The sequence below is a fragment of the Strongylocentrotus purpuratus genome, unplaced genomic scaffold, assembly GCF_000002235.5.
Source record: "Strongylocentrotus purpuratus isolate Spur 01 unplaced genomic scaffold, Spur_5.0 spur5_scaffold_19, whole genome shotgun sequence".
NCBI lineage: Eukaryota > Metazoa > Echinodermata > Echinoidea > Camarodonta > Strongylocentrotidae > Strongylocentrotus > Strongylocentrotus purpuratus.
In genome coordinates this window covers 30,595,687-30,654,900 of record NW_022145604.1, presented here as the reverse complement: position 1 = coordinate 30,654,900, position 59,214 = coordinate 30,595,687, and the positions used below count along the sequence as shown (strand labels likewise).

General features: G+C 36.7%; 2 protein-coding genes across 2 annotated transcripts; one reads left to right on the top strand and one right to left on the bottom strand.

Moving 5' to 3' along the window:
• Nucleotides 1–3,653: 3,653 nt before the first annotated feature.
• LOC115918796 (nucleolar GTP-binding protein 2-like) lies at nucleotides 3,654–20,423 on the top strand. The gene is made up of 15 exons (XM_030990862.1): nucleotides 3,654–3,909; nucleotides 6,551–6,632; nucleotides 7,189–7,283; nucleotides 8,260–8,393; nucleotides 9,035–9,133; nucleotides 10,496–10,648; nucleotides 11,252–11,410; nucleotides 12,515–12,628; nucleotides 13,539–13,667; nucleotides 14,614–14,718; nucleotides 15,841–15,999; nucleotides 16,389–16,487; nucleotides 17,105–17,687; nucleotides 18,666–18,802; nucleotides 19,077–20,423. Exons 1-15 carry the CDS (start codon nucleotides 3,840–3,842, stop codon nucleotides 19,176–19,178), a joined length of 2,220 nt encoding a protein of 739 aa, XP_030846722.1. The 5' UTR covers nucleotides 3,654–3,839; the 3' UTR covers nucleotides 19,179–20,423.
• An 808-nt stretch (nucleotides 20,424–21,231) lies between these two features.
• Nucleotides 21,232–53,714, bottom strand: LOC580087 (dnaJ homolog subfamily B member 6). The gene is made up of 9 exons (XM_030990861.1): nucleotides 53,298–53,714; nucleotides 44,572–44,667; nucleotides 41,965–42,074; nucleotides 38,352–38,414; nucleotides 35,269–35,424; nucleotides 34,428–34,506; nucleotides 29,378–29,467; nucleotides 27,808–27,921; nucleotides 21,232–26,661 (listed from the first exon to the last, which is right to left on the bottom strand). Exons 2-9 carry the CDS (start codon nucleotides 44,634–44,636, stop codon nucleotides 26,565–26,567), a joined length of 774 nt encoding a protein of 257 aa, XP_030846721.1. The 5' UTR covers nucleotides 44,637–44,667; nucleotides 53,298–53,714; the 3' UTR covers nucleotides 21,232–26,564.
• Between the last annotated feature and the right edge of the window lie 5,500 nt (nucleotides 53,715–59,214).

Here is a 59,214-nt window from a genome sequence, read left to right as displayed (position 1 = left end):
GTGGGCGTCCAAAATCTCGTAAGTCGTTTTTTTTTTGGAAAACACTAGATCTCAGACTTGATGAAATGCGACTGAAGCAAGCTCCGATCCACGTGGGTTTATATGCGGATGGTGCGGACGCCAGAGGAAGTCATCCGTAAGTCCGTAAGTCATCCGTAAGTCGTCAGTAACATGTGTCAGCGGGTTGGCAGCGGATGGGTTCATCCGCAGGTTTTACCCGTATCATCCGTAATTCATACGTAACATCCGTAACTAATCCGTATCGTCCGCAGAATATAGGTAACTTTTGCTCAAATTTCCGTATTGGGGTTAAAAATTACGCATTTTCATTATCCAAATATACGCAGGCATCCGCAGGTCCGTAACATGGCCGTGTGACTGTAGCATAACGAGCGCGCTTCGCTTGCTCACTACCGCCCCTCCCTAAAATAAGATCCTAGCTCCGCGCCTGCATTAAAATATATAGCTATGATGTTGACTAGGTTGACAAAATAATTCGTATATTTATGTCGTCGAGGAAATTGATCATTTGCGCATACGCAAGTACTATACGTAAAGAACAGAACCCATTCAGACGGGAAAATTAGATGGCAGCCTTTTTGCTTATTCCCATTTATACAAATCATTTTGTTGCAGTTTGATGTCAGTTCTTCACGATAAGCCAATTGCTCTTCTTCCGGTGGTTCCGTGAGTCCCTAAAGTCAGTGAAAACAAAGTACTCGAATGAGACGGGGTGTTTTACACACTAATATATATATATATATATATATATATATATATATATATAGTAAAGCTACATACACTTAACTGAAGGAAAGAAACCTATAGAAGACGGACTGGATATTATTGAAAATACTATTCTAAACAAGAATGTACTACATGTACTACATTACGTTTCAATTTCACGAGAGAAATAGAACTCGAGAGGGGAAGAAAAGAAGAAGTGATGAAAATGAAAGAAGACTAATAGCATGAGAGGAAAGAAAAGAGCTAAGAAGACAAGAAAAGGGTGTAAAAAGGAAAAGAAAGAGCAAGAGAGAGAGAGAGAGAGAGAGAGAGAGAAAGAGATATCCTTGAGCTTTTGATCGGCTAATGAGTAATAAATGAAACAGATTTTGAGCGGAGTAATTATCTTTCGCTGGAGAACTTGCATAAGGAGCTAAAACTTGATGTTTTTTTAAATCAAACATTATGGGGAATAGCAAAAAAACGGCTGAGCATTTATTGCATTTATTGCATTTATTGCATTTATTGCATTTATTTATTGCATTTATTGCCAGAGGAGCATTCATGTCTTCCACGAGGCCGCACTTTTGGATCAGAGAGCAATTTAATTGTCGGCGGAGCATTGTCTTTTGCGGGGTACTTTTGGGGAGGAGCAACAATTATTATTGTCGTAGTAGCCTTTGTATTTTACGGGGCACTTTTTTAGCGGAGCAAATGTCGGCGGAGCAATTGTCGGCGGAGCAAATGTCACCGGAGCAAGTGTCGCTTCAGGCGGAGCAAATGTCGGCGGAGCAATTGTCGGCGGAGCAAATGTCACCGGAGCAATTGTCGCGTTTTGCGGAGCAATGTCAGCGGAGCAATTGTCGGCGGAGCAACTGTCGGCGGAGCAACTGTCGTTCGAGGAGCATTTGTCACCGGAGCAATTGTCGCATTTTGCGGAGCAATTGTCGGCGGAGCAATTGTCGGCGGAGCAAATGTCGGCGGAGCAATCGTCGGCGGAGCAATTGTCGGCGGAGCAATTGTCGGCGGAGCAAATGTCGGCGGAGGAATTGTCGGCGGAGCACATGTCGGCGCAGCACATGTCGGCGGAGCAACTGTCGCGGAGCAATTAATTGTCGCGTTTTGCGGAGTAAATGTCGGCGGAGCAATCGTCGGCGGAGCATGTGTCATGGAACCGAAAGGGCACCTTCAAAGGGAAATCTCAAAGCGAAAATATATTTTTTTTGACATTGGTATATACCCCTTTATATACCTCACTTAAGTAATCCAGCAATCTGATTGGTCGAAATTGCATTCATAAACTTTAACTGTTCCCGAAAATTCCCGGTAACCATGGTTAAAAAACAGTTCAAAATCCCAATAACCATGGTTATTGGGAAAATAGGTAAGTCTCCATGGTTACCCCATAGGTTTACATGTTAAAAAAATTTCTGAGCGATCGGGGATACCGTACGTGTGCGAAGAATTGGTCGGTAATTTCACAATACAATTGAATCTCGATCGATCTTATACCGACAATTTTATCTTGCTTTGTTGACATGAAGACGAAAATAAACTTCCAAAAACAAAAAAACAACATCTGCCGATAGATCTTGATCTAAGTTCGTGCCAATATGCATTGCAAAAGTAAAAGAAGGGCCCGTTTAATGGAGCAGCGGCGAAGCATCGACCACGCGAAGCCGTTTTCAATTCATTTTAATGTATATATTAAAGAAAACTTCTGTTCTCGTTTACAGAACGCGCTGGCCGAGCGGTGTGAGGCGCTGGTTGTACTTATATCACCTTTTGTACGCAAGAGTTCGAATCCCATCTTCGACAAAAGTTTTTTTTTTCTTTTTTTCCTTTTTTTTCGGCATATAAAAGTATTAATGACTGCTTTAATATTCGAGAAATAGTTGTTTTTATACGCTCTCGGGAAGGTTACATTCCCCTCGGCACGCCTCGGGTTATAGCACAATTCTAACCTTCCCTTGAGCGTATAAAAACAACTATTTCTCTCAAAGCAGTCATTAATACTATAATATTGTGATTACTTTATCAGGGATGATTTCATTATTTTTTTCTTTTTATACCACATATAAGATATTGCTAGGGGAATGGGCACTTATAAGAAGGAAAAGGAGTATTTATTAGGAAGGAAAAGGGGGACGTGTCACTTAATAAAAGGGGCATTTATAAGAGATGAAAAGAACACTTATCAGGAGGGGAAGGGGCACTTGTCAAACTAAAATGAGTATCTCTTAGAATTGAATAGGGTTATTTACAAGAGATGAAAAGGGGTGTTTAAGAGAAGGGAAAGGGGCATTCATTATGAGAAAGGGAAGGGGCTCTTTTTGAAATGGGGGCATTTTTCATAAGGGAAAGGGGCATGCACTTAATAAAAAAAGAAACGGGGCACATGTGAAAATATAAGGTGCGCTTATCCAAATCAAAAAGGGGTAGTTATTAAAAGGGCCGGGAAGGGGCAATTTTTACAAAGAAAAAGGGAACCTCTCAGATTTGAATAGGGCAATTATCAGAGGTGAAGGGGGCGCTTATCAAAAGTGCAAATGGGCGCTTCTCGTACCTGAAAAGGTGAACTTACTAGAGATTTTAAAAGGCACTTATGAGAATGAAAAATGGACACTTATTGCAAAAGAAAATGGGAACTTGTCAAAGTAAAAGGGGCACTTTACCTATTTAAAAAGGGCACTTTTGGGGTACTTGAAAAAGTGGGGGCGCTGTTCACGCCCCCCCCCCCCCCCTCCCTGTCCCCCGGGGGCGCCGCCTCTGCCTATACCCCCTCCCGGGCCTATTACCGGATTATATGCCAATTTATGCAGCGCGTTCACTTGCGTAGGCCTACTACGTGTATTTGTTTTTAAAAGAGACTGAGCAAGCAGACTAACTCGAGCTCATGAACACAACCACGTTTACGTACAAGACTAGCTTAAATCTTCGCTTTGACTCGTACACACACACACACAGGTGCGTCGTAGTCGTACACATGACGTGCATGTAGTTAGCTGCAACAACGTGACAATTTATCATTTCAGTCCCGCACGTTCATTTTCAAGTTTTAAGAAAGAGGTTCGTTCGTATTCTGTCCTGTGTGTCAACAATATCTCACCAAAATGGCGAAAACAGAAAAGAAAAAAAGGAAGGAGCAAGGAATAAAGAAGTCCAACAGTAGTACAAACCCAGGTAAGTTGATTTTGAATAATCAATGGCCCAATTTTGCCTATTTTGTCTCAAGTTCAACTTCAATTTGCTATCAATCAAGGTTGATGATTTGATCAATTATTTTTCAACTCAATTATTCAGTGCAGTGTTTAAAACGAACAAAAATATCAGATGAGGAAATCTCACTCACCATAAGTTATAGAATTAATATCAATGACAATAATTCACAGTGTCACAAGTGTGTTAATCTTCATTTCATGAATTTAAGCCTGCACTAACCTAGACCGAAAGCTTCAGTCTCTATAATCGTCGGTTGTTCCACTGAGACTACGTCTGGCTCCACTAGACCTCCGGTTATAGAGACTGAACGACTGCCTATGCCAGCCTGTGTTGAACTTATTCCGCTAGATTTTAGCCGCTAGGCCCCTCCCACAAACTTGCCACGGCCGTATTGTTATGCCCCCAAAATCCCCCAAAATGTCATTTTACCTCGTTCATTTCCAATTTTAAATTAGGCCTAGGCTAAAATACATCGGTTCCACTTACTAATTTCATTGATATAATCCGTTTAATGGTCCCTTTTAAGGAAATTATCGGTCAAAATCGACATCCATGTTGAAAATCTTGCAAGCCGTGTTTAACTCTCGCTGCCGTCAATCTCATCCCTTCTAGTCTACGCCGAAGGCAAAATGATTATGAAGGAAAAACTGTGCGCCATCTACACGTTCGTAATGGCGTTATCACAGTTTTTCCTTCATAATCATTTTGCCTTCGGCGTAGACTAGAAAGGATGAGATTGACGGCAGCGAGAGTTAAACACGGCTTGCAAGATTTTCAACATGGATGTCGATTTTGACCGATAATTTCCTTAAAAGGGACCATTAAACGGATTATATCAATGAAGTTAGTAAGTGGAACCGATGTATTATAGCCTAGGCCTAATTTAAAATTGGGAATGAACGAGGTAAAATGACATTTTGGGGGATTTTGGGGGCATAACAATACGGCCGTGGCAAGTTTGTGGGAGGGGCCTAGCGGCTAAAATCTAGCGGAATAAGTTCAACATAGGCTGGCATAGGCGATCGTTCTGTCTCTATAACCGGAGGTCTAGTGGAGCCAGACGTAGTCTCAGTGGAACAACCGACGATTATAGAGACTGAAGCTTTCGGTCTAGCACTAACCATGCTAACTAAGGTCGTAACGAAGAACATGAATGATGATGAAGAAGAATAAATAGACAGGGAGAAGAAGGAGAAGGTGTCGATGTGAGTGATGGGGTATAGCTGCAGTCGACTTGTTGTCGAGGTCTAAGACAATGAGGTTGACTGCACTACGACCAGTAGGGGGCTGGTCCGATCGTCCGCAGTTTCGCTGACGATTCTACTTTCCGATCCGGGCGTTGACGATGCGAAAAGCGGATTCTACAATGATTTTCTTGAAGTATTTCACATTAACTAAGTACAGAGACTTTCACGTTATCCTCGGGAAGAAGGACAACCCATAATAGTAGACGGTTAACTGGGGGTATTTTATTCCGCTGAATCTGGTTTTCGCATTGCCAGCGCAAGAATCGGGAACCTGAAAACCCGCAGAGTGCAAAGATAAAAATAGGTTAGCGAAAATGCGGACGATCTTTTTTTCTAAGGACGCAATTTGTCCGCATTTACGAGGATATCCTCTTTTGTGATCCTCGTTCTCGGACCAGGGCCCTACTACTGATCACAAATAGGTGGACTGCAGCCGTCACTCACAAATACTCGTACTGCTCATAGATCAACCGGGAAGACGACAATCGCTAAACAAAATAAAAGTACATTTAGATATGAAACCATGAAACATTTCTTTGTCAGATGTTTTTTAATTGGTAGAAAATGATAAAAAGTTAACTAGATCTAGTGTTGACAGTCGTGTTAGTCAATAAGATCTAAGAATTGTGAGGAAAACAAATTCCTTGTTCTGATTCTCTGAATCTTAAAAGTTTTTTATGATGGAAATGTGCCTTCTTATTTCGGAAGAGCCACAGTCCACTGTTGCAAATACTATCTGCTATGGCATACCAGTTAAAGCTAGTGGTCTATTTTTCTATGATTCTATTTTGTAGTAGTAATGCCATACGGCCCGTTTAAAGGAGCTACACAAAAAAAATTCACTAACAACTCATAATTAGAACAAATTACATATGGATGGAAAGATTTTCTCTTGAAAAACACGAACAATTTGCTGAGAAATCATAGAGATATCATGGAAAGGCGTAAAATGCAATTTTTCAAGACCCTCCTTAGACCCCCGAACGCCCCTGAACGTAAGTCAAACACACAAGCGTAGCGAGCTCTGAATTGTGATGTCACACACTTGACTAACAGCTCAGTGCCGTGTAGCAGTATGCAGCTAGCCAGCCATGTCCCGTATGTGACGTCACAAATATTGACGCTCTACAAAGGACCGCTGAAGGCAGAAAATCTGGATCTAAAAACTAACATTTTTTAGAGTTGATTACTGCGAGCCCCAAACATATTTTGAAGAGAAGAGTTGTTGTATTTGATCGGCAAGGCTTCCCCTTCGCAATGATATGAGTTTTGCATCAATTCAAAACACTTTTGATTCTTTGTGTGGCTACTTATAACATGTGATGAATGTTCATGACTCTTCTTGTTCCTTATAGATCGAGGCAATGCAGGGAGTGGCATGAGAGACCGCTCAACCATCATGAGATTAAACATGTATCGGAAGGGAAAACCCCAAAGGTACATCTTTCATATTGAATTGTGTAAATTGTAAATCACCAATAAACTTTTAAAATGGCCGGGGCCCATCTAAGTTGTATTTTAAACTAGAGTAATTTCGAGTTTTCTTGTAGTTTTTCTTCTCCATTGCACCTCAAACACATTAGTCATGTGGAGTTGGCGCATTACAAATACTCAACAATATTATTATTTCTTTGTTGATTTGAAAGTTCCTCAAGGTACTCCGTCTGAAAAGAAGTTTTTATCTTTTTGATACAAAGAATACATTTTTCTTATGCAGTACAAATATCAAAGTCTCATCTTCACAGTGTATCAGAATCAATGATAACTTATTACTGTCATTTAAATCATTCATCCTGCCTAAAAGATTCTTCAGTTTTCCTACTTTCATACCTAATCTAGGCACAAAGTCAATAGCAAATTATTTGTAGTGTTGATTTGCTTAATTTGAAACAAAAATAAATATGTTTTTCAGTGGTATTCAATATCTACTGCTATGAATTCACATTTTCAGGTTGTTAATGTTTAATATATTGATGTTCTATTTCTTTTTCAGAAACCGGAAGGGTAAAATTGTGATGGCAGCTCCATTTCAGAAACAGCTGAAGTCAGGGACAGTAGCTCGAGTAGAGCCAAATAGAAAATGGTTTGGTAAGTCCATAGATTACTCTTAGTCATGACTATTTGTGTTTTATTATGAAATGATACATGTATACTGGCCTTCATGTACAATTACATGTATTTCAATGCACTGATAAATGTATGTATCGAGAATGGTTTATTTTATTGAGGGGTAAAACACTTCATGTCCCCTTTACCAGGTACAAGAATTTTTTTTTAAATTTGGGGACCAATTTTCAAGCTTGCTTGCATGAAAATAACACTGTTTAATTTGTTTTGCATTGAACTCTTTGCAATTTTTTTTTTAAATTTATTTATTTATTCTATTTTTTTAATTTTTTTTTTTTTTAATTATTATTATTATTATTACTATTATTATTATTTTTTTTTTTTGTTTTTTGGGGGGGGCCTTTTTTATGATTTTCAGCGGCTCTTTTTGGCATTTCGGGGGCTAATTCGCCCTGAGCCCCTGTGTATCCCCCCTCTGCCCTTTACCCTATTTGCTATTGATACATGTACTCCTGTTCAAGTACTATAGATGCTTGTGCACATCCCAAGACTTTGTAATGTTTTTATTTTATCTGGAGCTCAAAATCATTGACTTACACTGTTATTTTCTTGAATTTAGTCGACTGAAGAATTAACTTATATTCGAGGTGATAGTGAATTAAAAATGGGATAAGTGAAAAATGACTCAATACTCATACATGTATGCAGATAAAGTATAAATGTTGAAGCAAATTGTATTGGAATTACGACTTTACTATTTATTGTCCATTCTCTGGAATATTGTCATCATTTTTCATATTTACAAGTATGGCAAGTCTTATAAAGAGTTGATGACAATTGCAACTACATGTATGTACCATAAGAGATAGGAGACCATAAGACTTGCGATTGATTGGAGGACTTAAGATTGATGTGGATCAATCTGGTGTATTTAATACTACCAATGAGATGTTTGAAAAGTAGAATTATAGTTTGTTTTGTTACCCTGTTGCCACAGGCAATACGAGGGTGGTATCCCAAAATGCATTGCAGACCTTCCAGGAGGAGCTGGGGAAGGTCATAAAGGATCCGTATCAGGTCGTCATGAAACAGACCAAGCTGCCAATTACTCTGCTGCAAGAGAAGGCTAAGGTAAGGATAGGGTGATAGAGGGAAGAGAGCGAGGGGTAGAAGGAAGAAAGAGGAAAAGAGAGAGTAGGAGTAAGTGAGTGAGAGAGTGAGAGTGAGTGAGAGACCAAGCTACCCATTACTCTGCTGCAAGAGAAGGCCGAGGTAGGATAGTATTATCAGTTACGAAAAAGGGGGATATGGAAAATTAGGGGGAAGAAAAATGGGAGAGAGAGAGAGAGAGAGAGAGAGATAAAAGGAGCGAGAGGTTGGGTAAGAGAGAGAAAGAGACAGAGAGACAGACACACAGACAGAGAAAGGAGAAAGAAGGATGGTGTTTAACAGAAAGGAAATGTTGATGAATGAGTCAGAAAAAGAAAGGTAATGAACCTGAAGTTATGTGAACAAGTCTGCTAAAAATGATATTAAATCATACACAAAATTGTCTGTAGATGTACATGCATGATATGCAATTTTGTGACTATTATTTGGATGGCGTCTGTGGGTCTAGAGCTAAGTAATAGATTCTGGTTGTGTGCCGAATTGTGAAAAAAATGAATATGAATCATGAAACTAGAGAAATTCATTATATGTAACTTGAACATGGACAATTCTAACAATCTCTACCCACACTTCTACATTTCTTTTTAAATACATGTACACAGTACAATCGTGTTCACCTGTTGGATACAGAGAGCTTTGGATCAACGTTTGGTCCCAAGAAACAAAGGAAGAGAGTAAACATCAAGGTGGCAGATGTAGAGGTGAGTTTAAAGAGAAGTTTGAGTTTGTTTGATGATGATGAAGCCTGTCATCATCAGCTTGAGACTTGACTTCGGAACTTGAAACTTGAGCTCAAGATATTTTGCTCAGCGTTCGCGCATAGTGCGAGTCTTTGGGCTGGTGAAGACGCACCAGAGAAATATCGTTATATTTTGCAAACTGGCCCAATAATATCCCAAGATATTTATCTCGACCAAATATCCCGCTAATTGCAACTTCGAGCTGATGAAGATGCAAATTGAGTTGATAATTTGCGATTGGAATAGTTCAAATAGCGGGATATTTGGCAATCTCGAGCTGATGAAGACAGGCCTATTGTTTTACCTTACTGCCAAGAAAGCATAAATGCTTGTAAGTATTAACAACCAGGGGACCGACTGCTTTAAGTCCTCTCCGAGGGACTTGGTAATGAGGATTAATGCCTTGCCAAAGGGCACAAGGGTATTGACTTGGTTTGACTTGGCTCTACCACCGAGCCATCACGCCTCTTCAGTTCTTGTAAAGCTGGACATTCATATGTGAGTGTTCTCCTTTAAATTCCAGTGCAGAAGCACATCATAGTAGCAATGCCGCATTCAAATGACTGCTCTTCAAATGCCCCCATTATCAGAATATAAGTAGAAATGATTTGACCAAATTTTTTAAACAACATGTGCTAGTAATTAATCCCTCATACCAACTTCTGTGTGCAACGCTTCCATTGTGTTTGCTTTTGAGTATGTATTATGAAGATGTTTGGATCAGTTATAAATTAATAGCTACCAGAAAATTATGCACATGAGGAAAGGATTACACACATGTGCACACATGGGATTACCACTGACATTCATGAGTTTGTAGATTTCTTATTTTGTATGGTATTTTACAGAGGTTCTTCCACACGTTGTTCAAGAAAAGATTGCCTTGAACTTACTCTTAAAGGGATCTGGTAACTTTGTCTCAGATTCTGAAACAAAATCCTGGATTTAGCTCATGCTGCAATCATAATTATAAACCTTTAGGTCAGTCAGGAACCCCGTGACTTTTACAAGCCAATCGCCTGTTTGATTATCAAGATATTTATGATTGGAATTACAAGTTTTGAAAACCGTTTGCCAAATGGTTTTCATAACACTACAGTCTATTGGGAAAAACAAGTATGGTAAAACCGGTCACTAAAAGATTTTTACTTTTTTGAGGCACTTCTTGATCATTTTGAAGCGCAATTTTTTTTAGGGCTTCAATATTACCCCATATCACAGACACTGATAACATGTAGGGCCGTGTATCTCAGATATAACATTGTTAAACGATGCCTTTAATAATTCTCAAACAATTCTCTGTGTGTGTTTTCTTTTTTCTAGTCCTTGGTAAAGTCTGCAGAGGAGTCTAGTGATAAGTACGACGTCGAGAAGGACACTGACTTGGTGTTCGATGATGGAGGAGTCAGGGATGAGGTCAAGGATTGGGTCTTTGGAGCTGGACAGTCCAAAAGAATATGGAATGAACTCTATAAGGTAATGCCTAGGTTTTGAACAAGAGGGAAATTCAGAAAAAGACATTGAATACGGTAATGTGTTGTGTGTGGTACATTGATGTGTGAGGACTGTAACCAGCACAAGATTTGAACCCTCAACTTTGCAATTGTAACTCAAGAGGACATAACCACTTTCCAAAATGCTTTTACAATGATATGGCAGAGTACCGTATACATGCAATTTCCCCCCGTTTCTTTGCTCCAATGGGCAATTTTTACTTTTATAACAGTAACAAGTAATCACATATACATTTTATACAACCAATAGTAAAACAATATTTGTGTACATCAATCAAACACATGCTTCAGCATAAGCCATCTTGAAGTTGCTCATGCATGAGTATATAGAGGGCAGCACACTGAGCCAATGGGTATTACGCTCCCATGCGTTCTAGTGTCCCTTTATACGTACGTCCGTACGGGAGCATTATACTCGTTGGCTCAGTGTTCGCCAAGATGTCTACTTCACGACTGACTATATACCCACGCATAAACATCTTTACAGTCAACTCATTTCAATTTATTCAAGTTAAATGGTCCATTTCTATGAAATTAAAGTCACATCAAACTCTTTCTATTGCAGGTGATAGATTCTTCCGATGTTGTGGTTCAAGTTCTTGATGCCCGGGATCCGATGGGAACAAGATCCAAGTACATAGAGAACTACCTCAAGAAAGAGAAGCCTCATAAACACCTCATCTTTGTTCTAAACAAAGTGGATCTGGTCCCAACTTGGGCTACGGTAAGTCACAAATTTTTATATTATTGTAGTCTTGCAAGAGTTTTTTGTGTTCATTTATATATCGAATCCCAAAACCAATCCAAAACTTGATCCCCATTCAATTGAACAAGCTTTTAAAAGCACTTATTCATCTATTCTATTCTTCTATTTGTAATGTATGTTACATGTACCGTATTTGCCGGCGATAAGGCCGCACCCCCAACTTTGACATTTCAAACGGGGGGAAAAAAAAAGGGAAAAAAAATAAACGGACAAAACAAAATAATCATAATTTTCTCGAAAACACTAATTTTTTTTTACAAACTGATACCAAATTCATCCATATTCTTATAATTTACCGGAATTTTAGCTAAAAAAGTGATCGCAGGCAGATTTGGTGTCCGATATACTCCTACCACAATGTACGGTTTAATGCGAAACTGCATGAAATTGAAAAACAAAATGGCAACTTCGGATGGATGTTCGCGGCATCTCCGTTAGACTGTCCCTTCCTTTATCTTTGCAATGCATTGGCACGAACTTAGATCAAGATCTATCGGCAAATGGTGTGTTAGGACGTTTATTTTCGTCTTCATGTCAACAATGCAAAATAAAATTGTCGGTAAGATGTTTGGAATTGTCCTGTACCATAGTGGTATTGTTATTTTACCGTTTCTAGGCCCATACGTGCAAATTGGTGTTGGTTTTGACTTTCTTTTTTTTTTTTCTTTTTTTTTTTTACTTCGTCGTAAAGGCCGCATCCCGACTTTTTGATATTTTCTCTTCCAAAAATATTGTGGCCTTAATGCCGACAAATACGGTATGTATTTGTGTATACAGGCGTACCCATTACAAGCTTTGCTTACTGGGATTCGCGCCTTCTTCCTTCTAATACAAGTTCTTAAATTATATTTATGTTCCTACGTACAAATTGTATTGTTTGCACAGATGTCAATTGTCAAATATGTTGTCAAATTGAATGGAAGAAATGAATGTTGATTTGAATTGAATTCTAGTAAGAATAGGGGGTATTGCATGCATACAAGTACCAAATGAATCTTCTATGGATTACATGTACTTGATTTGCAGTTTAATGTAACATTGTTCGTTCTTTCTCATATCTAGAAACGATGGGTAGCCATTTTATCCCATGATTACCCCACCCTAGCGTTCCACGCCAGCATGAGGAATCCATTCGGAAAGGGTGCCCTCATACAGCTTCTAAGACAGTTTGGAAAGGTATGATTTAAATCGGGGAAATCAGTCTTGAATTTCATTTTGTTCCCCCCCCCCCCCCCCTCTTCCATTTTGAGGATAAAGACAATTCTAGCTTCTCTTCAAAATGACCAGATATAACTCATCCTTTTAGGGTGCCCTCATACAGCTTCTAAGACGGTTTGGCAAGGTAGGATTCAAATCAGTGAAAACAGTCTTGAATTTTTAATTTTGTTCCCCCCCCCTTCCATTTTGAGGATAAAGACAATTCTAGCTTCTCCTAAAAATGACCAGATATAACTCAACCTTTTAGGGTGCCCTCATACAGCTTCTAAGATAGTTTGGAAAGGTATGATTTAAATCGGGGAAATCAGTCTTGAATTTTTAATTTTTCCCCCCCTTCCATTTTGAGGATAAAGACAATTCCAAACTCTCTTCAAAATGAACAGATATTATAACTCAATCTTTTATCCTTTCACGTATTGTTATCATTGTTTAGTGGTGGTTAATTTACCTGACTGCTATTAGAAAGCATAAATGCTTGTTGGTAAGCAACCAGAGTACCAACTGCTTTAGGTCCACTCTGAGGGACCTGGTAATGAGGATTAATGCCTTACCAAAGGGCACTAGCGCACTGACCGGGTTTTGAACCCGGGTCATCAGATTACGAGACCACTGCTCTCCCAACTGAGCTGTATAACTGTATTATGCATATTTAGTTCATTTTTCATCGGCAATAAAATTCTTGTAGCTTTTTTAAAAATCTGTTGATCACAAAAAAAAAATTATCAGCTGAGAGCCAGACGTGTGCTTCAGTCTTGAAGTTAACACCTTTCTTGCTCATACCAGTTGAAATGACCTTGAGATATTTTGATTTTCTTGTGGTGTGTAACCATATATAATGTTTACATTGATTTTTTTTATTTTTCCACAGCTCCATGTAGATAAGAAGCAGATCAGTATAGGTTTCATTGGATACCCTAACACTGGCAAAAGTTCTATAATCAACACCCTCAGGGCTAAGAAGGTCTGCAATGTGGCACCAATTGCAGGAGAAACCAAGGTAAACATTCATCTATTACCATGGGAACGGATAATCATAAATTTGGATTTTCAATCATTACCAAATTGACACATTTTGACTAAGGCCCAAATCTAATGCTTACAATATTTTTGCGTCTTCTTTGATTACTAAAATCTTGAAACTGCATGTGAAATGAATAAAGGCGTCTGATTTATTTATATGTCAAAATTGACAGAACATCAACTTTTGTTGGAATTAGTAAAGATCTTTTAAGGGGAGGGATGGGATAGCAATGACCTTTAAAACATTTAGAATGGCATGGCAGACACATTTCTGGAATTAATAAACTACTTGTTTATTCCTCTTTTTAACAATTTGAATTACAAATAATTTACAGTCTTCTCAGCACTTTTTATGGGCAGCTAGATTCTAACGCTTTACAGATTCCTGGTTAGGATTGGGTTGATGTTTCTAATCTGAAATGAAAAAGGGGCAGACAGAGCTGCCAACCATTACGTTTTTCCTGGAATCATTCCGTTTTTTCCTCAATTTTTGTTTGTTTTGTTGCACATACCGCTAATCAACCAAATGCCCTAAAATGTTGATCACTACTTCAATAGAAAACTTTAATAGAGATTTATGATATACAAATAGTAAAAAAAAAAAAAGGGAAAATCGTAAATATTCTCAAAAAGATTGAAACGCAGATAATACACACAAAAAAAACTACTTACTTGTAAATAAATAATTGGTCCTAATATGGAAATAACAGCATGAGGAATGGACATTTCTGCATTGGATGTGGATTGGATGCATGTGTCGCGTGTGGTTGTAAGTTTCGTTTTAATGAATTCCTTTCTTAGCCATCATGGTTCCTTTTTTTGGTTGCACAAGGTATGTAGATCCTTGTGTTATACAGCATGAAACCTCAGAAGATGTAAAGTGTATTCTAGTCTTCAAGTATCTCTTCTTGGTGTCTTGACAGGTATGGCAGTACATCACACTGATGAGAAGAATCTTCTTGATAGATTGTCCTGGAGTCGTCTATCCCTCGGGAGAGACAGAGACAGAGATTGTACTCAAGGGAGTGGTAAGTATGCTTATATTACATGCTCTGGTAACAATTGTACTACTACTGCACTCAATTTTCTTTTTTTCACCAACCTTAGCCCAAAAAACTGAACTTAAAATTGAAAAGGCCAGTTGATAGTTCCAGTTTGAGCATGAGCAGATAAAGGTCATTCAGGACCAAATTGTGAAATACGCGGAGACGAAATACTGGATACGTTATGTAATCATTATTCATTTATACACAAGCAGTGCACTCCATAATACAGAGGTGGAAGTATTCTTTGAAAAGGGGAAACAAACTTTAAGGCTATTTATGTAGCACCTCCATCGCTGTAGGAGTGATTATTTATAAATGTACAAAGTGGGACCTCTTCATATTTAGAAGATCTGTGGATATTCGGGGTCATTTGGGACATGTGCTAACCGTGAACTGGCCTATTGTACTGCACTTAATTTTCTTTTTACACCAACTCTAGCCCAAAACCAAACGTAACATTTATCTTTAACCCTAACCGTCTATCTTTGATGAAAAATACACAGAGCATATTTATTACTGGTGAGTTGAACTACTGTCCTCAAAGAATTTCAGTTTACTCGCGTTTCTTCTTCTACCATAAGATTAGAAAAAATGTGAGGGGCATAGATAATACATGAGCACTTGATTGCCCAGGGAGCTTTTGCTTGAAAGGATTCAAATGAACGCAACTTTAATATCCTATATTCAGTCTGATTGGTTGAAAATCATTTTGATATTTGGATATCTGTGTATCGATACTTTAATCATCAGAGTCCCAGAAAATATTTAAAGCTATCCATTATACATGTAGCATATATTTTCATTATTATCTATATAAGGCTTCCAAGTGGTACAATAAATTAGTCAAATTTTGTTATTTCGCTAGCCAGACTACTAAAGATAATAATAATAATATTGTATTGCTTTGTTTTCATGTGATACAAGAATATAGTGCTCTCGCTATGAAAATATTGGACTTGTCTCAGACTCCTTCAATATTGTCATAGCTCTAGCAATATATTCTTGTATCACACTCAAAGTCTTTCAATATTATATAAATACATTGTTGTAAATAGTTAGAAATAATGAAAGTTAATCAATTTAAAATTTGTTTTGGCGTCATAGGTACGGATAGAGAATGTGAAGGGTCCAGAAGACTACATTCCGGAGGTGTTGAGACGGGTCAAACCAGACTACTTACAGAAGACGTACCGCGTCTCAGAGTGGGTTGATTATATCGACTTCTTAGAGAAGCTCGCTCAACGTACAGGAAAACTAAACAAGGTATGGAAAGGTGTATGAAAGATTCATTGTAGATAATGATGCCGTTTCGTTGGAGAAACAGATTTTGATGATGTTTTTTAATTTGCAGATACCGTTACGTAATTCAGTTGTCGATGTGTACCTAATGAAAAAGCCTGCAGAGCATTATGGGTTTTCATACCTAATTTTGGGGGCAGTGGTAAGGCTTCCTCTTGACAATGATATTAATTTTGCATCGATTCAAAACACTTTTGTTTCTTTGGTTGACTACATTAAGCTTTTAGAGACTTTTCAGCTTATTATGCGCCTGGTAAATTTATCTCTATCATATCTATTCTACCGTTATCTAGCAGTGTTTTAACATTCATATTTTATTCTTATCCCCCCCCCCCCCCATTCCTCTTCTACAGGGAGGTGAACCTGATGTCAGTACTGTAGCTAAGATGGTATTGAATGACTGGCAAAGAGGGAAAATCCCTTTCTTTGTCAAACCACCCAACTGTGAACAGGTAAGTCAATCATCATGCAAGACTGAGTTTATTTGTGAATTATAATAATAATAATAATTATATGTGCTTAACAAGCGCCTTACACTTACTTTATCAGAAGTCTCTAAGCGCTCTACAATAATGCAGCATAAATACCCTGCATGGCTTTACCAGGTCCCCATTTACTTCACCTGGGTGGAGTGCAGCACAATGTGGGGGTAGCTGGGAATATACATCACAATTAGATTTCTAGATGTGGAAGTCTGAGATTGACATGTTCATGTATGATAGTCTGATAACTAGCATAAAAATCTCCTTTTTTTATTATTTGGGAATACCGTAAGTATTGAGCAGAAATTTGGAGTGATAAATTGAAAAATGGGGGAGGTATTCACTAATACATAAACTCTTCAACATGAGGAAGTTGTTATTAAAAATGTACTGATGGTATTAAGACTAGTTTTCAGGTCAATGATATAGATGATCTGTAGGTAACACTTGTTTCTCTATCATATTGTATCATGATGTTCTCAATAATAATGATAATGATAAAAACAGTGCTTATAAAGCGCTATACCACCAAAGTCTAAGCGCTTTTGAGTTGCCAATTCTTATTTTTATTCATGTCCATCTCTTAGGATTCAAGGGAAGATGTTGACAAGAAAGAATCCCCCAAGAAGACTAAGGAAACGGTTGCCAAGGACACGGTTGCCAAGGAGGACACCGTCCCTAAGAAGAAGGAGATCAGAGGAGTGAAACAAGACCTCAGCAAAATCAACATCGGACCAAAGTTCGCTGGAGACGATCTGAAACCAAAGGACATGGATGGCGAGGAGAATGAGGTCACGGAAGGACAGGAACCGGAAGAAGAGGAGGAGGAGGAGGAGGAGGAGGAGGAGGAGGCGGCAGAAGAAGGAGAACAAGATGTAGATGGTGAAGAAGTAGTCAGTCAGATGGAAGATAGTGACAAAGCAGGAAAAGATTTAACGAATGAAGCATCAACATCATCAGCATCATCAGACTCTGTGAAGAAGTCAGTAAAGAGGACTAGAAGAAAAGAGGAGGCAAAGACCGGTATCTCGTACGGTGCTAACGTCTTCCTCAATACGAAGAACAAGAAACTCTTAGCCAAGGCAAAGATTGAGAAGAAGAGAGAAGCCATGTTGCAGAAGAGGAGTCAAACAGAGAGTAATGAGGATCAAAATAAACCAGCAAAGAAGGGTAAGATATCAACTTATAGTGGTGAAAGGGCTACCAATAAAAAAGATGGTACAAGTTTAGTAAAAGTGGCACAGTTATATTTATACATTGTGTCCTATTAATCTATTGAGATTGATTTTTTGAAGAAAATGAATGATGAAAAATATCAAGCGATAATCTCACTTTGTATTTATGAAAGGAAAAAGCGATGTAGTTAACTGGTGGAGATTTGACTACTTTAACCTCATGATTTTTCTTGGAAATAGTAGCCTGACATCTGTTTGGAATGTAGGTCGTCTGGGCCCTGTCTTATAAAGAGTTAGGATTGATCCAAATCAATTCTAAGCCTTCCAATCAATAGCGAGCTTGCAGTCTCCTAGGTCTTATGTGCATAGATCCGTTTGGTATCAACACTTTGTAAGATGGGGCCCTGGATAAGCTCCATAAACGCGGCATGATATTTTCATGTGTCTGAGTAGTAAAAGCTGTAGTAACGCAGAAGTAGCAGAAGCAGTATTTCCCTTTATGGGGGATTTGAATAAACTCTCTTTTATCCATGTAGGAATGATTTAAAGCGGGACTGCACTAATTACAGCTACTTGCGCCCTCTATACAGCCAAAAATGCCTAAGCGGTATCCGTCGATCCCCCATGGTCCCCCTTTTCTTATGTTAATTGAGAGCTGATTTGATGAGATAACCACCTGCCAGTGACCCGCAGGGAAAAAAATATTTTGAAAATTTTGGGGGCTACTTTTCAAGCTTGCTTGCATGACAATAAACACTCTTTAATTTGTTTTGCATTGAACCGTACGCAATTTTTTTTCTTCTCTTTTATAACATTCCGGGGCTCTTTTGGGCACTTTGGGAGCTAATTCGCCCGAGCCCCCATGTATTTTCCCCCTGATGACCCTGCAGGGAGGTCTTATCCCTCCTGGCCAAACGAGTGCAGATAGGCTTTAAGAAAACCTTTATGATCTGTTTTCATTTTGTTACCCTAGGCAAGAAACCGCAACCCATCGGGTCATACTGCCCTCTAGGGAGCAGCGATGAAGATGACGCAGGTGACACGAGGAGAAAGAAGAAGAGATACTTTGAAGAGGAGAAAGCAGGAAAAAAGAAACTCACATCAAAGCAGGTAAGATTCAATTTCATTGCAAACAAAACAAAAACAAAATGAAATAAATTTGAATTATTTTCATTCTTTTGTGTTTTGGGAGCTCCAAAAATTTTACTTCAAAATTTCACCTAAATTGTATAATGATGTAAAAGAGGATATCATTTAACACAAACTTGAGCAAGGATTTTGAAAACAAATGTGTTTGAAATCAAATATTGATGAAGGAGGGGGGAAGTAAAATCTCATTGCACCAATCGTTTTCACCTTCTTTTTTTTGTATTTGTCTCTACAGAAGCGAAGCATCGATAGAGCACAGAAGAGTAAGAAGGTCGGACAGCATTTCTACGCAGAGACGAACGTCAAGAATAGAAACAGATCCAAGAAAGTCAAATGACCATATCAGGACCTCCAGAGAATCTAATGTAAACATTAACATGAACATTATCTATGAAGGCACTTTCATGCAGATTTTTATACACGAATCTGTGTGATGGGCAGTTATTCATCTATTTTGGAGGCAGACACTTGCTACATAAAAGCAGCTGCTATGATCTGTACACCATTGGTTGGCCAAAAACCCAATTTTTGATGAGCTGTTTTGAGGCAATGAAATACATGGAGTTAATTTCCTCACTTTTATTCTTGTATATTGTTAACAAATAATTTCATTCTTCCATCGAATACATTTTAATGTCGCATTACAAACATTAATTTTGCCTGTAAATATCTAGAACTTTTAATTGACTGATGAAATCTTTCACACAAAAATAGATCTGGGACAATTTTTTTTAAAATCCTTTTTTCTGTTTCTCAGTTTTCTTTCCTGATCAAATAATCTAAGCCAAAGTTGTTAACAGTCCTCTATCCATTACTGATTTTAGTAATTGCTTATCTGTAGTTCTGTTTAATAGACCGTCTTGAAACTCAGATAGGCCCTCTTTGTTGAGATGTTAATCATGAAAAGAATGATCCATTGTCAAGTATTATGTGCTCATATAGAAGTCTGGATTCTTTGTTCCAATTCAAGTTTCACTAATTGCTGCATTACATGTAAGTTTGCAGCAATAAGCCAGTTCATAGTTGCAGTCTGAGCATGAGCAGACGAAGGTCATTGCAGACGAAAGTGTGAAATACACGGAGACAAAATACTGGATACGTGCTCATGAAGTTATGTAATCATTCATTCATGCACAAGCAGTGCACTCCATAATACACAGGCGGAAGTATTCTTTGAAAAGGGGAAACAAAAGCTGTTTAATAGCACCTCCATTGCTGTAGTATGGATTTATTTCAAAATGTACAAAGTGGGACCTCTTCATGTGTTGAAGATCTTTGGATATTCAGGGTCATTTTTGGACATGTGCTTACCGTGAACTGGTCTATTGTGATCCTGCAAGGTAATTTATTTTGTGTGATTCTTGATTTACAGTATTTTGTCATTCATGCCTAGAATTTCTGATGTGTTTATAGAAATGTACAACTTTTCAAACAATTCAAGATGATTCAGAACATTGTATGTGATATCACTACTTCTACACTGCTTTTGAACATATGACATGAATCCCTTTTGAGTGGGAGAATCATGGATACAGTTTGTATATCAATTATTAAAATTGAAAACTATGACCTTTACTTTAAATCCTACTTGTCACAAGTCGTTTTTTGAGAGATACAAAAGATTAAAGAATGAAGAAATGTTTGAGATGAAGACACAAAACACTGTATCGTACATTCATGAGACCCAGTGGCTAAATGAAACAAAAAGTAGGTTGGCTGTCCGAAAATTTAGCAATTATTCATAAAGGTTGGAATCTATAGTGCAGAAAATACATAAAACAAAACAAAAATTGATTTTGGCAAATAAAGGCTTGTTCAGATATGGCGAGATAAACTGCTGCGAAAAAACGCTGCTGTGTTTTTTAATAGTGTAAATGAATGGCAACTGTGTGCAATGAGGACTTGCTCGTATTCACCAAGCTCTGTGTTACAAGATACAGAAATGTGAGGCATCGTTTAACAATGTTAAATCTGAGATGCATGGCCCTACGTGTTATCAGTGTCTGTGATATGGTGTAATAATGAAGCCCTACAAAAATTGTGCTTCTAAATGATCATGAAGTGCCTCAAAAAAGTAAAAATCTTTGAGTGACCGGTTTTACCATACTCGTTATCCCCAATGGACTTTACAGTTATGAAAACCGATAGGAAAACGCAAAATTTGATTTCGATTTCCAGTCATAAATATCTTGATAATCAGACAAGGTTTTAAAAGTCATGGGGTTCCTGACTGACCTAAAGGTTTATAATTATCATTGCAGCATGAGCTAAATCAAGGATTTTGTTTCAGAATCTGAGACAAAGTTACCCAATCCCTTTAATTTGTGATTTTCCTTGAGATGCAGGAGTACTTGAGGAATTAAAATGAAAAGATGACCCGTAGACATTAGTTTATTTGGCAAAGAAGTTTTATTCAAAAGCTTCATATCTGAAGAATCGTAAATGAAAAGCATATCATTAGCTTCAATCATCTATACAAATTAAATAGTGTGAAAAAAAAGTTTACAAAAGTATTATTATCCCAACTCAGAGATCAATATGCTGTGGTGCACTCTTGTATTCTCATAATTAAATATTTTCAAACATAACCTGGTATTTCAGAAGGAAATAATCTACCTCTACATCATAGATTTGTTTTCATGCAAAAATGAGATGCTTGAATTATGACAAATAATAGAACTTCAGTACAACTTTTGGAGTTTTAAATACAGAATTGGGGGGTAGGGGCACTACCTTACACTATTCCTCTCTGTTTCTTACAACAAATCTAGAATATGTTGGCATTTCCCCATTGATCAACCTACATGCATGAAGTAATTGAAAGGATACTCAAATTCTGCTTAAAGCGATACCGAACTGATGCACTTTCTGCCCTAACGTACTGCTTATTGCACAGCGCCATCTCATGGTCAACTTGCCAACAGTGCATAACCCAAATTTTAATTTCCACTCGCCTTGCAGACAGAGGTCTTGATGCGAGAACCAACAGCACAGCATGTTATGAGACCATACTGCCACAGCTGACCTGAGATGGCACTAGAGGGTATACTTCTAGTACAGTGTGGCTTAACATTCCGTCCTTTCTTAAAATGAAAACTCTTGGTTATGCATAGTTCCACAGATCTATACCATGACAACTTCGCTTCTAAATCTAAAATTCATGGAGTATCAACATTATTTCATTAATCTTTCTCTAAATTCTTGAATATTAAAACAAGTCATGAAGAACAAACCCAGATTAACAAACATACATTATAGCTTTGATATACATGCAGAAAGATAGAGAAAACCTGACTGTAGTCAGTATTTCAATGATATATCAACATATTTCAATGAATACACTAAATAAAACATGTCCAATTAGAAAGAGAGCAATAATATGCATACATCAAATCGTTGAATGTCTACATCAACCGAATAAACATGTTTCGAACAAAAGAAAAGACTATTGTAACCATGAGAACTTATATCACTACATGCTGCTTTCTCGTCCATTTTCTACACAGTACAGCTAGCACACCATAAACAACATCTCCCTGTATACATTTCTTTTATTGATACTCTTGCACCAACACGGTACTTCTGGGCCCCGTTTCACAAAACTTGTTATCAATAACAAGGTGCAATAACTGTTATAAGCTACTGAAATCCTTGCATTTGATTGGCTAGAATCAGATTTGTCATAACTCTGTGGCACTTGATATTGATAACAGGTTCAATGAAACAGGACCCTGATGATAGATTCATGAAGCTCTGTATAATAAATTTGGTTCTTACTTCTGAAATCACACCAATACACTAGCATTAGAAGTGAATTGTCAATATAAAATATTAAACTTTAGGGAAAGCCGCATCGGAAGAAAATAACTTCAATGTCAATTTTGAATACATATAATAAAAGCCAGGCCTCAAAGTTTCTTGCTTGTATTTCATTTATACATGAGAATTTGCAATTACTAAGTGAGGGATAAAACTTATTCAATTATTTCTTCTCCCTATGGGAAAGGGAGTAAGGAGTCAAGTGTAATGAGATAAAGTCTTGATATTCATTTAATAGTCACTATAAAGGAAACCGCATTTATCATTTTTTAATGTAAAAAATGTTAGAACCATGTTACCTTCCAATGGAGCGATTAATGCGACTATACAACTACCTTCCATTAATGATTTAACCTTTGTCCTCAGTAAATTATTTCAATGAATGCAATGAAAGAATAATGTTTATCAGTAACTTTTCACTATGATAATTTATAAGCCTAATGAAAATAACAACTATGTTGTAAATATGCAACGTATGCATATCAATTTTATCTATTTTGCCAGATTGCACTATATTTGTTAAGCAAATTCATGAACATTCAAACATGGAACATAAAACAAATTGAAGACAATATTACATGTAACTAACATAACAAATACAGTTCATTTGATCATACCCTCATTCTTAAATGATATGCACATCAATTGTCTACGACTAAGACTTTCAGAAAAGAATTGAGACTATCTGAGTAAAAAGGAAACTCTTATTCTGACCTTCAAATGTCTTTGAGTGTGTATCAAAGTACTTAATTCTGATGTGTAAACGCGTGTCAATTCAGATGTGCAGAAACCTTTTCTTGTTAAATGATAACACAATGTTCATAATATTGGGGGAAAATTAGTATGTGGCTAGACAATTGTGACACACCAGTCTGTTCAAACTATATAAATATGACATTTTAAATTCTATCAAAGCAATATTTTATGAATATCACTGCAATCCTACCCTATCTAAATGTTCTTCCAGTTTTGAAATTCAAGGATATGCCCTGCCACAAAGGTATCTCAGATTAAACAAAAAAAATGTTTTAAAGCAAACCCTCCCCCCCCCCCAAAAAAAAAAAAACAACAAAAAAACAAACAAGAAGACAGGAAAAAATAAAGTACTCTTCATCGAGTCGGAGTGCAAGGAGTGTCATGACGTGACAGACATGTGCACTATATATAGAAGCCACCATTATTATATGGATAAAATGCATGTATGGCCATCAATATAAAGAAACTGTTTATACCATTTTCTGTGATGATGCCTATTAAAAGTGAAAAACAGTATATTTGTAATAGATAAGCAATTCGTAATGTAAAGGATTAAATCTTTCAATATCAATCAATTTTTCACTTCTTGATCAAAGATTATATATATTACTGTGTAGTTAAAATCCTTTTACAAAAATATGATCTACATCTGAAAGCAACTATACAGCTTTTTTCCTTTTGTATTTACATTTTGAGCTTTTATCTCCATACTACAAATTAATGTTATGAATACTGCCAACAGCAACAGCTTTCAAACATTTTGGTATGACAAACATTCCTACAGTATGAAATTCACCAGAGTATTTTTTTTTTACAAAGACTTTGTCAAGGAGAGTCAGCACACAAATTGTATCACTTAAGAAAAAAAAAGAAAAAAATAATTGAAAATATACTTTCCGTTCTTGCGTTAAAAAATCAAGCAAATATTGAATATTTCAATTGCTTTTGATTGTTTTGAAGACAGAGTCTTTAACGATTCAATCTAGATTAAATGTTGACAAACAAATTTCAATCTTGACATGCAAGTTCACAAAGGTCAATAGCTGCCAACAAACACATTTGTGAAGTGAACTTATTGAGACAGGTGGCGCAACCATTTCAGAGTCACATTATACTACATCTATAAGATGTGCACTTTATCAAAAGTTGTATCATCATTCTTTGATTAAATTTGTAAGCTAAATACTAATGAAATAACTGAAGTTGTTCTTTTGATAGTAAACGTTTTATACTTACAACTGATAACCTCTATTCTATACTGAAGCACAAACAAAATACTAGATACTGGTAACTGGATAGTAGCACATATACAAGAATTTATGAGAACGTAATATAAGCAGCACTGTAGAGCTGAAATTAGATAGAGAAACACACAAGGAGCAAAGTAGTCAACAATGGTGTTGAGGGGTAGGTTTGTTTTGCTCCTAAACTCTTGAATAAAACATCTGAAAGTAAATACCGTAAGAGTCCATGCAATAGCTTGTTTTAAAGGAAACTCTTCCTAATTCAGTTTCAATTTTCAAACTAAACAGAGAAGTGAAACAAAATGATTTGCAAAGTAGTGGTAGCTTCAGGAAATGAAAAAAAATAAACATATGAAATACACCAGAAGCATGAGAGTTTCAAATAATACAATATAGAACACTTTCCTTTCTTTTCAGTTTTCTCTTTCATTCCTTTTCACCAAATTGTGCAAACAAATTATGTCACGAGACTAAGTTCTTATAAATGTACACTGGTCTGTCATAATTTGTTCAGCCTTTCTGGTTTTATTTATGATAAAAGCTGATTTCTCCCGATGCATTTCTGCTATCAGCTTCTATTAGTTGAATTAATGCCCTATAGAGAAAAACACTAATGCTCCTTAATAAAGAGATGTTATGTTTTAGAATACAAAATTGTCCAATTTCAGGGTAAAGCAAGATTTACACAGGGTAAAAAAAAGGGGGGTAATAAAAAAGATGCCCCTATAGCACTGTTTAATATACCAAAACAAAACTAATTGTCCCTATTATGGCCATTCAAAACTTGCTAAAAACCTTTTTATTTCACCGAAACAGATAAACATGCAGCATTATCTACACTCCAGTGAAAATCAGAATACAAACTCTCCAGTATCTACAACACTACAATAAATATAAAGCTCTTCTACTATTCACAAATATGATTGATCAAACAATGCCTATCTTACAAAATCAACACTAATTAAAGACAAGGGTTTGTACAATAATAAACGGAATCTAAGGGAGTTCTATTGTGTTTAAGCCTCCAGAGGCTCTCATTTTGAGTTCAATTAAGTTATTATTTGAACAATAAAATAAAATACTACCGGTATGTGAATCACCAAGGAATCAATTTAATGGTATATCTTGATAGTATTGTATAATTGTACGCCAATCAATTAGAGATTAGACTAGTTTCCTATTACATTCAAATTTATGGATAATTCTTCCCAAAATACACAAAGACAAGTATGAAAGCAACTCTATCTACGAGATCCACCTCACATGTGTATTTATTGCTTTATCGGGAGTGCCAGGAGTGTCAAATCTGACAGACATGAGCACTATACAAGAACCCAATATTATTATATAAGACAAGCCCCTGTGCGGGCTATTCAAAGGACATCTTTCATTCCATAAGTACATGTATGCATAACATATGAATGCCTTAGTAAAGTTGTCTATTGAACTTATTCTTGTTAAATTTTGCCTCCCTTTTAACTGTTAAAGGTACAGGTACTGGTTAACATTGTGATGGTTGATTTCAAAAATCTGTTGAATCGGGATGCAAAACACGTAAGATTATTTATGTATGCATGGACTATCCAGCTAAAATGCCTCAAATCTGAAATTAATTCACGCAATTCACTGTTCATTGACTCTATATATTTACACAAAGAAACAGGAAACAATATAATAACAATGTAAATAAAACATTTGGACATGTTTACCACAACAACAACATACATGTGTAAATTACTTTACAAACGACAGATACCAGTTGAAAATGATAAAAAAATAACATTCTGGCTAATTGCGTTGAAACGAATATCGTCTTTTACAAAATACACACACACAAGATTAAGATTAGGTTTGTGTAGATTAAGGCATGATGAGATTTAGTTCACATCAGATCCTTTGTCCTTTCAGTAGGTCAGCATTTCTTGTCGACCGTTGACGAGTTTGGACGTTACTTTTCCATCCTCTTCCGTGATCTCAGTCTCCTGTCCATGTTCAGTGATTCTGGGATGAAAATAGTGTTTGGTGAAAGATGGAGAGAGAGGAAAGAAGGAAAAGGAACCAATATGGTGAATTATAGTGCTGCAACATCACGGATATCTCCAATTCCGTTTAACCGCCAGTCAAAACCGGACGGTTTTCGGTTAAACGATTTAAAAAAATCAAGCAGCAAGCCAGGTCCGTGTGAAAAAGCGGGTGCAGTTGAAGGCGCCGATTTGTGTTTGTGAACTTGTCACAAATAACAGTAACAATGTCGTTTTTAGAAGATTGTGTAAGATCATTAATGAAAATTAAAAATAGTAGAGGACCTAGGATAGAACCTTGTGGTACGCCTTGTGTAAAAATTGGAGGAATTATTATTATAAACTACATATTGAGATCTATTACAAAGATTACTTTCAAGTTTCAAACCAAGATGACAGACAAATTGGAGTGTTGTTCTAGTTTCGGAGTGGTGAGTCAACACACAGATTACTGAGCTGGAAGACATTGCCAGGCATAGTGCCAGGTGGATGGGCATAAATCGAAACTTTAAAAAAAAAATTAAAAAAAAATAAAAATAAAAAATATTAAAAAAAAACAAAAAAAACAGGAAAACAAAACCGTCCAATTGAAGATGGAATCCGCCATGGCCGGTCGGATACCGGACGGTTAAACGTTTGACTACAGCACTAGTTAATTATTATCTATATATATAATATTTTCAGTGTGCCAATTGTAAACATATATTATTGAAAGTTGTTAAAATCCCAGGGTCCTGTTTTATAACAGGGTGTGTTATTAACTGTTAAAAGCTAATGAAATCATCGAATTTGATTGGCTGTTAGCAAACTTGTTACAGGAATGTGACAGTTGTTATTGATGATAGGTTTAGAAAAGAAGAGAGCCCTGGGCCCCTGTCTCATATCAATCGCAACTATGTACATAATAGAGATACAGGACTGTAAACTTGCGATCGATTGGAGGACTCGCGAATGATTCGGATCAGTCGCAACTCTTTATAAGACGGGCCCCTGATCATTACAAATAAAATCGAACACCACTGGTCCCAGATATCGCTTTTCAAGCCCCTTCAATATTGATTTTGCCACATTACACACAATATTGTACTTTTTAAAAAAAATCATTGAATGAAAAGAGAAATCTTACTTTGTTGTTTTGACTCTCTTTCCATTAATGAACCTGGTGGTAGTCGAGGTTCTCCTGACACCACTCCCAGAACTAGGAGCACCGAAAGATGATGATGAGGAAAATGACGTGAATCTAGAAGAAAAGAGAAACAGGAGCAGAGTTTTACCATAAAAATCAAACACTAAAGATACATTCAAGGGTTGGCAATATATATATGGCGAATGGAAATACAACATTACACACGTGGAGGAATTTGTACCTTATTTAACCTAGTACTGTATTATAACAAATCCTCTATTCACAGGTCATTATTGACATTAGTTTTCTTTAGGAACAATAGACTGGTTTACTACCGTAATACTGGATGTTTCCTGGGGACCCAGTGACGAGTTATCCCATTAACCTGTTATCAATGAATGAACCACAATACTCGGAATCCAGTCTGTGTACATGACTTGGCGCTATGTTGGGCAAGCCTCAGGCGAGCTTTTGGATGTCAAGTAAAACCTTGGTTTAAAAAATATGCATACAAATTTAAATATGTTAGTAAACTGGTCCCTGAAACTTGTCCATTTTCATTTCTAGTCTGCACTGCATTTTTTCTTGTACATGGATTCTGTGAACCTTGTGGAATCATCAGTAAGATCATGGAAGGTGATACAGGGTAAAACCTCAAGTAAATTTCAATCAGATAGCCTTAGACAATTTATCTGTTTATGTTCCCTCTGTTTGTAATTTTTATATCTCTTTTAAATGTGTAAATTCAGTAACATTTCAACTATAAAGGTTGTGAGTATTGAATTTTTAAAATCTTGAAATCTTGAAAATATAATATATACTGGCCTTCATATTAAGTAATTCATTAAAAATTGAAAAAAAATCCTGTAGTTGAAAATACATATATTTTATAGTTATAGCTAGACAAACAAATTCTGTGTTAAATCATCACTACAAGAACCGCATCAATGAATTCCTTAACTTCCTCCCCTAGTTCTTGGCTCAAATTTTGATCTTGAATCCATTTTCTTATACAACACATTTCCACAAGACGTTTACTACCAACGTTGGGACCTTTGCTACCAGTTTTGGGATCTTTACTACCAATGTTGGGATGTTATTCATGTTTACTCCCAATGATGGGACCTTTACTACCAATGTTAGGACCTTTGCTACCAATGTTGGGACCTTTACTACCAATGTTGGGACCTTTACTACCAATGTTGGGACCTTTACTACCAATGTTGGGACCTTTACTACCAATGTTGGGACCTTTACTACCAATGTTGGGACCTTTACTACCAATGTTGGGACCTTTACTACCAATGTTGGGACCTTTACTACCAATGTTGGGACCTTTACTACCAATGTTGGGACCTTTACTACCAATGTTGGGACCTTTACTACCAATGTTGGGACCTTTACTACCAATGTTGGGACGTTTACTACCAATGTTGGGACCTTTACTACCAATGTTGGGACCTTTACTACCAATGTTGGGACCTTTACTACCAATGTTGGGACGTTTACTACCAATGTTGGGACGTTAACTACCAACGTCGGGACGTTTACTACCATTGTTGAGACTTACCCATTGCCAAAGTCCCCGAACCCGTTCCCAAACGAGGCGAATGCCCCTCCTCCTCCACCTACACCTGCACCTAGTCTAGGATGCATACCTCTGTATGAACGCAAGCACCATGCAGCACATCATACACAGGCATGCAAGGAATATACCGGTAGGTTGATAAATAGAGAGGGGTAAAAAACAAATCAAGTGGTTATTACAAGCTAACACACATGGAACATTCTGTGTATCTTAGATTATGTGCATCTTAGAGACTAGCAATGTTAGATTGAAATGAATTAACTGCAATTTAAAACGAAGATGGTATATACATATCAAACATGTTTTCATAAATTATTACTCCCAACTACAAGACAACAATACATATCTAGAAGGATAGGGAGAACATATGTGAACTACAACCAGGTAAAAGGCAAAATATGGGGGGGGGGGGGGACGGTGGGCTACATGTACTTATAGGAGTAATATCAGCTCTATAACTCAAAGGAAAAACATCTAAAAATATATGTTAAACATAGTTTAAATAAAGAATGTGTAGAGGTATGGGAAAATGGAAACAGATCTCAAATACATGCTATAAAGACTCAAAGTAAGTTATCTTGTACAGATACATGTACATCATATATTATCAATGCAGGACATAACTTTGTAAATCAATAATAATGTACATGGAGGCAGTCCAGTGGAAACATTCTTGAGTTACGAAAAATACAAAAAAATATCAAATTTACAAGGGGTATGACAAATTATGAATAATTCTGATGATGTACCTAAGCCAATTTTACTTTGGACAACACATTGCACTGTATTTCTTTGTACACTACATTACAGTATACGATTCAAACATGTAGCAATGTAATGCTGATGGAGACTTTGAAAAAAGAAACTGAAACATGGACCTGAAAACATATCTAGTAAATCATGTTAATGAGACACTTATTGTGATCAAACGGTGCTCTATCGGGTATGCAAATGATAAAGTTCACCTTTTGTTCTGCAAGCTGAATTATTCAAAAATATATATGAGCATGAACATGAGCATGATCATGAACATATAACAAGTTTATAATAAGTTCATATTTTTAAAACAGGGAGACATTTTTACAAAATAAGAGAAAGAGAGATAGAGAAGGAAGGAAGCTAGAGGAAGAGAAGTAGAGAGAGAGAGAGAGTGATAGAGTGAGAGAGAGAGAGAGAGAGAGAGAAGGAAGGAAGCTAGAGGAAGAGAAGTAGAGAGAGAGAGAGTGATAGAGTGAGAGAGAGAGTGATAGAGTGAGAGAGAGAGAGAGAGAAGGAAGGACGCTAGAGGAATAGAAGTAGAGAGAGAGAGTGATAGAGTGAGAGAGAGAGAGAGAGAAGGAAGGAAGCTAGAGGAAGAGAAGTACAGAGAGAGAGAGCGATAGAGTGAGAGAGAGAGAGAGAAGGAAGGAAGCTAGAGGAAGAGAAGTAGAGAGAGAGAGAGTGATAGAGTGAGAGAGAGAGAGAGAAGGAAGGAAGCTAGAGGAATAGAAGTAGAGAGAGAGAGAGAGTGATAGAGTGTGAGAGAGAGAGGGAGAGAGAGAGAAGAAAAGCAGGAATGAAGAGAAGTAGAGAGAGAGAGATAGAAAAGGGAGGGAGGTACACTGTTTTCTAACAGGCATATTAAGTTGTTTCTTACATATTTTGAGGACATACACGTACAAACATGTACTTGTGCTCACTAGTGAGGTACATCTGATTGGCGATGTAACTTGAAAAGTAGTTCTTTCTTCAGTCAGTGGGAATAATTACCCATTTTGGTAAGCTTTCACTTGCTCTAATGCAAGTTTCTTCAGACCTATGTTGTAGCTGACGCTGTTGCTGCTGCAGCGTGACATAGGTCTGAAGAAGCTTGCAGTACAGCAAGTGAAAGCTTAATACTAAAACAGATAATTTTTCCCCTGATTGTGAAATATGAACTAATTTTCAAAGTACTTATGCTGTAAGGGCATGGATATGTTACAAAAAGGATTGCCTTTCATAAAACGTTAAGCTTCATCGAGATTGTATGCAGTAACCAGCTCCATATCCTAACGATGTGGTTCTAACTTTGTGTGATAAAATTAAAATTTTCAACAATCATGTATTTTGCGTTCTTTACGCACCTATTCATGCCACTACAATTGGCTAAACTATCAAAAGAGGGTGCTTTCCAACATGTGATACAATATACATCTACCAGTACAGCTCAACTTGTCAAAATAACATAAAATATTTGACTACTGTTCATCCTACATGTTGGGGGTCACATGTGTTTGAACTATCTTGATGAGCTAAATAGAAAATCATATGACTTCATGACTACATAATCATAATTTTTTTACAACGAACAGAACATAATCTTTTATACAAATGATGAGTGTGTATGCATGCACATAATGATATACATGTGTATGAGCTAATCAACTACGGTAATGGTTATACAACAAACATATATATGTGTGAATATATTGTGGTATACATGTACAAGTACACTGTCCTACTCTTCTTGCAGGCAAGTTCAAGCTAAAACTAACACATCATCTGTTTGAAGCAAAATGATCATTAACTCAAGACAGATGATTTCAACATATCCTGGTAGCTTTTAACAATGTAAATGATAAAACACATGGATCAAAAAACAAAACTACTATTCTATAACAATGCAGTCCATCTACAAATTATGTGATAAACCATACAGTGAACACAAAAATCAAATGGTTAATTATTATTTATTTAAACAAATCAACACCAAAAGGGGGGCTACTGAAGCAAGGGGTTTAAACCGACAACCTCACATCCAGGACTGAGCCCTTACCCAGTACGAGGGAAGATACTCCACAGATCACCATAGGGATCGAACATATAGCCAGAGCGTAGCCGGCTTGGTGCGTGGGGTAGACTGAATGGGTGGGAGGTTGTTCAAAAGGGGGTGGTTGTAAGAGGTAGGATAAAAAGGTCATTTGCATCCTCTTATTGAGTACCGAAGCTGTGACATCATACAAATCTATTTTTAGAATTTCTCAATTTTTTCTTCATTTTCCAAAAGAGCATCAAAAATAATGTCTGAATGTCAACAAAAAAAATTGAATATGTTAAGTATTGGCTGAGATATGACCATCTGAATAAATATACATGTATGTTCCTAATATTATGAACCAGAGCACTATAAGACTGAGTTCCCATAGGACAACTATTTATTCAGATGGTCATATCTCAGCCAATACTTAACATATTCAATTCGTTTTCGACATTTGGACATTATTTTTGATGCTCTTTTGGAAAATGAAGACAAAATTGAGAAATTCTAGAAATAGATTTTTGATGACGTCACACTTCACCACTCTATTACATCCTTGTTAATACATTACGTTGTAAACCGCTGTCAACAAAATATAAGAATATATATACGTAGTGTGTTTCATATTCCTGGATCTTGTACCTATTACACAAAGATAAGTAACGCATTACAGCCTTTGTTGCTCGCAGCTACTTTTCCTCACTGCATGCTATTCACTCATTAAATAATAATAAGATACTACATGTACATAGCGCATACCCTTATGCGCTGAAATAGAGAGAATGAAAAGATAACAACATAAAAACATAAAATTGAGAGGAGTGAGATATGCTCAGCATACTTTTTTATTAAAGTCATCAGTAAACATTGAAAATTGTTTTCTAAATGATTTAAACATAAAATGCTTTTCATTTCGCTGCAGCTATTTTCTAAGGAGGTTTACCAAACCATGTGTGCACAGAGGCTTAGGGTACAGCACCATACAATTTCCAGATCCAATTATAATACTTTATTTGACCCGTACGTCATCGCAAATGGACATAATTTGAGCGGTTCATTTGGCCATCCTGATTACACGCAAGACTACTTGTGAAAGCAGAAAGAGAGAGGAAAGAGACACCTATTCAGGTCAGACAGCTAGCGTACACGCACCGATACCTCTCATGAATGAATTGTTTTGATAGCAACACCATCACCATTCTTTGCTAACAAGAGCATGAAATCAGACCAAAACTTGTCTCTTTGTCGGTGACTTAAATATTATATAGAACGCAATGGACTCGGCCTTGGATCGAGCCTGCTGTCTAAATTGCACTAGTTAGTACAGTGTACAATAGCATCAAGAAATCTGGAAACTATTCCAGCAGTTGCACATCGGCAAATACATGACAATCAATATTTTCAGAGTGGTGAAGTGTGACGTCATCAAAAATCCTTTTTTTTTTTAATTTCTCAATTTTGTCTTCATTTTCCGAAAGAGCATCTGGTTCATAATATTAAGAGCCTGAGCAATATAACACTGAGTTCCTATAGGAAATCTGTTTATTCAGATGGTCATATCTCAGCCAATACTTAACCTATTCCATTGGTTTTCGACATTTTGACATTATTTTTGATGCTCTTTGGAAAATGAAGAAAAATTGGTAAATTCTAAAAATAGATTTTTGATGATGTCACACTTCACCACTCTTTTCCAGCAGTTGTACATCTGCATACACATGACAATCAATACTCATAGATTGAAACAGGAAGTATGTAAAGCTTGTATTCTCTAGAAAAAAGGGATTAGGCGTAATGAAATAATATATTTTGCATTAAGTACACTGTAACTGAGTCAACAGGATGTCATATAAATACATATTTATACAGAGAAAGACAGATGTAGAAATGAGTGGAAAACAGGAGAGACAGACAAATATGAGAGCAAGTTACCGAGAAAAAGAATGAGGAAATAGAGAAAAACAAACAATAAAGGGGTAACAAGAACTGCCTGTATTTCATCAGGAGAGAAATTGAAAGCAAAACTAAAGATAGAGAGAGAGAGAGAGAGAGAGAGAGAGAGAGAGAGCGAGCAAAAGAACAAGAAGCAAAAGAGAGCGAGAGGGTGAGAAAAAGAGACAGAGATGGACAGAGAAAAGAAGAGTGAACAAGAAAAACAAAGATAATGCCAAAGATAAAATCAAGAACATCAAGAAAGTAAGAAATAAGAGAGAAGATTAAAAGTTATTCAAATAAATCTAGTACATGTAAACTCACCCAAATGAAGGTAGACCAGAATTAAAGAAAGAGTCTTGGAAAAGTGCATCATGAGTGTCATATGATCCACTCGCTGATTCTGTTATACAAGCAAAACAATATGCATAAATATATATAGAAGCCAGTAGAGGAGATGAGCAATTTCAATCATTTCATATACATGTAACATGCCAAATAATAATGAAACAAAAAACAACAAAATCTTATGTAGAAAAAAATGAAAATATTCATAACTAGATACAGAAGCAAATTGAAGATAAACAGCAATTTTTATCTTTTTTTCTTCTTCAAAGTCATTTTATTGTACTTATTTATTTTCATGCAAAAATAAAATATATTTTGTTTTTTCTTTTCACAACAAGTACACGTACTAAAGTGTTGGGAGCCTTAATGTTGCCAAACATAATTTATGGCAAAGTTTCACTTAAATTGTCTAATGGTGTTATTACCACGGTCATATCAACACAGATATAACATTACTGCTACCATTGCAAGGTGATCATGTTCTCTGTCAATGTGAATGTGTTCTTTGTCAGTGTGAACACGTTCTCTGTCAGTGTGAACACGTTCTCTGTCAATGTGAACACGTTCTCTGTCAATGTGAACACGTTCTCTGTCAATGTGAACACGTTCTCTGTCAATGTGAACACGTTCTCTGTCAATGTGAACACGTTCTCTGTCAATGTGAACACGTTCTCTGTCAATGTGAACACGTTCTCTGTCAATGTGAACACGTTCTCTGTCAATGTGAACACGTTCTCTGTCAATGTGAACACGTTCTCTGTCAATGTGAACACCTTCTCTGTCAATGTGAACACGTTCTCTGTCAATGTGTACTAACCTCCAAAGAAGGCACTGAATGGGTCGCTGGTTCCAAAGAATTCTCTGAAGATATCATCCGGATTCTTGAACTCAAAATGGAATCCACCCCTCCTTCCAAAACCGCTGCCAAAGCCGCTTCCAAAACTGTCGTAGTCAAAATCTGTGTGTTGTCGCCCTGCAGAGAGGAAGAGAGAGAGAGAGAGAGAGAGAGAGAGGGAGAGAGAGAGAAAGAGAGAGAGAGGGAGAGGAAGTAAAAATATCATGATAATATGACAATATTATGAACACTATCCTAAAAGTTCATCTGTACTAGTGATGCACATACATTTATGTGAAGAATTAAGGTTTTGATCTCAATAAAGAAATCAACAAACTTTTAAAGGCCATTGCCAATTATGACAGAAAGGTCACGAAAGGTCAAGAAAGGTCAAGAAAGGTCAAGACAGGTCGTTTCATTGATGAAGGCTGTAGATGAACAGCTAAAAATATCAGAGGTAAAGATATTCGAAATTTTGAATTGAGAACAAAAGTTTAAACTCTCAAAATATCATGAACACTTCTAATGTGCTGGTATGCAAAACTACAATTTCTCCCAAAATTACAGCGGAATGCAGAAGAAATTGAAGGGAAAAGTGTGAAGGAAAAATGATGCAAGTGATGGCTGCTTTCATGGCCAGAAACACAACAATCTAATTTATTTTTGTGGCATGAAAATTTGGCAAATCTGGGCCCCCGCCGTTTAATAAAGAGTTGAGATTGATCCAAATCAATCGCAAGTTTGCGGTCTGCTATCTCAGATGTACATGTCATGGCTGCGATTGATATCAATTGCAGATAAGTTGCTAATAATATCAACTTTTAGAAAGAAGAGGCCCTGGACGTCCCAAAATTCCCCCAAATTCCTAATTTTACTGATATAGTAAAGGCTCAAGGTAGAACAAAAATGAAGATCAAACAGAACAAAAGAAAATGATATCTAGAGTGCACTTTAAATTGCCATAATTTTCTTTGGAAGTGATAAAAGAAACAAGAAACTTTATTAGTTTATTTATTTCATTTTCCATTTAAAAGATAGTATTACTTCTTCTAACATACATGTACATGTATACATGTAGATAAGTTATAGATACATGATGTTATTACAGTAAATTGTGTTATATCATACCGAGTAACATTATTTGATTGTACCATTGTATTTGCTGATTTATGGAAATAAATACTCATAAAATAATAGAAAATTTATTTGAAAATTCCTTGGAACTAATCAGTAGACTATCTACAATTTTGCTTGAAATAATTCCAACAACCTAACCATACTGTTTCAACTTGCTACAAGAAAGATAAAAGATTCATGTTTAATATGCTTCCAAATGATTTCAGAGCAAATTCTCTTCAATTATTTACAACAGTTGACCTTCATATTCTTCACTCACTAATGATTTGTTGTACATGTACATGTATGTGCTATGAGTATGATAGTTTGATCCTAGTCTGCAGGCATATACCCTTGTCAGCCGTAGGGTGTAGCAGTGTCTGCATTATGAGACTACAATACGGTAGGCCTTGTAAATTACAAAGCCGCTCCTGGACCATAAGGCTACTGAAAAAAATATACGTGTTAAGCGTCCCGCCTGCTTCCTTTTTGGGGCCGCCTCCTTTTTTTCCTTTTTAAATTGTGTATTTTTTTTTTTTTTTAAACATGAAAACCACTGCTAAAAATTATCTATTTTTGATTTAAAAAAAAAAAAAAAAAAAAATCCCGGCGGACATCTTGAAAGAGAGCCCGAATGTCAGGGAAAATGTACCAAGCGGCCATTTTGAAGAAAAAAGGAAAAAAAGGGCCTCCTCCTTCCTATTTTTCAAAAAGGCAGGACGCTAAACATGCTTTTGTTTTTTATTTGGCCAAAACTGACAGATCTACATGTAGGCTCTGCTCAGGGCTTTATGAATTGTTATAAAGTGTCAAACTACTGTACTATTTGTGCTTGCAGACTATCTTTAATAACAAGGCACACAGCACAGCTCTATAGCTTCTATACAGTGTACACGGTACATGTAGATCAAGCATTCTTAGCATCGTTTTCTACCAGGTACTTGTTTACTACAAGTGGGATGGTGGTGGAGAGAGAAACAACAAACACTGTAGCTGATTATATATACAACAATGTACACAACATGTACATGTACATGTAATCTCTACCAGACTCTCACTCTCTTTTTTGAAATTTGATACCTGTAATACATTTTACCTGTAATTACTATTATTCAGTGCTCAAATTGTTAATATATGATGAAAAAATATTTTTAATATACCCATTACCACCATCATCCCTGGTGTGAAGACTGTAAATAGAATAAGTCCCATATGTACTTCATCTTATGGTCACTCAAATAGTTGGTGCATGATGAAAGCCCTCTCTTTAATCTATTCTTAAGACACTACCACCATCATCATCATCATCATAACTGTTGTGTTAATCACTCCCATACACGTCTGTTAATCTCATCAAGAAGATGCCTGTTAATCCACTCATACTAACAGCTTATCTCGTTACAGTCTTGTGGTGCCCTGTGAACAGGACGCTCATTAGAAACCTTTCAGTTCCAATTAAAGGGGCTATTCAACATTCTTGAAAGTCTTCTCGGATGGAGTAGCTGTTCATAAATCTTTATTAAAAAGTTGAAATAAACATATTTCAGAATTTAAAGAAAATTGAAGATCATGTGTGGAATTAATTTCCGTCTGTTTTTCACTTGTTTCACATTTCACATTCCATTGTCTGAAAAGAATGTCATAATAACCTTTCAGTTCCAATTAAAGGGGCTATCGATCATTCTTGCCAGTTTTCTACATGGAGGGATTATTCATAGATCTTTAAAGGGAAATCTAACCCCTGTAATAAGTTCCTTTGTATGAAAGCAGAAAAAAAGATACACAGAATGGCGAAAGTATGAAATAAATTGGAAAAATAATAAGAAAGTTATGAATGTTTGTAATATGAGATCACCAAGTCTACAGGAGTATGTGAATTGTCACAGAGGTGAGCGTCATACTATTGGATCAGGATAAGGATTAGAGTTTGAATGTACAACTAAACTTACCTCCTGCATTGTGCTGCTTCAAACCATCCAGTCCATACCTGTCATATACATCCCTCTTTTTCTCTGCAAGAACAAGCACAAAAATATGCAATTATTGTGAAATAAAATGCAATTCAGGGTGTGAGACTTGCCTAAGCTAGAATGTAGAATGCTTAATCACCCTGATAATTTACATGTTGTAGTTGTTATTTGTAACTGTGTACACTTTCCACTGCTAAAACCAATACCATCCAGCATTAGAAATTAGAAACTTCTCTTTTGTACAACATTTAAGCAATTCACTTATCTTTTTTTTTTAATAATCAATAATATTAGATGATAAAAATAAAAGGCAAAAACAAAGAACATAATGAACTGAAATTAGTTCATCTACATTGTACACTTGTAAATAGTACTTTGTCTTGAAAAAGATAATATAATTTACATCTAAATATTATATTCAAAACTGGATAAAGTGATAATGATAATTCTTGCATGATGATGAAAGTTGTTTTCTCTCTGAAAACCTATTTATATACATTCAGCTGGGCTTAATCATCACAGATGTTCCTATTTACTGACACTCTGACAGCATACAAAACCTTTCATGTCCATGCAAGCGGTGCCTTTAAAATCATTATACTATGGATTTGTTGCTCCATCTGTGCTAGGATAGCCTCATTTGTATAATCTAGTCAAATGGTATTGAGCCAAAAATATAATCTCCAAGTAGGTCAAAGGATTTAAGGCTTAAAAGGGACTATACGTATCGCAATGAACTGTGACAACGATTTACACTAAAAAATAACCATTCCATGATTCCACATGTTTACAAATATTTGTAGATGAAGATGTAACAAGTGAATTAAAAGCGTCTATTGAAGAGTAAGGACCAAGGATCCTTGAAATATTGTCCATAGTCCTTTAAAAAAAAACACTGTAAGGGCTGATGTCCCTCATGGAATCCCTTCTAAAGCACAAATTGTTTACTGTACTCATTGTGGGTGATAAAATCAATAGTAATTCCCTAATGATGCTCCTGCTATGATGGAGCTGTGAACATCAAGATAAAATGTGTGAGTGTGTGTAGGGGGGGGGGGGAGGGTCCATTAAAAATATTGTATATTGACAAGGCGCTATAAGCCTATACAGCTATCCTTTATGGAATCCCTTCTAAAGTAAACATTGTTTACGCATTATGGGTGATGAAATCGATAAGTAATTTCGTGATCATGCTCTTGCATGCATTCCAGGATAGGTGCTTCTAAGGGTGCGTTTAAGCTTAAATTTTGAAGGCAGAATGAGCGATTTGTAACGCTCATCGTAATCGCAGTTCCACGGTGTACTGTTTATGCTCACTTCTCTGGCTCCTCCAGGCAATTCTCCCTGTGTGGCCTTAATTGGTCTTCCAGCTGAATTCGCAAACCTTCACTGTGCATGCTACGTAGACCCACTAGAGGTCAGTGCGTTGACCCCATTTAAACGCGTTTAAAAATTGTAAACGCATCTTTTTGTGAGTTTACGATCAGCGATCATGATCGCCGTTTTTCGGTGATTCTACAAAAGTGAGCATGGACGCAACCGTGTTTTAAACTAAACGCGTAACAGATGCCTGTTTCTGGCCAGAAAAAGTGAAGCATAAACACGCCCTAATATGATGGAGCTGTGAACATTAATGTTTAGATGACAGTTAAAATATGTTAGTGTGAGTTTGGGAGAGAGAGAGAGAGAGGGGGGGGGGGGTCTCCATTATAAAATATTGTACACATGAACAGAGGCTCTCCTTCAAGGAATCCCCTCTACAATACAAATTGTTTACGCATAATGGGTGATGAAATCGATAGTAATTCCCTGATCATGCTCTTAGCCTCTTTCATGCATTGCATGATACTAGGCGCTGCTATGATGGAGCTGTGCACAGTAAGTAAGATAGAATGTGTGAGTGTGTGGGTATGGAGGGGGGGGGGGCATTATAAAACATTATATATATTGACAAGGCTCTATGTGTAATGTGTATGCACATATTATGGGCTATCCCTTCAAGGAATCCCCCAATACAAATTGTTTACGCATAATGGGTGATGAAATCGATAGTAACTCCCTGATCATGTTATACGCTTTTACTATGAAGGAGCTGTGTACCTACATCCAGGCTCAGATGACAGATAAAATGTCTGAGCCTCATATTTCACACATCGCTAGTGAAGCATGATTACATTACGCTGGTCATGTTCCCACTGGCTAAGTTTCATATGCATGTCAGTTCATTGCATGGCGCAGTATTCACCTTTCTCTCTGTACATACTGTACACCTGTACAGTAGGCTGACTAAACAATGTGTTTTGTTTGGCACACATACATGTATTGTAACTACTGTAGCGCTCCATGTGAATAGCTTACAGTGTTTATGAAGTAGGTTGCAATGTGCACAACATTCTGTCGAGGTGAAATCAACTGTACTGTTCTCGTAGTCCAAGGCTATAGCCCAATGTCGTATGCATGTATTTGTATATACACTGTAGTATTTTAAAGTAAACATAAATATGTATACATGTATATTTGTAGAAACAGTACAGACGAGAATCAGCAATAGAGAAGACTACTTTTAGAAATTAAATTGTACCACATGCAACTTGAATAAATAACTCATTCATAATTGTGATCTTACAACATAACATACACTGTGCCTGGTACACAGTTCATGTGTACACCTGTATATTATGTTTATCCATGAATATCGAATATTCATCAAAATGGTAATCAAAGGAAAAGAGACAACATCTATTTTTACAATATGGGCTAACATGATTACCTGCTACTCATAATTATATTCATGGATACTCATGATTATTCATTAAAAAAAAAATTGATTGCAAGGATATCTTACTACCGTATCTGATAGAATCTCATGAGTCTCTGCAATCTCTTTAAGCCTTCAGCAATCTGTGCTTCCTTCTTTAAACAGAAAAAATGAAATCTATCTGTACAATGATTGCATTCTGAATATTCAGTATGCCATCACGATTATTTATGAAAATGAAAGCAATTTGCAAGGGTGATGTCTTACTATCTGAAAGAATCTCATAAGCCTCTGCAATGTCTTTAAATCTCTTTTCTGCTTCCTTCTTTAAACAGAATATATACAATCAATCTGTATAACAATTGCATTCTTAATATTCATGGTACTCATGAATATTCAGTATGCAATCATGATTATTCATGATACTGAAAGCAATTTGCAAGGATATTATCTTACTATCTGATAGAATCTCATAAGCCTCTGCAATCTCTTTAAATCTCTTCTCTGCTTCCTTCTTTAAACAGAAAATAAACAATCAATCTGTATAACAATTGCATTCTTAATATTCATGGTACTCATGAATATTCAGTATGCAATCATGATTATTCATGATACTGAAAGCAATTTGCAAGGATATTATCTTACTATCTGATAGAATCTCATAAGCCTCTGCAATCTCTTTAAATCTCTTTTCTGCTTCCTTCTTTAAACAGAAAATATACAATCAATCTGTATAACAATTGCATTCTTAATATTCATGGTACTCATGTATATTCAGTATGCAATCATGATTATTCATGATACTGAAAGCAATTTGCAAGGATATTATCTTACTATCTGATAGAATCTCATAAGCCTCTGCAATCTCTTTAAATCTCTTCTCTGCTTCTTTCTTGTTGTTTGGATTCTTGTCCGGATGCCATTTAAGGGCTAGTTTTCTGTAACTGAAAGAGGAAGGAGACACATATTAGAAATTAGAAATTGATTTTGAAAAATAGAAACTCTTAAAAATGTAATAACTCACTGTCCTTGTATCTTTACATGTACATTTACAAGATTAATAATAATAATAATAATATCGAATATTTAGGAGCGCTAAAAACAATAAGTACCATAGCGCTTACAAATACAAATATATGTAAAGAGGACAAGAAAGTACAGAACAGGAAGTATATCACATAGATCATTGGGGGAAAAGGTGAGTTTTGAGGGATCTTTTGAAGGTGGCAAGACAGGTAATTTTCCTTATGGAAAGAGGGATGTTGTTCCATGTCTTTGATGCAGCTACTGCAAAGCGTTTTTCAGCTACTGAGAGTCTAGATTTGGGAATGTTAAGTTTACATGTGTCGGTTGCTGAACGAAGTTACGAGTTGGTGTATATATTTGGAGGGTGTCATTAAGATATTCAGGTGCCAGATGATTGAGTATTTTAAAAGCATACAAACAGAATTTAAACAGAACACGTTGGTGAAGAGGTAACCAGTGGAGCTCCTTAAAGGTGAAGTATGAGTTCTTGACCCAAGGCCAAAGATTAATCTAGCGGCACGATTCTCGACAGTTTCAAGTTTCCTTCTATCTTTAGCAGATAAAACAGTATACATGTAAAGACTATTGCAGTAATCCAATCTAGAAAGAATAAGAGCTCGGACAGCATGGTGACATGTCTTTAAATCAATAAATCTGTGAATCCTCCATAAATTGCGGAGATGAAAATTACTATTACGGACTACTTGGTTAAGGTTTACATGAGAGGTCAATTTGAACATATTAACATATTAACATATTAATGTCTCTTGCAATAGAACAGATCCTTTCAAAAAAAGTCTTGTATCTATAAATTTGTCCTCTGGACAACATCTCTTGTAGTACTGTAAAACTGCTACACTTTTGTATATATTCAACATGGAATCAAATTTAGATAAAACTGAACTTAATCCTCTTGAAAAAGGCGAGCTCAGTATCCAGACCCTGTGTCTCATACAATAAATTGATGCCCAGTCTCATAATATACAGTGCTTATAATAAATATATAATAAATACCATATTTAACTTAAGAAAAGAAGTAATGTTATGATTGTCCCAATGTGTTACTTGCAGAGAGTGTGGATGGTATTTTGGTATAACAAAAGAAGAGAGAAAAGAAAAGCAAAAATTTTAAAAATAACAATTTAGAGTGTACTGTACATGGGTACATAAAATCAGCAACATTCAGGCAAATACAAATTGTGTTTGATTTTTTTTTTTTTGCGATTCCCTTGCGATATTCAATTATATCTAGGAGCATTGATATCACAATTGACAGTGTACTGTACTCCAAAAATGCAAATCTATGAAGAGGGAAAAAGGGGAAAATATAAGCAAAAAAACGTAAATGATCAAGCAATCCAGTCATTGAATATTCTTTCCATTGATATCCTGAAATACTGTAGCTTCAATATTAACTTTACAGTTACAGGTTTTTACTGTAGTAAATCCCAGAGTACATTTAATGAACAACCCTTCCAATGAATGAGAGAGAGAGAGAGAGAGAGAGTCGCTAATCAATTGGCATACAGGCAATGCCTGTGTAATGAAATCTCATTTCCACCATCCAAACGTCGTCATAGAAACCTTAGTATTCATCTGCCTGTTGTTACTACTCTGGCAAATTAATCTGAGAGAGATCTATATTTACAAAGGTATGTTACCTTGCAGGCTTGCACTGTCTGGAATTGTATTAAAACATACTACCCATCAAAGGTTAGATTTCGTAAAAATCTAAGTTGCAAAATTGTATTGTAATTCCCCCCCCCCCCCCCCCATAATTACAGGGGTTCTATCTTGCACGTTTGTACTTATTTAATTAAAGGTAAAGACCAGTTATGGTCATGCGATTGCATTGTGAAAGAAACGTTGTGGAATCGATCAGAAAAGGTTGATTATCTAGCATCTAGCATCTGCAAGGTTCTGGAATCATCAAAATGATAAGAAATTTGGCCCATTCTTCGTAAAGTTACAAGCACTATACACAGAAAGAAGTATATGGGACTACCCTATATCTCTCACAGACCATGAGAGAAACAAATTTACCAAATATATGAATTAGTAGGCGGTTTCCCGGCAAATTTTTTATCATCATGTATTAACATATTCTTTCACATGATTGGTAATAAGAGCTTCCATTTCATTTTTTGAAATTGGGGCATTTCCAATACTGGTCTTTACCTTTAAGCTAATATAAATGCATATATTGTTGAATTGGAAATTAGTAGCATTTCCCTATACCGGTATACTTTCAGCACCTATGGGTGGGAAGTTTGGGCGATTGGTTTAAAACTAGGGTAATTAATAATAGTTATGTTATCAAAGGCTCCATACGCATTACCCTGGGCTGTACATGTACATGGTACATGTATTTAACTCCATTACTATCATCTAATTATCATTATACAAGTAACTTACGATTTCTTGATGTCAGTCTCGCTGGAGGTTTTTGCGACGTTGAGGACTCGGTAGAAGTCAGGCATCTTGATGATTGTGGCTATAACAAACACACAGCTGGAAAGAGACGAAAGAGAGACAAAGAACAAAGAATTATTACACGTTCTTCTCACTGTTTGTCAACCATGTAAAATGTGTTGTGGAACTTTTGACCCCTTGTAAAGCAAATAATGGTGAATCCAAAGAATTTTTATTGCGTGCTAAAAATATAGGGTAAGAAAATCTAGGGTACAAGTTCAAACATACATGTACCTGTACATGCTCATGTGCAAAACTTACAGTACATGTACGTGTACACCTATAGGTCTACACAAGAACTCAAAGTTTCCTAGCACTAAATAAAACATGAGCAGCAAAATGAAGTACACATGTAACATGTACAGTGTACATGTACATCTTGGCCCGAATTCACAAAGGAGGTTTGTCGACAAACCTTGGTTTTTGTACGTCATATGACGCGTTTTACACGTTTTTTACAAACCTGGTTTGTAAAAAACAAAAGGAGGTTTGGCGAAACAAAAGGAGGTTTGAGCTCGAACCTTGCTTTGTGAATTTGGGCCGTAAAGTTGAAGTGTGCTAACTTTAAAGATGATTTTTGGATTGATGTGGTCAATTTAGTCATCTGAAACTAGGCCTACAGTGTACCGGCTGTGTCTGTGTGTTCAATTTATCCAAAATAACCTGGGCCCCGTCTTTAATATAAATAGTTGATATCAATCACAACAACAGTGTAGTATGTACATGTATATATATGTGTACAGTGTTTAAGAGATAGGGGACTGCAAACTTGCAATTGATTAATTAATACAGGACTTGCGATTGATTTGATAGGTGATAGGTGATAGGTGATAGTGGTGGTTATTTTACCTGACAGCTAAGAAAGCAATAAATGCTTGTAAGTAAGCAATCAATTGTAACTCTTGAGACAGGGCCCAGGTCATACACAATTAGGTGAACTATAGAAGTGTACCATCTACACAATACACAATATCAACAAGTACAAAGAAAGTTTGCCGTGAGTAAACACATCATGAATTGTAGTTGTTCTTGTTTCACCAACAACTTCGTTCACAGCATTGTGTGACCTAGATGCACATTGTAGGCACTGCACAGACAGTGTCAATAAACACAGTCATCATGCACGTAACACCAAAGAGATACAGGGTACAATACATTAACGGTACTGTAGTAGAGAAGCATTCCTTTAGAGAGCTAGGTGTTAGAACTTCAAAGAGCTACATTAGATCAAACAGGAAATCGTTATTCAAACAATTGTAGGCCTATATTAATTAGTAGATTTATTCATTTCCTACATGTACTATGATTTTTAAACACATACCGGTACTGCTTATTTTAAAAGAAAACAACTCTTTTGGTAATTCACTGGCAAATGTACAGCATATCTTATAACAATTTTTAAAATGTATATTTTTTTCAATTCAATTCAATAAGGGTTTATTCGTATGATGTTCTGGCAGCCGAAGCTGAATTGCAGATCATTTGTACAAGGTAAAAACATCATGATATTTAAAATACACATGTTGACATAAAATAAAATTAATGACATATAAAAGGATAAAAATACTGGACACATTTATACACATAATAGGCAACATCATTAAACATAAACATATACAAAAATATATAGATCTATAGATACTGTAGATGGATACATTTATTTTGGTGGCAGCAGTTGGTTATTGAATAATTGAACTCTTGTAAACAGCATAAATAGTTTGCAACTTATATTCTTTATAGGCAAGAGAGGCTAGAGAGCTTTGAAAAAGGCATGCAATTCCATAAATTCTATAGTAGCCCTGCATGCTATCATACAGTTGATACACATTGAATCGAGGCTCAAAATTTCATTTCAGCTACATCAAGAGCCTCCATAGACCACAGGAATGAAATCAAAAGCAATAAGATTCTAAATGTCCTACAAAATCTCTGCGACAGTTACCGGTATATGCATTTTATTGCATTCCATGTCATCAGTCCGCTGAGAACTAAAAAGGGTTCAACCCTGTCATAAATGATACAAATTTACGCCCCTCTGACACCGAGTTTGATCTTTCCAGATATTTCCAAATTGCAAGAGAGATTACGTTTTAATAATGTCACCAGTTCTTGCTCATGTCAAAGTGGTAATATTGCAATTATTTGTTGCAATGTGAAACCCAGTAATTGCCCATAAAATGCACAATGCCCAAGTAGTGTTGAGCACAGCAGAAAAACATTCAACGATTCGGCCCTACAATGCATACAGCGTACATGTGTGTAGATTTTTTTATCAGCCCCCCACATATACCATAACAGCCGAGTGCATGAGCTGACTTTAATCATACCCCTTGTACAGGGTGTACATGTAAATTTTGTGATTTTTGTGTTTTTCATTTATAACTCAAGAATAAAAGGTAGAATAAATCAGGGCCTTTGTTGAATGATTTTAGATGTTAATCTACATGTAAGATTTAATATGCCACATTCTCAGAAAACATTACCGTAATCAGACAAAAGTTCACCCTGATATTATTATTTTTTCTTCTTTCAATAGCATGTGCATGTACATGTATACCGGTAGGCCTATTGAAGACTTCCATTTCACATTCATATCAAAATATCAAATAAAGTCATATACCTAGGAAGTCTAAACAAAGGTTTACCAGGAATCTTTGTGATTAATTCCCGATATTATTAAGTTGGTTTTGATAGAAGCAGAATAATGGGAGAAACATGTCAGTGAAAGTTTGAGCAAAGAACAATTAAATTTAAAGATACAAGTTTTGAAGGTGCGATCAGTAAAATGCAAATTGGCAACACTGTGCCGTGTCTTGCAAGCAACCCTTCCATTCATCCTGTACTACAAAATAGAAAATTAAATAAATTTCCCTTTAAAAATGTTCAATCATAGTAGCCTATTCATACGTTCACGCTAATTATAATTATAGCAAATGACGTGTTTTTATACAACCACTGTACTAAAACAAATCTATTTTATCATACAATTAAAGTTTATGAAAGTGATGAATTTTTACCCGTTTTACTTTTATTAGATGAAAAATTTGTCTTTCATCTAGACCCTACTTTCTAATTCTAGCCTGTTGAAACAGAAGTGAAACAAGTGTTGTATTTACTTTCTAAATAAAGGCCTATTAAATTCAGAATCATCTAACAAGTTTCCCTACTTTCACCCCCCCCCCCCCTCCCCTTGTTAACAAAATAATAAGAAGAAAATAAAGAGGCTGTTCACACCGGCAGAGATAGCGCGCGCTAGACCGCGCTATCTCCGCGGTTTGGAAGGTACAACACCGGAGTGAAGTTAGAAAGATATTCGATATTCGATATTCGATATTCAAAATGCGAATATAAAGCCAGTTTGATATTCGGATTTTCGGATATTCAAAATATCTCAATTCAATACACATAAACATATCTGATATAAGCTTGTTTTAGGTACCCAACCCCTATTGACCGGGACCATCATCTGTTGTCTGATAGATATGAAAACAACATACATTTTTATATGACTTTTATCCCGGTCAAAAGGGGATAAGTCACATATCTTAGCAAAAAAAATACATGTCTCTCTTTAAAATATAATTATTCCATACGCATGCATATATGGGATAACGGGGCCTTTTTTTAGGTACCCATCCCCTATTGACCAGGAACATCTTCTGTTGTCTGATAGATATGAATACAACAAACATTTTGATATGACTTTTATCCCGGTCAAAAGGGGATAAGTCGCATATCATCAATAAAGATACCGGTCTGTCTTTAAGAAATAATTATTCCATACACATGCACATATCGGATATATGGGCCTTTTTTAGGTACCCATCCCCTATTGACCGGGACCATCATCTGTTGTCTGATAGATATGAATACCACGAACATTTTTATATGACTTTTATCCCGGTCAAAAGGGGATAATTCACAAATCTTATCAATAAAGATACCGGTCTGTCTTTAAAATATGATTATTCCATACACATTCACATATCGGATATGTGGGCCTTTTTTAGGTACCCATCCCCTATTGACCGGGACCATCATCTGTTGTCTGATAGATATGAAAACAAGAAACATTTTGATATGACTTTTATCCCGGTCAAAAGGGGATAAGTCACATATCTTAGCAAAAAAAAATACATGTCTCTCTTTCAAATATAATTATTCCATACGCATGCATATATGGGATAACGGGGCCTTTTTTTAGGTACCCATCCCCTGTTGACCAGGAACATCTTCTGTTGTCTGATAGATATGAATACAACAAACATTTTGATATGACTTTTATCCCGGTCAAAAGGGGATAAGTCACATATCATCAATAAAGATACCGGTTTGTTTTTAAGAAATAATTATTCCATACACATGCACATATCGGATAAAGGGCCTTTTTTAGGTACCCATCCCCTATTGATCGGGACCAGCCTCTGTTGTCTGATAGATATGAAAATAAGAAACATATTTATATGACTGGGGGGGAGGGGGAAGGCAAGGTTCTTTCGGCCTCACCCTTCTCCACACGTTGTTGGCGGGATTAACCGCAAATGATCTATTTCCCCTTCTTTTCACCTTTTTTTTTCCTTCTTCCTCTTTTTCGGTCCTTTTTAGCTCTCCTTTTTGTCTTCATTTTCCTTCCTTCTCTCTCTTTTTTTTTTAGAGGGGGCGGGGGAGGCAAGGGCCTTTTGCCCACCCCCACCCCACCCCGATCCACAACTTGTTGGCGGGAAAGTTGCAACTGATACCCCCTTCTTTTCTTCTTCCTCATGCAATTTTTTGAGGGGGAGGGGGTGATGGGAGTGTAGCATCGTTACCATCAAGGGGACCGTAAGGCATTATGCGAACGATGGCGTCCCCTGTATAAAGACTTTTTAAAGGTATATTTTACTTTATACCTTTGAGAATTATATATAGAGACATCTTGCCAAAGGACATATAGCCTTAGCCATATCCAGGCACCCAGAAGCTCTTCAATTTCAGCCAATGAAGAGTTTCAATATTTTAATTTTCCATGAATTATCATCCCTCAGGATACTAGTAATCAAAATTAATAAACCTAACTTGATTTATCCACAATCTTGATTTCATGAAACTTTCCTAACACCGAAAACAAACTAATTGCAAACTCAGTCCTTAAATAACTTTGATAATGGGCCTGCTTGGTCTACTTAGTATCTCAGTGGCTTAGACTGGATGAGATCAGTCGTGGACAGGGTGGTGGGGCAAGATTTCCAACAAGGGGGACAAATTACGATGGCATTATGTTTTACTTCCTTTTTTCCGTCACCACAGGAGCGGGGGAAATCTATATATAATTATCAAAGATGAAAGGAAAAATAAACCTACTTAAAAAAGACAAATATTCAGGGCCATGTGTCGCCACCCGCCTCCCCCACAGCTATGCCAAAGCCGTGAGGTGTCCTCCATCCAATATTTCTCTTTGTTATGCGACTTATCCCCTTTTGACCGGGATAAAAGTCATATAAAAATGTTTGTTGTATTCATATCTATCAGACAACAAATGATGTTCCCGGTCAATAGGGGATGGGTACCTTAAAAAGGGCCCCTATATCCGATATATGCATGTGTATGGAATAATTATATATTAAAGAGAGACATGTATCTTTTTTGATAAGATGTGACTTATCCCCTTTTGACCGGGATAAAAGTCATATAAAAAGTTTTGTTGTTTTCATATCTATCAGAAAACAGATGATGGTCCCGGTCAATAGGGGATGGGTATCTAAAAAAAGGCCCATATATCTGATATATGCATGTGTATAGAATTATTATATTTTAAAGAGAGACCGGTATCTTAATTGGATAATGTGACTTATCTCCTTTTGACCGGGATAAAAGTCATATAAAAATGTTTGTTGCACTCATATCTATCAGAAAACAGATGATGGTCCCGGTCAATAGGGGATGGGTACCTAAAAAAGGCCCATATATCCGATATATGCATGTTAATGGAATATTTAAAGAGAGTCATGTATCTTTTTTGATAAGATATGTGACTTATACCCTTTTGACCGGGATAAAAGTCATATCAAAATGTTTGTTTATTCATATCTATCAGACAACAGATGCTGGTCCCGGTCAATAGGAGATGGGTATCTAAAACAAGGCCTCTTTATGCATGTGTATGGAATAATTATATTTGACAGATAGACATGTATCTTTTTTGCCAAGATATGTAACTTATCCCCTTTTGACCGGGATAAAAGTCATATCAAAATGTATGTTGTATTCATATCTATCAGGAAACAAATGATGGTTCCGGTCAATTGGGGATGGGTACCTAAAAAAGGCCCATATACCGATTTATGCATGTGTATGGAATACTTATATTTTAAAAACAGACCGGTATATTTTTTGATAAGATGTGACTTATCCCCTTTTGACCGGGATAAAAGTCATATAAATATGTTTGTTGTATTCATATCTATCAGAAAACAAATGATGTTACCAGTCAATAGGGGATGGGTACCTTAAAAAGGGCCCCTATATCCGATGTATGCATGTGTATGGAATACTTATATTTTAAAAGAGAGACATGTATCTTAATTGGATAAGATATGTGACTTATCCCCTTTTGACCGGGATAAGATCATATCAAAATGTTTGTTGCATTCATATCTATCAGACAACAGATGATGGTCCCGGTCAATAGGGGATGGGTATCTAAAAAAGGCCCATATATCCGATATATGCATGTGACTGTATGAAATTATGATGTGCTACAGATACCTGTATCTTAATTGGATAAAATATGTGACTTAACCCCTTTTGACCGGGATAAAAGTCATATAAAAATGTTTGTTGTATTCATATCTATCAGAAAACAAATGATGGTCCCGGTCAATAGGGGATGGGTATCTAAAAAAAGGCCCATATATCCGATATATGCATGTGTATGGAATTATGATGTGCTACAGATACCTGTATCTTAATTGGATAAGATATGTGACTTATCCCCTTTTGACCGGGATAAAAGTCATATCAAAATGTTTGTTGCATTGATATCTATCAGACAGCAGATGATGGTCCCGGTCAATAGGGGATGGGTATCTAAAAAAGGCCCATATATCCGATATATGCATCTGTATGGAATAATTATATTTTAAAAGAGAGACATGTACCTTTATAAATAAGATATGTGACTTATCCCCTTTTGACCGGGATGAAAGTCATATCAAAATGTTTGTTGCATTCATATCTATCAGACAACAGATGATGGTCCCGGTCAATAGGGGATGGGTATCTAAAAAAGGCCCATATATCCGATATATGCATGTGTATGGAATTATGATGTGCTACAGATACCTGTATCTTAATTGGATAAGATATGTGACTTATCTCCTTTTGACCGGGATAAAAGTCATATCAAAATGTTTGTTGCATTCATATCTATCAGACAACAGATGATGGTCCCGGTCAATAGGGGATGGGTATCTAAAAAAGGCCCATATATCCGATATATGCATGAGTATGGAATTATGATGTGCTACAGATACCTGTATCTTAATTGGATAAGATATGTGACTTATCCCCTTTTGACCGGGATAAAAGTCATATCAAAATGTTTGTTGCATTCATATCTATCAGACAACAGATGATGGCCCCGGTCAATAGGGAATGGGTATCTAAAAAAGGCCCATATATCCGATATATGCATCTGTATGGAATAATTATATTTTAAAAGAGAGACATGTATCTTTTTAAATAAGATATGTGACTTATCCCCTTTTGACCGGGATAAAAGTCATATCAAAATGTTTGTTTATTCATATCTATCAGACAACAGATGCTGGTCCCGGTCAATAGGGGATGGGTATCTAAAACAAGGCCTCGATATATCCGATATAATTATGCATGTGTATATGGAATAATAATATTTTACGTAAGACATGTATCTTTTTTGCCAAGATATGTGACTTATCCCCTTTCGACCGGGATAAAAGTCATATAAAAATGTATGTTGTTTTCATATCTATCAGACAACAGATGATGGTCCCGGTCAATAGGGGTTGGGTACCTAAAACAAGCTTATATCAGATATGTTTATGTGTATTGAATTGAGATATTTTGAATATCCGAAAATCCGAATATCAAACTGGCTTGATATTCGCACTTTGAATATCGAATATCGAATATCGAATATCTTTCTAACTTCACGCCGGTAGGTACAACGTCGTTTCGGTCCGCCCAACAGCGAGTCACGGCGAGCCAACACTGGAGCACCTCTTGGGGGTGGTCCACGAGAGATAGCGCGGGCTAGCGCGCGCTAGAAAAAAGGGGGTGCTACGATAGACCGCGCTATCTCATTGCGGTGTGAACAGCCTCAAAGATAGACCTTCCCTACATTTCATATAAATCATATTCATAGTTTTATAAATTGACTGTTCTATATTCCATGACCGTCTCTGCACTGCATAATCCATCCTTATTCCATCCCTCTCTCCAGCTCCGCAAGAACCTCAAATGTTTATGCATGCAATATTATCTCATCATCATGGTTATGAAACCCAAAACACAATTACCGGTATCTGAAAATGAAACATGAGCTACATCATGCATGTACAATGGCAAGCCAGTGAACCGATCATTATGCACACAATGTATGCACACAATGCAATGCCGACGTACAGGCAGAACACTCCAGCTACACTTACCGAAATGTCGCACTCGAATTGTCTGGATCAGAGCCCTTTTGCTGGGCTTAAGAATGGCTGAGCTCCAGATTATTTGTTGAATAACCGTGAAAAACAATCTCAAAATTTGATTCCAATCAAAACATGGAGATTTTCAGGTGATTTGACGGAGTTTATCCATTTGTGCGGCGACAGAAAAACGACTAGCAACGTATTCCTTTAGTCACGAATTCCTGAGCGGCTAAAAATGGCATGTATTGCATTCCTCCTCGAAACCCTGCGGCCCCTGTCGGGTCAGCTGCTTGGATCGGTCGGTCCCTTCCGTACGGAAGGAATGCTGCATTCTAATGCGGTGAACGCACGGAAGCTTTATGATCCTATCATTGAAAGATGATCGCTGGAGCTGAAAGTTGAGCTCTCGTGAGTGCGAGATGGTGGAGTCGCACAACCAAAAAACAATTAGTTCATTAGGAAGAGGAAGACAAACAAATCCCTGATGCCATCCGATTCTTCTTCTATTTCTACTTTTCAGACTTGCAGCATAATTATTTCATGCTGTATTTACTTGATAATTGGGTAGGACGTATGGCTAATGCTGTTCAAACCAGGCGCGGATCCAGGATTTCTTAGGGGAGGGGGCCCAACTTTTTTTTTTTTGCTCCCGAAAATTTGAAAATCGCGCCGGCCGAAAAGTCGCTCAGTGGGGGGGGGGGGGGGGGGGGGGGGGGGGGGGTACAGAGCACAATTTTTTTTTTTTTTTTTTTTTTTTGCTTCCGAAATTTTGAAAAACGCGCCGGCCAAAAATTCGCTCAGTGGGGGGGGGGGGGGGGGGGGGGGGGGGGGGGGGGGGGGGGGGGGGGGGGGGGTAGTGAGCACATTTTTTTTTTTTGATCCTCAAAAAAATTCAATTTGCACCCCCCCCCCTTGAGCGTCAGGGGGGGGGGCCCAACCCCAAAAAAGGTAAAAATCACGTGATTTTACATGATTTTTTTCTCAAGGGGGGGGGGGGCCCGGGCCCCCGGGGCCCCCCCCCCCCCCCTGGATCCGCCACTGGTTCAAACCCTCTTCATCTATCAAACCCATCAAACACAATAATGTGACCCAGATGATGATGTTGATGACTGCAGGGTGGAGACTGGAGATCCAGGAGATTCTGGGTCGATGACTCATTCTCTCCAAGTATTTCATATACTTGGCAGGCAATAAGACCACCCTATGTCTCTTTTTCTCTCTCCCACTCTCTCCCTCCCTCTCTCTCTCTCTCTCTCTCTCTCTCTCTCTCTCTCTCTGTATCTTTTCCCCGATGTGTCTCTTAATATCTTTGTTTATTTCTGTTTTGTCTTTATCTCTTTGTATAGGCCCTACTATATTTTTTAATCTGATAATGATTTACAATAAAGGGGCACCTAATATCATACAAAGGGAAACGTCAAAGCAAAAATTAACAATTTTTAGACATTGGTAGGCCCTTATAACCATTGTGTTAGATTATCAGGGATGATATCATTGTTTCGCTTTAGGTCCTACATGGTAGTGAGCACTATTTTTTGTCCTTCTATTTTGACGCCGAAAATGTGAAAATCGCGCTGGTCGACAGTGAGCGCTTTTTTTAAATTTAATTTTTTTACTAGATACACCCCCCCCCCTTGAGCAAAAAAAGAAAATGTAATTTTCTGGTCACAACTTTATTTTATTTACTTTTTTTTTGCCGGTCCTTTTTAATTTTTTACTTAACACCCCCCCCCCCCCCCCCCCCCCCTTGAGCAAAAAAGAAAATGTAATTTTCTGGTCACAATTTTATTTTATTTACTTTTTTTTTGCCGGTCCTTTTTAATTTTTTTTACTAAAAACAACCCCCCCCCCACCCCCCACCCCGGGGGGGGGGGGGGTGTTAAGTAAAAAAAAAATTAAAAAACACCCGCTCCCCCCCCCTGGATCCGCGCTTACCCATAAAGGGGCACTCACCTCAGATAAAAAAAAGGCACTTGTGGAAAACGGAGAAGGAGCAATTATCAGAAGGAAAATGACACTAATTAGAAAGGATAGGGGCACGTGAAAAGGGGCACTTGTCACAGGTGATAAGGGGAATTTTGTGTACCTGAAAAGGGGCACTCACCTGAGATGAATAGGGGCACTTGTAACAATGGAAAGGGGCACTTATTATGAAGGACTCAATGGGCACTTTCTAAGATATTTGGGGCACCATTTATCAGACGTGTGAGAAGGGGCATTATGAGAAAGGGAAGTGGCTCTTATCACATGAGAAAAGGGCACTTGTTAAAGTAAAATGGGCACCTCTCAGACTTATCAGAGGCACTTAAAAGAATTTGCATGGAACGGGCAATTATTATATAGAAATAAAAAGGGGCACTCATCTGAAGTAAAAGGGGTCACCTTTCCTATGAAAAGGGGACACTTTAGGGGTACTTGAACAAATGGGGGCACTGTACCCCCTGCCCCCGGCTCCACCGCCTCTGCTTCTTGGGTTTGAGCAGAAGGTTGATCCCTATCGATTCCCTGGTTTGAGCTGAAGAGCAAGTACTCACATCTTTATAATCCTTCAATCGAAGCACCGACTTAATTTGGCGGCAGCTTTATGATCATCAACAAACTGCGCGAGTGCTCATCAACACGTCGAGGCACTGCTCTCACATGCGACAAAACGGGGGGGGGGGGGCAAAGGGGGGCTGAATAACAAATGATATAATGGAGGCCTTCTACCTAGCACATAAATCTTAACAAAATTAGTTAACAAACTATGGCTTCCAACGGCATGCAGTGTATAGAAATGAAAATACCTACTGGATGGATTGCTTGCCGTCTCCAGCAATTTTTTAAAACCCATTTGACCCATGCACCCCCTCTCTTTTTCCACACCATCTAACTCACTCCCTCTCCCTCTTTCTTCAGTTCACTGAATTTTCCCTCAACCTCAGAAGAAAAAGAAAGAAGTGTTCATATCCTTGTCTGATATCCTATGTCTATGTAGGCCTAGATGGAAATCTTAATGATCGTTCATATCTTAGGTATTATAATCATTTTGTCACCTACTTTTTAATCACCACCAACACCACCATTATCATCATGATCATAATCATCATTACTGTTATGATAATTATCATCACCATCTATACCACCACCACCATCACTATCATCATAGTCATCATTATCATTATCATCTTCATCATCATCATCATCATAATGAATTTACAATCACACAAAAAAAGAAAAGGAGAATCATCATGAATAACATAAATATTGATTTTTATTCAATCATTGACATAAATAATCCATTTAGCTCCTAATCACAGTAGCAAGGATATACCAGGATATCTCTTCCAATATCCAATCGATACTCTCTCTGAAATAACCATACATCTTACTTGCACCAAAATACATATTTCATGTCTGCTCTATTCTGCTGCACTTTCGAGATTAGAAAAGAAAGAAAAATTAATATAAAAACAAACATTTTAAGCAAAGTGTGTACAGGATTGTATAATGCTTTCACAAGAAGAAGCTGTAGCACTTGCTTGGGGAATTTTCACAATTCAAACACTGATAAATGTCAGTAAATGCACTAATGTTCATGCAGCTTCATATATTTCATATATATCACAAGAGTTGGATGAATACAGTTACCCGATAAAATTAAAAATGATTGCAACAATTATCACCACAAACAAGGCTTAGAAAGAAACATTTGAGCATGTTGCAGCAAAAGGGAGATCAAAGAACATAAAAGAAAATGCTAAAATTATATAATTATATCAGAGAGGGAGGAGAGAGAAGGAATACAAACTATACAGTTAACAATGAAATTATTCATATCCTTACAAAGTTTTTAATTGTCTAAGTCTGTGAAAAATTGATTTATCCCAAGTCATGTTCCTTGAGAATGTGACATATTAAAGCTTACATTCTAAATTATTAAACAAAGACCCAAATTCAATCCAGCTTACCTTTTCATTATTGAGCTACGAAAAAAAAAAAAATTACAAAAAGTATGAATAATTCAGTTGATAACTGTGCATGGAAAGAAACAACAAGATAACAAGAGAAAGAGAATCAAATTTAAAAAAAAGCTCATATAAAACGAAATTCACAAAGACACATATTGCTAAAATAAAATAATGTAAGAAATCAATCTAAAGTGCAACACCACAAGTTCCCTGTAAAGGCACATAAATAATTTGCATATGAAAAACAGCACTCCAGCTCATTATTTCAATAAATCAAATATAATTTTATCGCATTCATTGAGATAATACCCAACTTCCCCACCCCGTATGTCATACTTCTGAGCAATATCTGTTCATCACAAAGAATACAGCATCTTTCAAAGTCGGTAGATTCTCAATAGACAAGTAATAGATTGGAACCCGGCCCCCACTCAGTGTTAGTTAGCATCATTCAACGTCATCAACTTCTCAAGAGACCAGAGTAATACATTGGAACTAAATCATTAGAGATAGGGCTGGTCCTCTTGATAACCAGGCCTTGGCTTGAATTACTTGCATGAAAAAGTCACATTTAACATATTTGGCTGAATATAAACAATGCATGAAGAAGCTATTTGTTTGCTATAACAAAAGTGTTTGTGTCATTAGACTACATTAGACTATCAAAAGAGGGTCTTTCAAATGAAAGAATGCATAATGTGCATATCAAATCATCTGTTTGGAGCCTGAAGGGCATTAACTCACATATACTTTGACACAGAGTAAACGCCTTTTTGGCTTTGAACAGACACAGTTATGAATGCAAGACATGAAAGGAGATATCTATGGCAAGGTTTTATCAGACTACTATTTACATGAATGGAATGGACGCAGTACCGATACAAAAATATTGCATATTCTTTTTTTCCTTTTATTTAATAAATCAGTAAATTCAGTCAAAGCTTCCAGTTATAACACCATCAAAACCTCCCGTTATAAAATTTAATTGACTAAGGGAACACAGGTAATGGAAAGAGAGTGGTTGTGCAACAAAAGCCCTTCACTTAAATAAATTAACTCTTTACATGCCACACAATAATCTCCCCGTGGTACGTTGTATATATCATGGGACAGATAAACCAAATACTTTAAAGTTATTTAACTGTGTCCAGTGCAAGCTTAATCTGTACCAGTGTACAAAATGGTAGCCATGGAGCTATTCCAAGGGCGAAATTGTCAATTTTCCAATGCTTTTGTTTGTTGCACAAAGCATCCTTCCCCTATTGGTGCCTATTATTTGTGCAAAAACGCATTTGTGGCAAATGAGCGACTGTGCAAAGGGGTGAAGAAGGTAACCGAAGGGCTATTAAAGGGACTTGGAAATCAGGGGTAAGGCGGGAAGAATATTTATAATCATCATAAATAGCCCATGAAGTTCAACTAACAGAGAAAAGGACATGCATTTTGACAATGATAAATAACAAAACAGAACTAAACCATGAGTGGTAATTCCATGATAGCATACAAAATGGAATGGTATTCAGATTCACCTGTAGGCATAGAATGCAGTTTCTTATAATTTGATAAATAAGTTCCTCTCTGATAATATTACACAGAACATCAATTTATCTGATGCAAAGAAAATGATTTTGAATAAAAGGGTAAATTGTGAACTTATTGCACTAGCATGAATACACAGCATTAGATAAATTGCTTTTCTCCATTCGCTTTCATTAAACGATGATAGGACAAGTGTGTCACTGTGAGACGCAATGGCTCAGTCGTAAAGCAGTGGTCTCGCAAGCGGGTGGTTCTGGGTTCGAAACCAAGTCGATGCACTAGTGCCCTATAGAAGGCATTAATCCTCATTACCGATTCCCTCAGAGACTAACAAGCATACACATGCTTTCCATCAAACTAAACCAACTATAACCTTCATTCTACATCGAATCCCCATTGTGCCTGAAAAACTTTCATATCGACACGAAAATACTGAT

Coding starts and splice junctions, on each gene's coding strand:
- LOC115918796 (XM_030990862.1), top strand. CDS start 3,840: ATGGCGAAAACAGAAAAGAAAAAAAGGAAGGAGCAAGGAATAAAGAAG. Junction 16,488..17,104: donor AACCACCCAACTGTGAACAG/GTAAGTCAATCA, acceptor TCCATCTCTTAG/GATTCAAGGGAAGATGTTGA. Junction 17,688..18,665: donor AAATAAACCAGCAAAGAAGG/GTAAGATATCAA, acceptor TTGTTACCCTAG/GCAAGAAACCGCAACCCATC.
- LOC580087 (XM_030990861.1), bottom strand. CDS start 44,636: ATGCCTGACTTCTACCGAGTCCTCAACGTCGCAAAAACCTCCAGCGAG. Junction 35,425..38,351: donor GAAGCAGCACAATGCAGGAG/GTAAGTTTAGTT, acceptor TCCTCTCTGCAG/GGCGACAACACACAGATTTT. Junction 26,662..27,807: donor AAGAGAGTCAAAACAACAAA/GTAAGATTTCTC, acceptor TTTTCATCCCAG/AATCACTGAACATGGACAGG.